Genomic DNA, 55,035 nt, shown 5'->3' on the forward strand with positions numbered 1-55,035 from the left:
TATTTAGTATTCATAGAGCTTAAAACAACTTTATATTACATTCAGTAGAGGAAAATATAGAAATAAAAAAAATAAAATCACTGAGTACTATTTAATTTTTTATTTCAAAATGAATGTTACCCACACTCGTTTAAAAGACACCCCTTTTCCCCAATATTTTAAAAAAGAAAATATACTCAGATTCGTTTTACAAAGAGAATTACTTTAAAAATATCTTGAAATTAAATGTTATTTATAATTTTAATTATTTTTTAATTATATTTCAATGATTATTATATAAATAATAGTTAAAGTATTATTATAATTTGTATTGCTAATAATAAAAAAATTATGAATAATGGAGATGATTAATTTGATAAATTTTATTTATTTATTTATTGTTTTATCGTTTAATATATATATAACCTTAAATGAGTGTCATTTTGAGATGGAGAGAATACTTTAATTGTATTGTACCTCAATTTGTTGTTGAGTAATAATTGCTACATGTCACGATAGCCACACTTCAATGATGCTACATCATTTTATTCATTCTAAAAGGCCGCATTTTGTGTGTTAAAGCAAAGCTGAATTCATGAAACATCAATATTGAATTGTGTAATTCCACTCCTAACCCGCAAATTCAGTCAATGATAGCTGAAAGTGATCAACTCAATATTGCTTTTATTTGGGTATCACACCAATCTCAATCAGAGAAACTTATAAATTTAAAGGACCTTTTAACTTTTTTGTCCTCTCTTTTGGTTTGCTCAAGTGAGAAAAGATGAATAAATTATATTAATAGGTTTGTGAATGTGAAAGTAATGATGAAACCAGTTTCATTTCCCACATATTTTAGTTACGTTTTCAAGGATGTGCATCACATGCGTGTACCACTTAAAGGGCATCACAATACAGAGCAGTACTAACTAGACATCATCCTCTATCCTTTATAACCACCTTTATTGTAATATAAGATAAAAATGTGTTTGATAAAGATGAATGTTTTTATAGATAAAAAAATTATATAATAAATAATATATACACATGAGATATGTTTAAGCACTTAAATAGAAAAGCTCCAATGCTCTAAGTCCATAAAACTTTTCTTTCTAAATATCTTGTTTTTCCTTAAAAAATTTAAATACAATAATTTTAAAATTAGGGAAATGCCCTATTATTTGACTAATTTTACTTCAAAATATCATTCTTTTAATTTTTTGAAAGACTAAGTTTTGTTCTTTTCAACATAAAAATTCTTTTTTATTTTTATATTTATTTTTATTTTTTATATCTTTAATAGGTGTCCTTAACAAATGCTCTAAGTTCAATTCTTAGCAAGACCTTTAAAATTAATAAACATCTATCTAACTTTTTTTTTTATTAGGCACATATTACATCTCTATTATGTGAATTTTCTCTCCATATTTTTAAATTTTTAAAAATAAAAATAAATATAATAATAGATCGTATCACATAAATAGAGATACTATTGATGTAGTGAGAAAAAAAATATATATATAATTTGAGAGGATTTCAAATAGGGATAATATATTCCCATACATCAAGATATATATGTCTATGAAATTCTATGTTATCCTTCCTAAATCACATTCCATCTAATCTCTATATGTTTTGTCATTAAAGTTGCTCTTAGTTATAACTTCTTTAGGCCATTTTTTTCTGTTCAAATGCACGTTTTGCTTATAAATGAATTTAATTTGTTGAGTGATGGGTGGACTTGATGGATTGACATGTTGGATCCATGAAGCATACCCAGCCAGTCTTATTCATTCAAGTGATTAGAAAATAATATGTAGGCGCTGTAAAGTCAAAGGGGAAAACTAATATAATGTGAAGACCATGAAGAGAAAACATATACAATTAATTAAAAAGGAACGGTGTCCTTTCATAAAAAGGGGAGTTAATGGTGTTAAGTAATGCTAGATATTATATTAGTACACACATACAAGTGGAAGTAAAATGCATGATTCATTTTTAAAATAATTTAAAACGAAAGTAAACGATAATGAGGGAGGCACTAATGCTAATGTTTGATTACTGTTCGATGTTCATAATGTATATTAACAAAACATAGATGAATTGTGATTTGGGAAGAATAATGAAATGCATTGTTCATTGGCCGAACTGTAACTGATTTTAGGTTCTTGTACATTCAAAGACCACCTTTAATTTGGTCGTACAATCGATAATTAAAGTTAGAACACAAATTAATTGAAAACTTCATTCACTTATTTATCAGCATCGTATTATATCACTTATGAATATAAAAATCACACAATAAATATGAGACAAATATTTAGTATTTATACATAAAAAATATAAGTCACGTATTAATCACTAATAATTAAAAAAAAATAGAATAAATATTTATAATAAGTTAATATAAAAAAAAAGTTGAACACATATGTAATACATAAAAAAAAAATACGACACACATATTTAACATTAATAAATAAAAAATACGAAACACATATGTTATTTATAGATATTAAAAAATCATAAAAAAATTTTGTTATTGATATATAAAAACAACACAAATTAAATATTTATAATTAATAAATATAAACAATCCAAAATAAATATTTATTATAAAAAACTAATAAAAAAACATATGGAATAAATAGTTTTTTAAAGAAAATTAGTACACTTATAATATACTAACTATAATATTTCACACATCAATAGAAAAAAATTATAAAATTATCTTAATTGATACATAAAAAAATACGAGAGACATCTTTGTCAATGATAAATATAAAATAAAACATGAGATAAATATTTATCACTGTAAAATATAAACATGGTATAAATATTTTTAATTCATAAATATAAAATAACACATGATAATATATTTCATAATAAAACACAAGAGGAATATATATTTTTTTAGGCATAAAAAATACAGTTTCATATTTGTCACTAATAAATAAAAAAAAAAAAACACAAAAAAAAAAAAAATCTGCCAATGATACATGAACTGCACATGACAATTATTTCTTAGTAATAAAAAAAAAAACTTATGACATATATTAATTATCGATAAAATATTAAAAAATATGGACAAATATTTGAAACTGGTAAATATTAAAAAATATGGACAAATATTTGCAACTGGTAAATATTAAAAAATGACACCTAATAAATATTTATTATTGATAAATATAAAATAGTATAAGAAAAATATTTGTCACTACTAAACAAAAGTCAAAATATCTCTCGCGGTTCCTTAACTTAATTTCACATAACAATTCATGCATTTTTTTTTCTTTTCGATTATATTTTTATTTAATATTAATTAATAATTTGATCTTTTATTTTTTAAAATATCAATAATATTATCCTCTTTATTTTTTTACACAAATCCATAAAATTCATCACCATCTTCAAACAAAACTTATAACATTAGTAATCATGTTCAATAAAATCTATATTTTCATAAAATTCATATCTTCAAACAAACTCAAATTTTCATCTCTAACAATAACAACCACATCAAATTCATCAAATAAATAACTTATATTTTAAGATATATGTTAGGGTTTTTATTTGGACAAGAATAGAAAGAAGAATAAAATATTGTCTTGGTGATGTGATGATCAAATTTTAAAGTGTGAGTTCTTTATTTGAAGTTGTTGGAGATGAAAAAATGAGTTTATTTAAAGTTTTGAGTTATGAATTTGATGAATATATAAATTTATTTTAAAATTGATAATGAATTTTTCGGGTTTTATCTAAATATGATGATGAAAATTTTGAGTTTATGTAAAAAAATATAATATTATTGACATTTTAATGAAATCGTTATTTAAATTAAATAAAAGATTAATTCCAAAAGAAAAAAAGATAAAAAATTAATTTGTACCTAAAATCATGTTAAGGGACCACCGCATAAGATATTTTGTCTATACACAAAAATTTGAGATAAATATTTGTTATCGGTAAATATAAAAAAGTTGCGAGACATATATTTGCCACTAAACCTAAAAAAACATGGGATATATATTTGTTATTGATCAACTTTTAAAAAAACTAAGATATACATATTTATCAATGATACATAAAAAAATACATGATAAACATTTATCACGCATAAAAATAACAAAAATATGTAATAGATGACCCATACTTGTTTTTTTTTTTTATATCTCCTAAATCAAACTGAGAATAATTAAAATAAATGTTAAATATCACTCGTGGTCCCTTAACTTAATTTCAGTTAATGATTTAGTCATTTATCTTTTTTTTTTCTTTTCGATTTAGTCATTTATTTTAATTTTAAGTGACAATTTTATCTTTTATGTTATAAAATGTCAACAATGTTATCCTTTTTTTTTTTACAAAAATCTAAAAATTTCATTAAAATTTTCAAACAAAACCCATAAAATTAATTATATTCTTTAATATAATACAAATTTCATCAAATTCGTGTCTCAAATATTCAAATAAACTCATATTTGTCATTCTTTATTTGATGTTGTTAGTGATTAAAATATGAGTTTATTTAAAGATTTAAGTTATGAAATTGCATTATATTGAGGATGATAATTAAATTTATCGGTTTTGTTTGAATTTTTTTATAAATTTTTGCAAAAAATAAGGATAACGTTGTTGACATTTTAAAACATAAAATATCAAATTGTCACTTAAAATTAAAATAAATGACCAAATCAAAAAGAAAAAAAATGATAAAAGAATAAAACGTTGACTGAAAGTAAGTTAAGGGACCATGAGTGATATTTAGTCTAAAATAAATTAATTATAATTTATTATTAAAATCATACACGAGACAAATATTTGTCATTAAAAAATTATATAAAATTAATTTATTTTTAATATTGTCTATTTAAAAATAAGAACAATTATATAGATTAAATATGGATAAACCACCATTTAAAAAAATATAAGATAATCATTTTGGTCTTTAATTCAATAAAAAAATTCAAATTAATACTACTTTAGTCCATAATATTATAATAATCATTAAGTATTTTGACAGTAATATATACTTTTCTATAAATATACCTAATTTAATTCTATCTCAAGAGTTGATATTCAACGGTCCCGATTTGATATGTATGTATATAATTGCATATTTGCATATAATATATAAACTATTAAATTATTTAGCAAAATTGATGGTCAGAACTAATCACCAGATGGAGGTAGATTTCAAACCGTTGTCGAAAGTGATGAAGCACAATGGATAATTATGAGAAAGATTAATTTTTGATGGGTGGTACATTTATAAATAATTTGACGGTCAAGTAAGAAATTTGAGGTGAGACAATAGAAATGGTGTGTACTTTGCTTCTTGAGGAAAGAATTCTATATATACATTAGAGCCATTGTACAGAAGTGACGGAAAAATCTGTTGGGGACGATACCTAAGCGCATATATCTCATGCAATAAGCCAATCAATGATCATATAGTTTGTATTTTTAAAGGGACGTTCCAGGTTGAAGTTAAACCCTCAACATTTATGTCTAGTTTAGTCAATTCAAACATTTGGCCTAATCTAAAACACTAACTACTCACTTGATTAAATATGACTCTTTAATTTTTTTAACAATTACAGTTAAAATAATCCAAAATCATTTTTTTTAAATTTAAAAATTGCATATTTAGACTGTATATGTAACGATCAGATTCTTAAAATATTACATATTTTGAGGTCTTCATTTTTATTTTTGTCAAGAAATAAAGTATTCATTCTATAAGAAAGTTCATAATGAATTAGGAATGCAATTGAAAGCCCACTTATATGGACCTAGAACCGCACTCCACCATTACCCATTTGTATCTGGTTGCCTGAAAAAATGTCCAGAATTTGGAGGGATCTTGTTTTAAAACAATCTGCTTGCAATTTCAAAATATTTTCAGCCCTATAATAGTAGTAATTAATAAGATACATTTTTCTAAGGCGCTTTATTTTATTCCTTTAAACAAGCACCGAGTACATACAAATGCAAGAAAGATGAAAACACTATTATTTGGTTTTAATTATTTTTTTTAAATCATTATACTGTTTCCACAAAATAACAAAAATAGTGATATAGCATCACTCATTCGTGAGTATAAAAAAAACATCAATCAATCTCAATATGAATGTCCATTTAATAATATAACAAAATTAAATGAAAATCAAATTCATATAATTGTCTACATTAATAAATTATTTGAGTTGTTTCCTCCTTCTTCCATTTATTCATTTTCATCACATACACTTATTTTCCTTTCCTCTTAGCTTTTCTCTCCAAACAATTTTTAGGTTCTACTGTCAATATCAACGATAGATCAAATAAGTTTAAAAACATAAACATTGATAAGTGATACATTGCAAATTGGCCTATGTAACTTTGAAAGCATGCTTAACCAATATCTATCCACATCCTCAACAAATTTGAGAAATGTAAGTCTCCCTTGTAAAAAAATATTCATTTACCTAAGACCCTATTCAAATTACAAGCAGCATTAGTTAGTTTTTTTTTACAAAAACACCCCTAGTTAAATGCAGAGTCGACCCAAGGGAGAGGCGTGTAAAGCCCTTGCTTTAGGCCTCGCCAATTTTTTTTTTATAAGATATAAAGGCCCAATAATATATAATAAAAAGTCTTTTAACAGAAACAAGAAATGCCTCAAAAAGTTTTAGTTTTTAAGTTTTGCCAGAATTATTATTTATTTGGATTGATATTTTTTCATAAAATATCATAGTGAAACCTTCGTCTTAGCTTTCGCTGTCAACCGATAAAATCTTATATAAATTAAATAAAACATATTTTTGTTACAAATTATTTAATACATTTTTTAATACAACTAAATTAGCTAACGAAGATAATAGAGATGAGAGAAATAATAATTATAAATTGAGAAATTATGAGACAAAAAGTTAGCACATTGCTTATATTTAAAATATTAGTTATAAATTGAGAAATCATGGAATAAGTAGTGAATATATTGCTAACACGTTATTGGAGTGGTAGTATACACACTATTTTCTTCTTCAACTAAAAGATGAAATTTTGTACATGAGTTGTTGATGTTGCTGAAGAACAGTTGAAATATTTTGTTTTATTTTTTGAAAAATATAGAGAAAATAGATTTGAAAATACTATTAATTCTACTAAAGAAATTTTCTATAGTTATTAAATAAATTATTAATAATTTATTTAATAATTTTTGAAAAGACCCTGTTTAATAGTTTCGCTTTAGGCCTCCTAATGTGTTGTGTCGGCCTTGATTAAATGTAAAGAATTAAAAAACCAACTACTTATCTCTCTTAATAATTGAAGGATAGTTTTAAAAATATAATGTACATTATTAACAAATTAAGGTGAAAAATATTTTTGTTAATTTTTGTGCATTGATCAAATAAGTCTTACGTATAAATACATAAGTAGGAACTGACAATAACAATTCCACAAAATCGACCCATGCATAGCACAAATAAAAGTCATGTAAGTACAACACATTAAATGATATGGATAAAATTATATAAATTCACGATCATCCAACCAATAAAAAATTATAGAGGGGATTTTTTATCATCAATTTAATTGTTTGCTACAAAATACATCGGTTACTATATGTATGTGCCTCACCCAAGCTCTAACCAAAAGCTTCTAATAAATAAGTATCAAAGATTTTTCTAATATATGATTTGTTCATAATTAGTGTATTATAACCTCGACCACAATTTTATATAAATGATATTCAGTCCCATTTGTGCATTTGATAAAGTGTACATCATAATTAAATTTATAATGATATTTACATGATAAATATTTGTCATTCGTCAATTAATTAAAAAATAGATATATTAATTAGTTCAAATATGTATAAATATTTGTTTTTTAACGCGTTTTTTTAATATCATCTAAATAAAAATATAAACAAATTTATACCAGATTGATTATAATTTATTGTACAAACCATAGATGAAATAAACACTTGTTTCCAATGCATAAAATGATAAATTTTATTTATAATTTGAGTGAAGCATACAAAATTTACATTTTACAATCATGGGGGATTTGAATTGTGTAGGTTAAAGTTATATGGTCAAAATCTTTTCACTAAACTAGATAGTTGATTATTTTTTAGTGCATGTGGAGAAAGGCTCAAATATTATAGTCCATGTGTCTCACTTATTAAGTGGAGAGTGGTCTAATTAGGGTTAACAAGAGAGACTATTTTGATGGAAAAGGCAACCACCAAAAGAGAAAATTGAGGAGTAACCCTATTCCCGATTTTGTTAAATCAGTATCAGAAAAACATCGATTGCGCATTCGTTAACCGTTGGATCGAGCTGATTTTTGGACAGTAGGTTTGCAACATTTTCGTTTTCAACGGTCGGATCGGCGAAACGACGTCTGGAGGGGGGAGAAATCATGCTCGCACAACAACAGGTTTTTGGGTATTTTTCTCTTCTTGTTTTTCTTTAGTAGGCTTTAGTGGTTTGTTGTTTTGGCTGGTAGGACAATTGGTGCATCATTTTGAGACTCTCTTGTATCCTTATTTGATTATAGTGAAGCTATTTCTTTGGTCTGGACGACACGTGGTTTTTACCCTTGCATTGAGGAGTTTTCCACGTTAAAATATCGGTGTTCATTATGTCTTTTATTTTGATTAATTTGCTGCCATATATTTATTGTTGCTCCTCACAGGTTCTTGCAAGTTGAGGGAATTTTATATCCGCTGCGTATTATTTGTTATTGTGTTTTTGTGTTTATTCCCCAACAGAGTGGTATCAGAGCCCAATTTGGCTTGATGGGGGAGCAAAAAGGACTTGGATCAAGTGGATCAAGTCTAGTGGTGGACCAAAAAGGACTCGATGATCAAGTGGATCAAGTCTAGTGGTGGACCAAAAAGGACTCGGTGATCAAGTGGATAAAGTCTAGTGGTCAATTGGTCAATAAAAGGACTTGGATCAAGTGGATCAAGTCTAGTGGTGGAACTCATAATTGAGGGGGAGATTGTTGGAATTCAATTATGAGTGGTTAGTCCCGCATTGACCATGAATGAATGCTATATTGGATATATAAGGAGAATGACCCATAAACCTAATGCCTTAAGGTTTTGGGTTGAGATGTGGTGTCTAAGTCTCTTATGAATCCTTGTTTAGCCCATTCCGAATGTCTGGCTCCCCTGGACTATAAGCTAGTAAGAAAGAATCTCTCACACGTTCAATAGGTCAAATTGTTTTAGTTTGAGTGTAAATAGTCTAATTTACCCCTTTATGCACATGATAATAGGCACCGTGATCTTTTACTCCGACCTATTAATTGTTTTTAGCTTTGAGAAGATATGAAAAATCTATGTTTAAGCTACCTCAACCAAGTTTCGTTGAGCATTCCTCAATAAACGACTAGTTGTCTAATGAGCCCATAAATATTACTTTTTTGGTTAACTCTTGCAAACGTTGAATTTTGTACTTATTCCTAACTTAGTTAGTTTACGGGGTTAAATTTCCAATCATATTTTTCGTTTTTGTTGTTCGTATATCTCCACTGTGTTTTCGTTTTTGGTCCATATAATAAATATTAGTCTCTAAATTTTTAGTCTTTTCTCTTTTATTCTTTATTTTTAATAAATGATATTTTTAATTTATAAAATTATAATAGAAATTAAAAATAAATAAATTTTTTAAGAGACTAAACTTAAAATCTCGAAATTTTATAATAATAAAAAATATATTTAAATCAAAATCACTTTATTTTATTATATTATATAACAAAAAAAAATGGGACACTTCTGATTGGGGCTGCGATGCTATTGGGCTGTATGGCCCTGCTTTCGTCGTTGCTGCTAAAATCAAATTACAACAAAAATTGTAACTCTTATATTTACCTTGTACAAATTACCTATGACAGAAGCAGAGGTCATTTCTTTCATATCATCAATTTGATATTGTTTTTTTTTTTTAAATCAAAAAATATTATTTTATTTCATCAACCATACCAATGACTGTCAAAATCAGTTACAAGTAAAAAATATCAGAATTATAATTCATAGGAAGCCGTAATAATATCAGAATCACCATTACTCCTTGCTCCAATCGAATATGCCTATTTACATGTTTGCACATACCATTCAAAATATATGACTCCCTCAAATACTACATCTGATGCTACAACATTACCTCATGACCAAAGAACATAACATTGCTACATTGCTTTGATTTGCAATTTAGTCTCCACCAATATTAAATACCAGTTTTTATGAGGTTGACATAAATATTAAAATAAGTTTGATTGTAAAATAAAGGACTAAAAGTATATAATGAACTTAAAATTAATGAGGATAAATATAAACACAATAATGAAATTAAAAAGTGTCCAAAAGTTAACTTTTTTTTGACTCAATCAAAAGTTAACTTAGTATTGAAATCATGCAGAATATTAAAATTGGCTAAAACTAGCTAATGATAAAGTTCGTTTTCTTAATAAAAAAACTAATGATACCAGTCTTCAATAGAAAAACCTAATGATAAAAGTGTTTCCGTTTTGTATAAAAAAAGCTTGAAAAAAAAACACGGTAATGATAAAAGTCTAGAGCGTGTAGTTATGAAATAATGCAAAGTTTAAAAAATTGACCAAAATAGTAACAATGAAAATGGAGATGCGGGGTATCGATCCCCGTACCTCTCGCATGCTAAGCGAGCGCTCTACCATCTGAGCTACATCCCCACGATGTTATTTTATATTGTGGAAGTTTCATATGATAAAGTGTTTTTTGTTCGGCCAAACAGCGTTTTCTTGGGTAAAGGTCAAGAAGTGAATTGGGTTAGTATGTAAATGTCACAGGGATTTATTGATTTGATCTAATTGCCGGGGTTAAGCATTTTTTGGTTAATATGTATTAATTCGTTTCCTATAATCAAATTCAGACTACATATTTTTATTTATTTATATGTTTAATTCTCTATTTGGTGAATTTAATGACTAAATATTAATGGAAAATTTTCACCAATATCATTATATGAGAGACTAAATATATACATGTAATTATAACAAACAAAAAAAAGATAAAAAGTAAATATATTTAAATTACTCTCTCCTTTTACGCCTAAAATCACCAAAGTCGTTATTCTCAAAATAAAAAATATCCAAATTCCAAAATCAATTTTAAAAATAATTAAACTCATTATCTTTTTTGATAAATATAAGTTTTGTTTAAAAAAATATGGTTAAATATAAATCTCAATTAAATTTTAAAGTTGATATTTTAAGAATGTATGAATTTATAACTAATCATCTCTTTGGCAGTTATCATAGTCTTTAAACATTTTTAAAAATAAGAGAGACGGATGACGAATTTTCATTGGATTGTAGTTCTTCCTTATTTCATAATGCCTTAGATGGAAAAAAAGATGTTATTTATGATGTATACGGTGTTTGAGAGTGGAGACCATAATCTATATATTTAAGGTGATGGCCACTTGAATTCTTAAATAATCCATAATTATTTCATCAGAAATTTATTTTGCCTTTATCTTAACATGCTCGCAATTCTATTAAAACACTTATTAAATATTCCAACACCATACACCCTTAATTAATACTACTAAATGTTTTAATAGGATCTAATATTATTAAATGAGTGAAAATTAATTTAACTTTCGTCGTATATTAGGGTGTATGATGAATAGTGGGGCTGGTGACACGTGTAATCAAAAAGAATTGAGAAGTAGAAGCAAACAAGTAAAGTGGTTAAATTAACAGAAGAAACGACAAATTTAATCGACATTCACAATTTCACATACATACTACTCCCTCCCTCCAGAATATACGAAATATAAATAAAGAAAGAAAAGGGCACCGAAAGGCAATATAGTGGCAATTTGGGTTTGAAACTTGAAAAATTCAACAACATAAGGCATGCACAGTGGAATCCTTTAATTATAGGGTGAGTCAAAAAGTGCAATCATAAGCATCACTACCTTCTTCACGTTCACCACCACAAAACTCTACCACTACTAATATCTACCTATATACCTTTCCTTTTATTTTTATCTTTCACAATGCTTCACCAACATATTCATCACTTTGAGTTTGACATGGAAAACTCCCAACTCTTCCAATTCCTTGCTGCCAACAACCCCTCATTCTTTGACTACTCCCCATCTAACACTACCATGCACCAAAGTTTCTCTACTTCATTAGAAGTTTCTGAAATTACGGATACACCCTCGCAGCAACAAAGAGCTCTGGCTGCTATGAAGAACCATAAGGAAGCTGAGAAGAGAAGGAGGGAGAGAATCAATTCACATCTTGACCATCTTCGCACTCTTCTCCCTTGCAATTCCAAGGTTAATTACCATTTTTTCATTATTTAAAATTATTATCTATATCCGTGTGTAAATGTATGTGGATTTTAAATTTGTTATATTTTGTGTTGGTTGATTCAGACAGACAAGGCTTCTCTACTTGCAAAAGTAGTTCAACGAGTGAAAGAGCTAAAACAACAAACTTCCGAAATCACTAAACTAGAAACCGTTCCATCAGAAACCGACGAGATAACCGTTCTCTCAACCGGCGGCGACTACACCGGCGACACCAGACTCATTTTCAAAGCCTCATTATGCTGCGAGGATCGCTCCGATCTAATACCGGATCTCGTCGATATCCTCAAGTCTCTTCACTTGAAAACTCTAAAAGCTGAAATGGCTACACTTGGTGGAAGAACGCGTAACGTTCTTGTGGTTGCTGCTGATCATAAAGAACATAGCATTGAATCGATTCATTTCCTTCAGAACTCGTTGAGGTCTTTAGTGGATAGATCGACTAGTTGTAATGATAGGTCGAAACGACGTCGTGGGTTGGATCGAAGAATGATGCATTAACAGAGTTGCAGGAGTACTGTCAAATGTGATCATCATCATGACCTCGTTTTCATTCCCTTTTTTCTGTTTTCAGTTTTTTTTTAATAGGTTTTCTTTTGTTTTTTTGTTGCTTTTTGTTTTTAGAGACTTGGAAAAAGTTTATTAATGTCATCTGATTGTTCAAATAATTAAGATTTGTAAACTGTCTCTCTAATATTAATCATAAATGCTCAAAATTAACTTATATTTATATATTTATATCCAATGAATTAAATAAATATTTACATCAAAGTTTTAGGTGAGACCACTCTTCATGTTACAATCTTTTGATATTGTACAGAAAAATTTGGACGACTATTATATATTTAGTCGCATTTGGTTGTCATGTGGAAGTATCAAATTTTTTTATGTTAGAATCACAACTAAGTCTAAAAAAATGTTGGTAGTCACAATCTTAAACACCATTATATAGTTTTTGATATAGATTTTGATGTGTCCTTTGTTATAATTAGCATTGAAACACGACTTTCAACAAGACCATGATTTAAAACGTTGATTGTTGTCTATATTATATTTAGGGTTTTCTTTTAATATCTCAATTTAATTTTTTTTTCTTTTTATTATTAATATTCTCCATTTTGAAAGTTATATATTAAACTATCTTTTTTTTTTTTACTTAATTAGAAGTCGCCATTTGCAATGGCAACTTACTTAAGAAAGTTCCAATGACGATTTTTTTAAGAATTTTTATTTTATTTTTTATTTATATTTTTCTCTATATCGCCTTTTGAAATGACGATTTTCCAAAGATACATAGAAGTCGTCTTTTGAAATGGTGACTTTCCAAAAACAAAATTTTTTAAGCAAGTCTCCATTGCAAATTCGAGTTTTCTTAAGGAAATCTTCTTTACAAATGACGACTGTTAACTAAGTCAATAAAAGAGACAATTTGGTATATAATATTCAAAAGGGAGTATATTGATAATATTTTAAAAAAAGATTAGGTTATTAAAATTAAAACCCTCATATTTACAATTTTGTTATAAATTTCGTCGAGTAAAATTATGGATGCTATGCATTAGATTGATTGATGTAGCAAGATAAATGAACCAATTTTAGAGTGATATGATGTATGTTAGAGATTTACCTTCACCGTGATTTTACCATTTAGACACAGCATGCATTCATGAAAAAAAAATTATTCGTGTAACAAATAATATTGATACTGATAGGAAGTTTACCTACCAAGATTATGAAAATAGAGTTCTAAACTAAGAAAGAGAGAAAACTAACAAACAAATAATAAAAAAAATATTATTTTTCATTCATTGGGTTTAATTTTAAATGTCTCCATGGATAACAATTAGTATTATAGGTGAGTGTTGTGAAGGTGTAGCTAGGGTTTATATGGTGTTTGGAATTTTGAATACGTATTAAAGTTATTGTTATTACATGTATAAGTAGAAAAAAGAAGAAGTTAATAAAGAGATAAAGAATTAACGTGTGTAGTTGTAGTTTAGTTATAATTACGTGGTGTGCAAGTAGTGACACTTATGATAGCAAAGGAAAGGAGTCTGTATATTCTGCAAAAGCAATACTTCTGTGAGTTTCCAAGCTATTATAAATGGCATATTCTTTTCTCTTTCAAATCATAGCCTATCTTTCTCTGGTTCATTTTGGTACTTTCATTTTTCATTTTTTACTGAGTTGTTTTTACACTGATTCTTAAGAGATAATTTGTGTGAGAAAATGATGGAAGTCTTGTTGGGAAGTGAAATTTGGGATTTGGATTACAGCTCAGGTTTGATGCTGTGTAATGCTAAGAATTTAGTTACAGAGTGTTCTTGCTTTTGCAATTCTTTGTTTTGTGTGTGTGTGTGTGTGACAGTGAAATGATAAAATATGAGTTTTAGAAGTGGAAGAAAATGTTTTCTAAATATTGCTTTTGGAGGTTAAAAAGGGAAAAAAAGGTGTAATGTAATGACCAGTGAGAGAAAGAGAGCACATCACAAGAATCTAAATGTTAAAGCTATATCTCTATCTGCATATATAAATGTTAAAGCCTTTTAAATCTGAATCCACAATTTCTCTGCTGAATTATGCAGATGACAAGAAAACAACAAACTTGTTGAAAACAGAAAATCCTTGAGCCCATGTCTCCACGTGTCACCATAGAGATAGTTTTTGAATTAGATTTCTCCAAATTAATAATTGCAAACCTACCAAAACTATATTTATATAGAAAACTAGTATCACACTTATGTATTCGCTATCGTTTATGTCTAATTTCTTAATTCAAGATGCGGATTATGTATAATTGTTTAGATAAACCGTTATTTTACTTTATGAGAATTTAAAACGCTGTTATTTTAGTTTATGATTTAACAAAAAATTTATATTAATAATCAAATTATCAAAAAATATATATAAGATATAATTTTTATCAAAATAGTTCTTAATCATTATAACATCACAAACTAAACTGGCTGATATTTTGATAATTCAAAGATTAATTTGAATTTTTTATTAAGTTAAAGATTAAAATGACAATGTTCTATAATTTCAAGAATTAAAATAGTGGTTTATCTATAATTTTTTTTAATATTAAATGTGTTATAATTGTTCTGATTTTCATTTAGACGATATTAAAAAACCTTAATTTTAAATAATAAATATTTATCTTGTTTATGATTTTAATAATAAATTATAATTAATATACATTAGATAATACAGAGTAATTAAAATATACATTGATTAATAACTAATATATTGGACAAATAAGTATTTCAGATTATAATATCCCTAATTTTAATTAAGCATCAATTAATAAAATAAGAATAATTATATAACATCTAATGTATTTTATTTTTCTATATATATATTAGACTCCTTACAAAGACTTTCTTTTCATAATTTAAATTTTAAAAAATATAATATATATACACTTTTAGATAATGTCAACTCCTAATTTTAGTCAGATTATTTTTTTAACAATTTACCCTTAAAAATTCAAATTTAATCTTAAATGAACCCCAAAATTTTAGAGAACTCCTTAACAACAAAATATTTGAAACTCATTTTTTTAAAATATATGTGGAAATTTTAAAAGATTTTTTTTTTGACAAGTATATTAAAAAGAACATGGATATTAAAATTCAAACAACTTCATTAAATTGTTATTATAGAAGAAATATTTATGCTTGAAAGATTATTGTTCTGGTAAGAATTTATCCTTGTAACTTCAAGGTATCAAAATCATGTTAGTGTCTGTCTTTCGGATAGAATGTCATAAGTTTAGATAAAACAATTAAATTTTAATATTAGATAAATAATGTGTTAAGTATGTTAAAGATTGTTTTATACCCCCAATTTTAATTTTAATGCAAATTTGTTACCCTTTCATTTCATACATTAAATATGACTTTTAAAGTCATGTGTAAGGAATAATATATATTTTAGAAGTACAAATAATTATAAATTATAACATTTAATAAATTTTATATTTAAGTATTACTAGCATGTAAACCGACCTTCTTGTACAGTTGTAGTTTTTTTTTACAGTGTTAATATGTGCTGTGTGCATATATTTTAATAACAATTTATAAATTATTATAAGATTTATGGTATACACAAATATAAATCCATAAAATTAAAATGGTTAAGTAAATATTTAGTCTCAATTTTTCACTTTTATTTTCTATAAAAAAATTTCGCACTTTTTAGTCTTTACTTGTATTATTATTTTCAAACTTAGTCTAATTGAAAACAATTATATATAGACTAAAAGTACAAATTTTTTTATTGAACTAAAAACGATATATAAATTTTTTATAAGAACTAAAAACTTATTTATCTCAAATTAAAATAGTAGACAAATTTATAGTAAATAAAAAATGTTTTTCATATTTATAGTTGTAAATAATAACTATAGAAATTTATAAATGTACGACGAACTCACTCCCAAAATAGAATTTATCAATTTTATTAGTATTATTATTATTGTTATTTTTATCAAAGAAAAAAAAAAACAGAAAGAGATTTGAAATTACTATATTTTAGAGAAGTACAGAGCCGCACGGGAGTAGTAGAAAAAAAAAAGTGACGGTAGGAAATTATCCAAAGAGGAAGAAAATTGATTTATGGTGATAACATGTGTATTAGTTTATAATATTAAAATTCTAATATGTTATTTCTATCAATTTCGGTGTATCAATTTATCATTATTGTGGAAGTTTTATATTGGATTAGGTTATGTGATTTTTATTCTCTTAATTTGAAAGAAGTTTTCTACACTAAAAATAATGTTTGTCTCATATTTAATTTTCTGTCAATTATTTTTATTCTGTAAAATTGTATTTTCTATTTGATCATTTATATATACAAATGAATAAAAAATATTCTGCATTATTGAAATAATTATTTCTTATTGTTTCCCGACAATAAAAGAAATTTCAAATATTACAACGATATTTACTACAACAAAATATTACATTCAGATGCACAAAACAAAATCAAACCAAATTTGAATATGATTTGGATAGAATATACTTGAATGGAGTTACTTATTTTTCACTACGCCAAAAATGACATTTTATAACGCGTCTTAAATACAAGCGCTATTGTATGATATTTTAAAAATAACGGAGGATACAACAGCGCTTTTTTTACAAGCGCTATAAAAAAAACGCTGTAAAAGACTTTGATTTCACATAATTAAAGGACCTATTAGAGCGCTTTTTGGAAAAACGCTGTAAAAAGGTTTTAAAAAAAAAATAAGGTGGTCTTTTACAGCGCTTTTGGACAAGCGCTTTAAAAAGTCTGTAAAAAAGCGCTGTAATAGACTTTCAAAAAATAAAATAAGGAGATCTTTTACAGCGCTCTTTAAAAAAGCGCTGTAATAGACTTTTAAAAGTAAAATAAGGAGGTCTTTTACAACGCTCTTTAAAAAAAGCGTTGTAATAGGCTTTTAAAAAATAAAATAAGAAGGTATTTTACAGCGCTTTTTAAAAAAAGCGTTGTAATAGGCTTTTAAAAAGTAAAATAAGGAGGTCTTTTACAGCGCTCTTTAAAAAAAATACTGTAATAGGCTTTTAAAAAATAAAATAAGAAGGTCTTTTACAGCGCTTTTTAAAAAAAAACGCTGTAATAGGCTTTTAAAAAATAAAATAAGAAGGTATTTTACAGCGCTTTTTAAAAAAAGCGCTGTAATAGGCTTTTAAAAAGTAAAATAAAGAGGTCTTTTACAGCGCTCTTTAAAAAAAGCGCTGTAATAGGCTTTTAAAAAATAAAATAAGAAGGTCGTTTACAGCGCTTTTTAAAAAAAGCGCTGTAATAGGCTTTAAAAAAATAAAATAAGAAGGTCTTTTACAGCGCTTTTTAAAAAAAGCGCTGTAATAGGCTTTTAAAAAATAAAATAAGAAGGTATTTTACAGCGCTTTTTAAAAAAAGCGCTGTAATAGGCTTTTAAAAAATAAAATAAGAAGGTCTTTTACAGCGCTTTTTAAAAAAAGCGCTGTAATAGGCTTTTAAAAAATAAAATATAACAGTAAATCGCTTCAGTTTCCTCTTTATTACATAAACTTCACTACACTTCAGTGTCCTTCTCCTCTTCATTATCCTTCTCATTGCGAACCCTAATGTCCTACGAACCATATTGTTAACCATCTCCATTGCAAATCATCTCCATATTTGTTACTATTCCTACGAACATTATTACATACTCTTCTCAATGAGAACCATACTCTGTCCTACGAACCGTTCGTATTTCTGCGCATTCTCGCTGTTTCTTCTTAAACGAAACTGTAACCTTATGAACTCTACGTATTTCTTCGCACTCTTCAGGTATTGTATTCATTTATTTCTTATATATATATATATATATAATGTGTCTGTTAATGCTAATAATCACATTTATTTGATAGTGTTTTACAAGTTTTCCGAGCTCAAATGGGTGCTACAGTGTCGAAGCAAAAATCAAATAAATCACATGGATTCTAATAAAGGTTTGAAATGTATGGCTTTAAAATTTCATTAACAATCAATCCACAAATATTTATTGACTTATATGTTTTATTTTATAGTGCTCTCGTCAAACTAACAACTTAGACTGCGGATACTGTATATTACGATTTATGAAGGAGATTGTTGTTATAATCCCAAAAAGAGATCTAATTGAAATAAAGGAATGCATATTACAGCGCTTTTTTTAAAAAGCGCCGTAAAACTAATACAACAAGCAACGCGTTTTTAGAAGAGATTTACAACGCTTTTTTATATTTTAAAGAGCGCTGTTGTATCTTTTTACAGCGCTGGATACTACATCGCTTAATGTTTTGAAAAAGCGCTGTAAATGGCCTAAAAAAAGCGCTGTAAAATATCAATTTTCGCGTAGTGTTTCTTATTTATCAATTTTAAAAATAGTATCCATCAACACTTAAAAAAAATATTTTTTATATATTACTACGATTGCAGTTGAAAAAGTATTCTTTTTAAATTTCATATTCAACATATTAATATTGATACATGGTAATGAAATACATTGTGTGAGAGAACCAAACATATACTTGCTAAACTGCTAGGTAAACGATGACATATTGATTTAACTAAGTCGCATAGTTTCTCTATAAATATATTAAATATATAGCTGCAAATTACTTTAAAGGAATTTATTGATCATCTCATGTTTATTGGATTGGTAGAATGCTTCATCTCATTTTTATCTGATTGATGAGATAAATTGAAGCTAAATTCTAATATAACAAATAAATAAGTTTTGTAGTTTGATATTTATCACCAACTTTATTTTTATCTGAGTGATGAGATAAATCGAACCTAAATTCTAATATAACAAATAAATAAGTTTTGTAGTTTTCTATTTATCATCAACTCTATTGTTAAAGCTTTGCAACATTTTTACCAACACATTTGAGTTTTTAAAATAAATAAATTTATGTATCTTATTGTGAAACAAACCAAATTGTGAATAAAATTTTAGAAAGTAATGTATGATAAAAGAGTTATTTTAAGAAAATATAAAACAACATTTAAAAAAAAATAAGAGTTGAGAGATAAAAAAGAAAAAAGTAATTTAGAAACAAAAAATAGCATGTCTCTTCTATATATAGATGTAGATGTATTATATATTTATCTTTTGAATAGCAAAATTATTTTAAACATCCATAAAATTAACTTACATTCACTAGTAAGGAATAGTGATTTAACTTCCTAGTTTAATGTCGGCCACAATAGGAAGCTACTCACACATAGGTATTACATTACGACCTTCTTATCTCTTTACCATCACTCCATTCACAACACATAAAATTATCTCATTAAATTTTCTCCTCTATATCGCAATTTTCACACCTAAAAGAAACTGCCATTTTAAACATGTATCGATGGAAAGACTTGGCCTCTTTTTGGGCACTAAATAAGTAACCCTTGGAAATATACTCTTTCAAAGAGCATCAACATACACATTGATATTATAAGGACAAGTTAGCTAGGAAAATGACTTAAAGATCTTTGACGATCGAGGCAATTGTGGTCGACATTTAGAAACCACCCGCAATATCAATATTCTTTTATTAAATAATTATAATTTTTTATAGTTTATATAATACCATAAGTTGATTGTCTAGAATATAACTTGAGTATTAGCATAATTCGACAAAAGAGATAATTAATACAAATCTTGACACAAAATCATACAAATGTATTAATAAACATATTAATCATTCAAAGAAAAAAAAAAATAAATATGAAGTACATAATACATCCATGGTTCAAAAATAATTCCCTATAAATTTTAAACAAACTATAGTGTAAATTTATATGCTTCATTTCTCCAACTCGTGATCTAAGCATTTTTACTTGTAAAACATTTGAATAACGTTGAATGAGATTATATCTTAGTGGGTCTCAAGGAATGAAAATAAATCAATTAACATTCTAATTCAGAGCTATATTTATTTTATGAGTTTCTCTTCCATGTATAGTTTTGACTATTTCTAAATATTTAAGCCATTAGACGTGAGTAATCTAATGACTTAAACTATATCTAACAAGCATGTCATAAAGACTACATTAGTTTTACTAATGCCCTCTTCTTGTTAGTAACTTTATTTTTGTAAGATTGGACATAATCTTGTTAGTAACTTTATTTTTGTAAGATTGGACATAATTACGTTCGTAAGTGGTGCCCCACTTACCATCGCTTACCCCTTGCTTCCGTCGTATATAGACGGATAATTCATCTAGCTAGAATATCCTATACTTCTCACCTTAATCAAATATATAGTAATTATATATAACAATCCACACACACATATATAACATCATTTATTAAAAAATATATTAAAGACTTCTACACACTAAACCTTTAAAATTATTATGATAACATAAACTATTAAGTCAATTATATCATACTAATCACGTAATGTAAAATAAAGTTCAGGAGAATATATTTAAGATATATTTTTCCCAAAACAGCCCCAAATTTATATTATAACAACTCAAAACTGGGTTTAACTACATAGTCAACTAACAAAAACTTATAAGTATCAGAATTGAGTGAACGAGTACTCTTTGGAAAGATGTCTACTTTATACATGAAATTTTATTTTTATTTGTATTAAGCCCCTAATTCTTGCAGTTTATCAAAATAAAACACAATGACAGAAAATAAATAGAACAGCAACTATGGTATAACTTGTAACCCATTTTTCAGCATCAATACTCAATCAAACATCATGAATTTTGTACTCAATTTGAAGGTAATTGAGTCTAGTTTCCAGAAAACTAAAAATCATTCAAAACTAAGGTCTATAGAAAACGTTATGACCAAATCATCACACATATGTCATGCGAAATTCAAGTTAATAACATTCCTTCAATTACACTAATTTCCTAACAATTCTTTGCAAAATTATGAGTAAATCTGTAATGAACACATCAAAACAGCATCACAATTTTCAATTTACTCAATTTAATTAGTCACAAAGGTGAAACTCGAGATCTTTAATTTCAAACCCATCAAAAGAGCATAATTTCATGTTATCAAGGAAACTCAATACTACAATTATCTACTCTCAATTTTAGTCATAGAAATTCACATGCATAAATAATTTTAACCATCATTTCAAAATCCCTAAATCCAACCAAGAATAATTTTTTTTTGAAAAAATCATTTTCTTCATTTCGAACCCTTAAACCCCAAATCTCTAATCTATGAAACATATTAACTCATACATGCATGAATGAGAAAATAGAAAAAGGAAACCCACCTCTTGACTTCCAAAAGAATGAAGAAGATAATGGTACTCTCAAATCTTGCAAGAATTACACTTTTCCTTTCTCTTTTCTTGTTCCGCCAAAGTTTTTGTTGTTGTTGTTGTTTTTTTTCTTCCTTTCTTCTTCTCTATCTTACCATTTTTTCCTCTCTCTTTTTGTCTTTCTTTTTCTACGTTTCCCTCTTCCTCCTTCTTTCTTTTTTGTTTTTGTTTTATTTTCTTCTTTTTTTCCTATAGTTTATTAATCCTCCCTTTTTCTTTCTTTCTTTCTTTATTATTATTATTATTATTATTATTATTATTATTATTATTATTATTATTATTATTATTATTATTATTATTATTATTATATACTAATAATTAAAACATAAAAGATTACTATCAATTATTTATGCTAAAGAAGAATGTTATATTTTATGTATCTTTAATTAATCTTTGTATTATATACGAAGCAACAATCTTACGTCATCTTTTTAGGTTTTAATTTCGCGCCAATCTTCATGTATAAAATAGTTTCATCTAATATACAAAATAGTTATTTGAAGTACTATTTTGAAATAATAAAAAAAAAAGTAGGGGAAATTGTATTTACCCTCCCGATGTTATCTTAAAAGATACTAACATCCTTTTAATTTTGACAAAATACAATCTTCCTCTATATTCAATAAAAAAAAAATTGATCAAATGTTTTTTTGCAACACTTACATCTATTCATGTTATTACTATATGATTCAATTAATTTTTTTTTTAATTTGTAAAGGTACAATTATACATCTGATATGATTATGTTTTTAATGGTACAACTGGAGCGCGTATTCTAATTTTTTTGATAAATAATAGTTAAATGTGAAAGAGTGACAAAAACAAATATTCAATATATTAGTATCATTTAAAGTGAACTAAAGGGAAATAAATACAATTTATCCGGAAAAAGTAGGAAAATAGAGTCAAGTGGATTTGTATAGAAAATATTTTGCGCTCGTAAATTAAACTCCTTAATTAATCCCGTAAATTTAGTTTTTGGAGTACTTATACTATATTGATTTGTTTCAAATTCTGGGTGGATGTTTTGTACCTTGTTGTATCCACTTAGGAAGAGAAAATTATTTTATTCTGTTACTTTAGTGGATTGTAAAGGATTTGGATTTGGTTGCATGAACAAAGAGAGGGAAGCTCTTGTTGAACTGAGGAATATTAAATGATAATTAATTTAGAATTTTCTCTTGAGAAGGAAAGGAATGTTGCCTATGGAAAGGCATATGGGTCTCAAAATAAAATAGTTAATTCAACGTTGTTAAGTTAGATTCTACTGCCCTCACAAAAATTAAATCAAATAAATAGTTTATGAGTTAAATTATATATTTAAAATAAATCAGTTAATAAAATTTAATTTAAAAATTATTTTAATTATTTAATTTTTTTAATCTTCATTAAGATTTTTTTAAGAAAATAATTTTAAAATTTGTTTTCTTCAAAAAAATATCGAATTTCTTTTTCAAAAAAATCAGAAAAAAATTTAAATCATTTTTTACTTGAAAGATTTTTGAGAAAAAATCAAAAATATTTTTTTGAAAAATAGTTGATCAGAAAAACTTTTACATCTATTTTTATTAAAAGAAAATTGTTAAAATAATTTAGAAAATTGTTTCACGAAAATTTTTCAAGAAAAATAATTGAAACTATTTATTTAGAAAAAAAAAATTTATCAATAAATTTGACATCTATTTTTTCCAGAAAAAATCCAAATTTTTTTGTCAAAATAATTTTAAATTATTTTTTCTTGAAGAACTATTTCGAAATCGATTTTAACTAAAAAAAATTTCAAAATATTAAACAAATTTATATTTATAAATCAATTTCAAACTTGTTCATAATTGATCTGAACTTAATTCGAAATTAATTTTTAAAAATTGAATCAAATCATTAATGTAATTAAATTTAATTCAGTTTTTACACTTTGAATATCTATGAAAAAATATGTGTGCTGTAGTAAGGCCCCATGAGAAACAAAGTCGTGTATTTCTTTCTGATTTTCCATTTCATGTAATCGAAATGAACAAATTGTGATAGGCAACGCTTTTACAAATAGACTAATATGTATCTTGTTGAATTTGTAAATGTTTAAGTACTATACATTTGCCACATGAAGATGGATCAATATCTCTCCTACCAACGACCTCTTGTAATTGATTCATTTTCTCCCAATGGAGATATTAATTGATATTGAAGTGGGATAAATAGATCTAGTCAATCATTTACAAACATCATGGACAACTATATCTCTGCCAATATTTGAATCTTGCTATCGATTGTGAAATAGCCTCAAAGTCAACATAGGAGATTTATCTTGCTCAACAATATCACGTCCATCATATTTGTAAGATCTTTAACCAAAGAAATATAAAATTATTTACAAATGATGATAAAGTTAACTTTGTTCTTAATTATGTTACTTTAAAGAATTCAGAGAAACTTAACTTGGTGCCATAGAAAAAATTTGCAATGGCCACATTGATATTTAAACAGGTTAAAAAAATTTATTTATCTATATACAAAATAAGATTCAAAGTTGCAAACGAAAGACTTCACTAATTAGAATTACGATCCACTAATCTAAGTGTTTATTTATCAAATTTCCTCGTAATCAAACCGTTCAAGTTATCCCCAAAAGAATTATGGTTGAATAATTCTAACATCATCCAATCTTTCAAGATCAAAGTTAAATAGAGTGATATGCATGTCTCTTAAAGAAAGAAATGTAATCTTGTTGAGACTATTACAATAAATATGTAAAATAGTAAAAATATTTTCAAATTGTAAGACTGAAATAGTCCACATTTAATGAATCAATATATTTCTTGTGTAAGAATCTTGTAGCTCAATCTTATTCTTTAAATTCAAGTAACCATATACCTAGGGCAGATACATGTGTTTTATGTTTATTAAGAAAAACTATCAATATTTATATTTAACTTTTTAATAGTATGTCACTTTTTGTTAAGTATATATATGTGCAATCATTTTTGTAGGTCCATCTTTGAATTAAATTGTATTTTTAGTTCTGTATTAGTTCTTCCTACTATGTGACATACATTCAATAATATAAAACCAGCACTATCTGCCTTTTGCTATCATAGTACCTAAAGGAGACGTGCATAAAGAAGGCTGACAAAAGGCAACACAAGTGGTGAGGATTCGAAGTTGGAACACACCAAAATCATGGAAAGGAAGGATAGAAGCTATAATTGGTTCCACTTTTTTAGGAGTACGTTAATTTTGATATGTTCGATTATTACTCTATAATAAAATATAAATAAAAAGATTAATTAAAAAGTTAATATATTTAATTTTAATTTTTAATTAGATATATCAACTTTTCATTTAATTATAATTAATTATATTTCATTTTAGATTGAATATTTTTTAGTAAAATTAATTTTGATTTTAAAATTGGTTTGGATTTAAAATGTATAATTTTTTACTCTAAACATAATTTTTATATTTAATTTTTATATCGTGTTAATAAGTTGATATTGACTTATTCAAATAAACTTTTTATGATACTAGTGTGTTATAAAAATAACTTGCAATAAGCACTTAAACTATTTACTACTCAAGCACACTGTACTACTTATCTAAACTTCTTTTTTAAACTATTTACAACTCCCTTCTTAAAATGACCTTTTATATATTAATGTAAAATTGATTTTACTTCTCCTAATAATAATACACATTGGTTTATAAGTTTAAACCAAAGAGCAGACAAAGTGTAAGTAAAAAGGAAGTGCAGACAAAATGACTTGTGCGTGGGGTGATTTGTCGGAGACGTGCTTAATTTGGACACACTTTATCGATTATCTCTGCCTTTTGAACCGTTTTTGTCTCCATTTTCATTGTTGGCGTGCCTTATTCTTGTTCCTCCACAGCCACAAAATGTACATCTAGTTACTTTTTATTATTATTAAATCTCACAATAATTATTTTATTTGAAAATAAATAATTTATGACGATATCTTTTATTTTAAATTTATTTTTTCAATTATTTAATTAATTTTATTTGTATTATTTTTAATATAATATTTTTATTATATATTTATAATATTAATAAAATATCAATATCTAATAAAAATTATATTTTTTATTTTATTTATATATTTTTTAATACATATAAAATAATCAAATAACTCAATTATTATTAAACAAATAGTATTATAAGAATTTTTTCTTCAAAATAAAATTGAGTTAACAATGAGTGTTATTTAAAAATTATTTCAATTACCTAAATTTCATTTATTAGAAAGAAAAAAACATGAACAAAGACAAACAAAAAAAAGCATGAAAAATTAAAGATTCCATGCTAATTGGGTTAATTGAAAAAAATTAAATTATAAGGAAGAATACCATGATATTAATTTGAACTCTCTCGTATTTGAATTAAATACGGGCATAGTGTTTATATTTTACTATTAAAAATTATTGGTTTTTCCTATTTTTATTTTACTCATAAGGTTTTAGAACTTCAAAAATATATAAGTAATTTTCACTAAATTTTAATTGAGATGATGAATACAACGTTCTCATGTTTGATTCAAATAGACAATATTATTAAATAAATTAAAAATGATAATATTTATTTATATTTTATTTTGAGAAATAACTAGAGTCAACTTTTACTTGTGATTTTTTTTTAAAATATATATATTTATTCTCATCAAAATCGGAAGAAAAAAATAGATATTGCGAATAAATTGACCGTATTAAAGTTAATATCATAAAATAAAATGATAAAATTCTTATAAATATTACAAAATTAAAATATTTAATATTTAAGTATTTTCAGATCTATAATATTAACGCCACTAAAATCATTAAATAAAATTAAAATTAAAATTTTTTCTAAGCAAAATTTGCATTAATATTTTAAATTAATTTGCATTTTATGGTGTTAATATTTTAAATTTTGGCACTTGCATAGAAATCTAAGATTTGGAGTATAAAATTTTCAACTCCCAAAGAAAAAGCTCTAATAATCTAATATTCAGTCAAAAGAGATACGTTAAACTTATAAAACATTATTTCATTTAGAGATTAGACTTAGTACCTTAATCGAGAGTTTGAACTTAATCTAAAATTAGAATTTTATTTCTTATTTAATAATTTAGGTCTTGCAAATTTTAAATAAAGAAAGAATAAAAACGGAATTTAATATATCATGAAGTTTAAATTTAAAAAAACATAAATTTTGAATATTTGATAAATTAATTTGTATTGATTTTATATTACTTTTAGTTCAACTCACTCTAAATGTATATATTAAAGTTTATTTTTTTATGACTATTTTAATTTGATATATATATATATATATATATAATATGAAAATTCATTTTTTATGTATTAATTATGACTATTTGAGTCATATAAAGATGAATATTGCATTCGTTAAAAATACAAAATGATTGTAAATTTTAACATCTATTATATTTATGTATTAAGTATCAGTTATATAATTTAATTTTCTAAATAACCGCTTACAATTTTATAACATTCTATTATTTTTTGATAAATTATAAATTTCATAGGTTACGATTTTAACTTAGAAGAAAAACAACATTGACATTAATTATTTCATTGGCTTATTATTTCTCTTCATCTACAATGTGTGAACACATATACCTTACTGATATTAAAACAAAATTTGTTATCTTCTAAATATTTAAACATACTAATTAAAAAATTAATGCCTAAGGGGCCACCAACGACTCATGATATGAACACTCTTAGCTAGGTTAGTAGTTAACACCTTGAACTTAAAGCAAGTGTTCAAATCTATGACATGAAACTAAAAGAAGATAAAATAAAAGCTTCATGAAAAATTAAGTAAAGACTAGAAAGAAAAAAAATAACTAAAGTTTAGTAACGAAGTTGGTTGAATAAAAAATAATTGACGTATATATCACAAAGGTTAAACTCCCACTGCTTCGTTAGTAAATACTTGTTGTAAGTATATTTGTCAACGATATAAAGACTTTAAAGTTTACCCCTCAAAACTCACTTGACCTAAACTTTTTCCTTAAAAAAAGTTTAATAAAGCAATTGATCTACATTTATTTTTTGTTGAACATATAAATGAACCACTTTTTATTCTTTTCCAAATAAATTTTTATAAACTCAATCAAAAACAACCGAAGAAAAATAGGAAAATAAATTACACCTCAGTGCACTCATAATCAACTTCGAAGATAAACATTATACAAATTCTTCTCAAGAAATTATTAAATTGTTTTAGATAAGTACACTAATTAAATAAAGCAAAAGTTTGTGTTCATAATGTCACAATACTGACAGTTAGACATTTACACAAACAAAAAAGCTTTTCTAAAATGATTTTTTATTTATTCTTAAATTGGACAAATAAGATAAATATTACTTTGCACTTTATAACTAGATATTTGACTTGATAGCTGAGTTACTCTTATGAGCTCATTTACACCTAGAACATGCAAGGATCTTACGGAGGCTAAATTTTCAATGATCATCCTATTCAAGCCAAACATGTAGAAATATTACAACAAATTTAGCAATGAATATTAAAAATATATTCAGTTAGCAAGAACAGTAGTGTCAGCCTCCATTGATTAAAATAACATTACATGTGCTTCAATTTCCAGCGGAGAACAAAAGAAGGGAAAATATAAGAATTTGTTACAGTATAAAATAAGAAAAGAAAAAAATATCACCCTTGTATAAATAATAACACTTATGTTTTAGGCGCTGCAAAGCATTGCCTGTTTCATTTTGATTAGGTGATCGGAGGGTGTTAGTCGATGACAATCATTAGGCAATAGTAACTGACTTAGAATGCCTGAAACTCTCACAGCCTGGGCAATTATGTAAGCTCTCGTGAATGTAGATGTCGCAATCAAGACAGAATTGTTGTTTGCATTTTGGACAAGAGACAGAAAGTTCAGGCTTGTTTCCTGTTTCACAACCAGTAAATAGAGGTATTTTTAGGAAAGAATAGCAAGAACATATTCTATATGCAATACTGTTTGTAATACAATAAAAAATGCAAAGAATTTTATATCATCAACTGTACTGCCATAGATTTTCAGTTGGCTTATATATAAAAAGAAACTAATCACGCATATATATTGTACCCTTAAACAACCTAAAATACTATTATCTTCAAAACCTAAAATACTATTGTACCCTTCACTATCATATACTTACAGAAATATGACCAAATCAACCTAAAATACTATTATCTTCAAAACCTCAATAATCGTCCCTGAGGTGTCAGCTTAGTGGTAACAACTTTATATTGTAACTTCAAGGGATATGATTCAAATCCCGTTTGGGACAATTGTAACACCGTTATTAATAATAATTTCCCCTTCTCCAATTTTTTATTTAAAATGTCAATACCCACATTAACATATTGTTATTAGAATCCACCATTTTCGCATGTTACTTTAAGAAGCCATGAATAAAATCTCTTCCAAATTTGGAGTCTAAGTGCATAACTCTACCGTCAACCGTAGCTTTGAAACCATAGATGCATCATGATGATGATAAGAAAGCTAAGGTTTTATGCCTCACAACATATTCCCTTCAATGCCTTGTAAGATACTAGCATTAATATATTGTATCATGAGCACGTTGCAGGCCAAATAGTTGGATTGCCCTTCAAAAAACTTGAGCCACAACAGCCTGCTTCACAGGTCAGGACTCGTGATAAGCAACAACACACAAGGTGGTTAACAGGGAATAAGAATGTTGATCAAAAGACAATCCATCTCTCAACTGGACCGTTGCTAATCGTTTCTACAAAGGCTAGGCCCTGGTAGCATAGAATCTAATAAATGAAGAAATCTGGATGCACAAAAACACACATGAAACTACTTCCATTAACAATAATATCCCAGGGAATAACTTATGAAATTATAGACATTTTTGTTATCGTTATCTTCTTAACTCTTAAAGCAGTATGATACTAGTCTATATATGACATAGCTTAAAACACAATAAAATTTTATACTATATCGCAAAAAAATTGTAAATATATGAAGAAACTCAACCTCAACCGTTCAGCAAATACTTACCATGACTAAGAAGACTTTCTTGACAACCAAAACAAATATTGGGAAAATTGTGGCTTGGATCATTTTGAGACGATGGAGAGATCTCAACAAACGGCACTATAGGGAAGAGATGATGATACGACCTTGCCAAATGGGGCGAAGAAATAAGGGTCAATCCACAAATGCGGCATTCTGTAGGAAGCTCACAGACACGAACTTTGCATCTTGGACAAGTATATCCCCCTCCGGTCTTTGCCTCCTCATGACATGTACAAATTGCAACAGAACCCTCAGCTGCTCTTTGCGGGAAACCCATCTTAATTAAATTAGCAGTAGCGTACTCTGCTATTGCTGGAGGTGGTGGAGCATGCTCTAGAATTAACTCTTTAAAGTGGGACTGCATGAGATGTATACATGGATAAGAATGGCAAAACATTTTAAAAAATGTCAACACATTGTAAGTCGATCAGCAATATTCTTAATGCTTAGTCGGGAAAGGGATGCTTGATTATAAAAACTCAAATAATTTCTGTAGAGGAGCATTAAATTGTATTTGAAAAGCCGTTACATGGTTCAATCATAATCAACAAACTAACCTCATCTAGTGCAACTGAATACGTTCCTCCAGTTTCTTGGCAAAGATGCTTGCATATAAACATTTCAGCTGCAAGACCAATGACAGAGCATCTTATTTTACTCTTTTTGCATTTCTGGATAGTTTCCATGAGATCACCAGGATCGCATGTACTGAGGGCCGAATATAAAATCAGAACTTCTCGATGACCATATGATGGGATTTGATTTAGATTGTCATGAACAAGATCTAGAGCGTTTTGTAGGGAGGCATCACCTGAGCATTCTAGTTTACCCATCAAAGCTTTGATGTGGGACTCAGGACTGCCACCAAGATCTGTCAAGCTTTGAGCAACCCCATCTTTTGTAGTGACCAAACCAACATGACTTAGTGGATTCTGATCAAAGAACTCCCTGATAAATGCCTCAACCTGCTTCGCGATCACAGCCATCCTACTTGGCCGAAAGTCCCTCTCTGAAGCTGCCTTTAGGTGATGTAAGAAACAGAGTTACATTACAAGTCAAGAGATTGGAAGGACATATATGTGAAAAGACTAATATTTAATAAGATACTTGTAATTGTAGAACCATAAGCAATTTTGTATTATTATTTCAGGTATAAGAACTGCTCCACATGAAACAATGTGACTATGATGTGCCTGTGCATTATCTAGTTGCAAGTTAATCTTTGAAATTTTGCTGATAATTGCTAACTTAATGAACAAGTATAGAGTACTTATAAAGGGAAAAAGAAAATCTTTCAAAAAGTAACAGTATCTCATGCCTATGCAAAAGGATTCGTGGAGATTGGAAGAAATGCCATCAAATAAAACTAAGTAAATTTAACTGTCATTTATACATGAAATGTTCTAACATACTCATTCTCCAATTATATCAAATCAATGCTCAACACCAGATAAATCAGAACTCAGAACTGAGAAGCAAACACAGAAACTGTAAAGTAATAAAACCGATACCTTGGACAGGTCTACAACAATGTACATGTATCGTATCAAACCCTTCTGAATTCGTGCAGTAGCTGCTGTTGCAGCAAGAGCACGAAGGCGCCTGCGATACTGGGCATGGTGAATGGCAGTAGTATCTATGGGGCGAAGAAGTCCAGATTCATCCTCCTGCAAAGACTCCCAAGATCTATCTTCTGTATAAGCTCTCTCCCAGGCTTCAAGGCCATCACCATTAGCCTCATCTTCATCATCATCTTCTACTACGACTCCATTAAGTGGTCTCCCAGCAATGTTATTCATGATTTCTAGCCCAAAAGATGCAACAGTTAATTAACCGAGGGAAGAAGTTGCAGCAGTAAATTAATTATTTCATCATATTTCATTCAATAGATAATTTTTTAAACACTAAATGAAACATCAGCACTTAAAAAAGAATCATTATGTTACCATTCACTGTGAACATTCAGCACCTCAAAAGATAGCAACGAACAATTCACACACAGAAAGGGATATAAAAGAAACAATATATCTCTATCACTGAAATAAAGTAGAAATTTTAAGAGCTAACATGATAGAATTAAAATAAAGGTAAAACAAACTACATTGATTTTATCATGGTGGAATCAGGAAAATTGAAATACTTAGACATTCATAGATATATTTGGCAACCATAATTCGAGAAAAATTGAAATCTATAAATTCTAACAGCTTAAAATCGAGATACTCACAAAAGAAAGATACGGATTGAAAGTGGAAGGCATGAAATGATGAAGAGATATACCAGCGGTTTGGATGCAGCGGCAGGGACGTGTAGGATTCCACGCGGCGGAGCAATTGTCGACTGAAACAGTGGGCTATGGGGTTAAAAAGGCAGTCGCGTAGCTTATCGTCGGTGCTTTGTCTTGTTGTTACAAGAACGACGCAGTGGGACAGGGAACAACACAGCACGGCGAGAGAGCTTGAGAGACGACGGCGATGTGACAGTGACGGCGGTTGAGTTACGAGAGAGAGCAGGGTTTTCTTTTTGCGTTTTGTTTTATTATTATTATTATTATTTAGAAAAAGGAGGATCTACATTGAAATCCTATAAAATTTATGTAATAGTATTTGATTAGTCACACTGCTTCACTTCATTTTTACGTTAAAACATGATTAATACATCATAAAATAGATAAATCCGGTTGAATGACAATGTACTATTTTTATATCTACACATTCGCTAATTTTTTATATGTAACGTGAGTATCAAGCTGGTGTATTCAATATATGGCTTTTCTTATTACATATTCTACTCAAATATGTAGTGTTATTTTTCTTCACTCTAGATTACTCATTCTAAATTTTTCTCGGTTTTAGTTTAGATATTTTTAAAATTTAAAAAGAAAATAATTTTGGGACATTAATCCTTCGAATCTAGGAAGAATGGCCCTTTAGTAATTTAAAATTTAATGTTAAAAGATAAGTAAAATCTAATTAATAATTATTTTAATTAAAATTCAACTTCAAATTATTTTTAGTGATTTGTTCTTAACCAAAATTCTTGAATTTTGTTACTTATAATTGAATCTTTAAAATATATGTTTAATTAATATATTACTCTTTTATTTATTTATTTACACTATATTTTTTTTAAAATAGACCTTTTTACAAATTCCCCAAAACTTGTGTATAAAAGGACTAATTTGTTTACAATTTTATATTGATGAGAGGTCAATATAGGACCTATATAAATTCTAAACAATTATTTTGATATTCAATCATTCAGATATTATTTTTAGAGATATTTAGGAAAAATAAAGTTATTTTATATTTGTTTATTTTGATAAAAATTATATTTTTATTAAAATAAGTCAATTTTAATTTTTTAATTTTAAAAATCTATTAAGAACAAATTTTCATTTGAAGTAGTTTTTAAAATATTTTTTCAGAATTTTCATTGTTTAAAAAAATTATAATTAACAGATGAAAATAACATTTACATAATGGAAAATAATGAAGGTCAAAATGATATAGATGATTATAAAACTTTTGAAAAAAAATGGAATTATAAAAAAAAAATATTAGACTAAAAATGAAATTATAAAATTTAGTAGCAAATATTTGTACTATTTTTATCTTTTTTCAATCAATTAATTATAAATTTGATTTGTGTAATGTTTGAGTGTATTAATTGTCTTTATGATGCATTGGGTTCAAGTAAATTGTTTATTAATATTGTTACGTGTTAATAATTTTTGCATTGTCACAAGAAGATAAATAATTATATATAATTGCAAAAAAAAAAGTGTAGGTCAATAGTTATTTTTTAAAAAATAAATATATAATATGTAGATAAAAATATCCTTTTAACTAAAATCCACACAAATATAAATAAGCCGCGAATTCAGTTTTTATGCAACTTAATAGAGAAAGATTGCTATTATCTATGTTGTGAATATCCATTGTCATCCTTCTTACACAGACATGCATGTAGAACACAACACTGAGCCTGCGTTGCTGTCTTATAAAAATCTGGGCTATTGAGTAATGGGCTCTGATTCCATCTATGAAACTAGATCAAAGGGAATTGCTTTTAACACTCCAAATTCTACTCATACACCATTCAGTTTCAGCTTCATTGTGTTCCCACGTAACCCATTCCCTTAGTCATTACAGAAAGAAAGGAAAGGCCAAATAAAAAGACAATATGGATATTGAAGTTAGAACTAAAAAAATATAGCACTGCATAGTAACTACTCAAAGACGTATGAGCTTATTGTACATTTGTATGGCATAAAAACTTCGAACGGTGTTTAGATGAACTCAAAAAGTTGGCTATAAGCATGTCTATAATGAAGTTGACTAATTGAACAGCTACCAAATATGAAACGACCACCAAATATAAAATGATTATTGAATATGGAATGACTACCGAGTAATTGTCTAATTGATAAAATTTAAAATAGAAAATAATATTATTAATATAATAATAAAAATAACATTAATAAATAATAAAATAAAACCTAATCTATTTAAATAAATATGCTTTAAAAATAGTTTGAGTCTAACTTTTTTATTAAATATTAAATAGATCAGACTATAAGTAGACCATAGGCTCCTGAAGAACGGCCTAACCTATTCACATTCTCATCCCTAGTCATACATACAAAAAATCACACCATTTAACTTTTTCAATACTACTACTACTACTAATAATAATAATAAAATTTATTTTTTATCTCAACATTTTTTCATTTGTGTATCAAAATCATTTAGATTTGTTGTGGTAACCACATACATAGGCATTGCTCCCAAACTCATATCGGTTCTTTGGTCACTTGACTCATTTTTGGCATTGAATTTTGAGGTAGGAGATGCATGAATTTGATGGTTGCTCATGGGCTGTAAAAAAAACACCTGGTCTACTTTTGTAATTTTTTAATGTGAAAAGTAATATGCTGCTCAACCTTAAGTTTTCAATAACATTCTTTACGTTGCCACTTGCCAGGATTGAGCATTTAATGTATTTGTCTCCTTGATATATGATGACAAACCTTTTACCTTGAGATTTTATGCCTTGAAGTTGATAATAGTTACTTAACTGGACGAACAAAGGAATAAAATTTAACATCCAAATCAAATTTAAGAGAAAAAAGTGACGGATGCAGTTCACAAACACAATAGCCATTGGCCATACAATTCTGCTATTAAAAGAAACAAAATTTAAATAAATGTCGACTTTAAAGACAATGTGAAGGGCATTTGACTCCAGCCTTGCATTAATTTCCCCAACAATATGAGCTCAGGTGCCTGAGTGATAAAAAGCTTGATAGCATATGCACTGAAGCATGTCCATACACATCGACTCATACTTGATTCCGTCATCACTAGTTGATAAGAAATGTTCATCGGTAAACATGGGGATCATAATTAACATGGTCATCATAATTAAATTACAACAACCCATTCTACAGAAAATTTTCAACCAAAATGCACCTAAGCAACTGCTAATACTTTGTTAAAAAAAAGTCGAAAAAGGCAAAAAATTAAATGTGGTTTCGATCATGTAGACATATGTTGAGATCATAGGTATAGGAAGGAAATCGATTTGTTTGCATCATAAAACTGCATTTATATTCCTAAATGCAGTCATTCAAATTGAACAGTTGTTGGATGGTCAATGTATAAAATGTAACTATTACATATTAGATTTTCGTTTCATTTTTATTCCTTTCACCAACTTAATTCTCAAATGAGAAAAGCACTGGAACATATACTGTAGTTCATATTAATTTAATTGTAATTATGGCTATTCAAACTAAAGCAAAAATAACAAAGTACCATATATATGAAAGAACCTCAACCGAAAAATGGCTTGGTCGAAGTTGGAGGAAGCATGATACTATATGAATCCAAAAGCTACTAATGCGAACTTATCATGAAGCATCAAAAAGGTTATGCTTATGTTTTAGAGTTTAATCATAGATTTAAGCTGTTGTTCAACAACAATGACTAACCTTTTAATGCTACCGCATTAGATGAAAAGCAAAATAATTCAATTATGAATACCACAGATGATGGAAATTCCCAGACCTGCAGGAAAGATACTTTAGACATTAAAGAGATATTGTTTGTTTAACAACACATCATAGACATGCACAGGAAGTAGTCAACAATGAAACTGAAAGAACCAGCTTTTTTTAAACAAACAATAAATGTAAGTGTTGAACCAACTCAGATTTCTGCTTTGCAGACATTACCATCATTGCAATAAGAAAAATCTTGAAGTAACATGAAATCAGGAGACCAAGCAAAATGTCATTGCACCTGCATAGATGAAAATATTTAAGCTGAAGTGATCTTGATGGTCTACAAACACCAAATTGATATGGGTAGAAATATAACAAAGAAAAACAGCCTATTAATGCTTCCACAAAGTTAAAAATTAAAATTTGTACCTTATCTATTTATATCAATTTAATTACAAGGTTTAGAGGCTGAAACTAGAGAGCATCGGTGAATCTGTTGGTGTAAATTACTACACCAACTTTTCCCATATTCTCACTTGAGCATCTGAACTAGATCATTTCATCAGAGATTGAAACTCTTATCTCAGCCATAACTACAGACCAGTTTATTCATATGATAAATCATCACTTTCCCCATTTATTTGGGGAGAATTGGTTGCATTCATTTGTGATATTATTATTTCATTGAGTATAAACTAACCAAAATTCAAAATCTTCTCCAAAGTTGATGGATTCAGATCCTTTGTAGGTGAACCACTGCTAAAAAGGACCTACTTTGAAGATAAATACATGTCTTCAGCATAAATATTAAAGGAGGATTGAAGTCACAGAAACTCAAAACTGAATATTTTCAAGGTTTTTAACCCTGGCATACAAGTGTGTTAGAAACATATCTTAAGCTAGGCTCACCCAAATTAGATGCTCTTGGTCTTGTTGGAAAGCTAGAGGAAAGACCTACTACTTATATGCAGAACCGAGACTTGAATCAATCTCTGTAGGAGTGAAATTTCTACTGCAAGTTGGAAACATAATGCTGTTCCGACAGCACGACTTTTGCTTAGTATTTTGGGAATATCTAGAGTTGTAGGATTCCAAAATGGAAGACATCAAATACAAATTATGGCAAAAAGAGGGCAAAAAATGGCAACAATACGAGCCGAACACGTCCTAAGAAGCTTGCTGTGCTGAAACAGGTAAAATAGGCTGAACCAGAATATGCCATGTGCATGGCCGTGCCACAGTCTGGAGCTTGTGCGGCCCAATTTTGTTTTATATTTTCGTCTGACTTGGACCCCTTTTGAAAACCAACTATATAAGGATATTGGGGGGTCTTTTAAGGGGGATCCGAGCTATATGGATGACACTTTTGAGAGCTTTGGTACAACCTTATACCTTGGATTTTCATACTCTTATCACGAGAGAAGATCACACCAGAATGAGCACCACTCACATCCTCAAACATTGCCGGACCAATCTCATGGGTGATGGGACATTCTTTCAACTAGGGAGCCTTTAGGATTAGAGTTTATTTTTGTTCTTCATTGTTTTATGCTCTATATGGAACTTGGTATGAATTTTTATTTTTATTGAATATGTGTGTGTGACTCTAAGTCCATGTCTAAGGATGCGGTGAATCTTATTCTTGAACCTTTTACTGCTCCTATTTTTAAATTACTTATCGATTCAGTTCATAGTGAGCAAAGCATTGATGGTTTCCATAACTCATGTATTTGTAATACACAAGACTTGAGAGTTAAGAATTAATTCTCCACATTGTATCATGTTCTGTATTTCGATAAAATTAAAACAAAAAATAAAGTTCTTCATCAATTCAATTTTGATAGATTCATGAGTTTCCTAATGGATAATTTTGTTACTCATTCTTTTTTCAAAATGCTAAAATAACAAACATATGATTCTTTTTCCTGCAAAATTAAATGTGAAGGTGCTAACTAATTGTTCCTTTCTTTATTACAGGTATGATGTGAAAATACAACAGCAGTAAATACCTGGAGACACCGATTGATATATGGAGAAATATCTTGACCATAAAGAAGAAAGTTAAAAGAAACATAAAGTTCCCAAGGAAGACATCCATCAACATCTGCCAATGAAAACCATAAAAAACTAATCAAAGTTAGCATAAAATTTTGAACTAAGTAATGTCTGGAAAAAGGTTATTTTAATATTCAGTTATCTGAACCTTGCAACACAATGACACTAGTGAGGAGTAGCTCATTGATGAACCCAATTTACCCTTGCTGTATTCCAAGATCAAACACTTGTCTTCAACAAACTGTAAGGCCCTCATATATAGTTTTGAAAAACAAAAGCTAGAATTTATGCTCTTGAGGCATTAAAAAGAATAAAATACCATAAGTTGATAAGAATGGATACAAGCATCAAAAAGAAGAAAAATGGAAGCCAATTTCCAGAGTAGTCCCTGCAAAATTATCAAAATGTATGAGCCACTTGTTAGTATTGGAAAAGGTGAATCATAAGACCACTATAAAACGATAAATAGATATATTGGATCTAATTATTCTAAACACTATGCATGCATTATGTTAAAAATAGTTTTAGCAAATAATGTGCTATTAAAATCATTTTCTGTGAATAATTGTTTAGAAAACGGATTCTCTCACAAAGTTAAATGCATATTATTCAAAAGTTCTACTTGACTGTAAGGCAAAACAAGTGCCTTGTGCATTTGGATAGGGCTAAAGTGCAAGTTATACATTGAGAAAATATTGATGAAATATTTTCATATAACATTTAGAACCCTAAATTGTTTAGAATTCCTTAAAAGTAACTATTTAATTTATTGGATGTTCTAATTATCTAGTTCTCGTACCATATCAAATACAGATATGACCTAGGTAGTAATTATAGGACTTGGGCAGTTCTCGTCTTACAAACTGATTTTGTGGAGTTCAGTCAAGGCCAAAAACTGAATTCTAACTGTTTTTTTTTTTTTTATAAACTCTAACTGTTGTTATTATCAGACAACATATAACAACAATAATGCCTTATACACTAGTCAGCAATGATGCTGAATGAAATTTATGAGATTGCCATTTTATTCAAAAACAAAACAAACAAGGGGATGGTTGCAACATTCAACGCTGTAAAAAACAATTTGTCAATCACTAAGGAGCCGTTTACTTTGAGAAATATTTTTTGTTTTCATTTACAAAAATGTATGTTCATTTTACATTGATGAGAGTTTCTTGAAGCAAACCATTGTAATGGAGATAAGATAAAATGCTAGTTGATGAAGATGCATTTATGAAAACAATTTTTTGACACTTTTATTGTTTCTACAAATGTAGATAATTGTTCACTTAAAAAATCTTTAACTTTCTTATTAACGAGTAAAATTAACACAAATTTAGGAAATCAAAATAGGAAATGTTTTCTCAAAGTAAATGACCCCTAAATATACATCAGAACAACAAAGCTCAGACAATAAAGTAATTATACAGAACGACGGCGCAAGACAAGTCATGGAGAATCTCATATACCTGAAACTTCAAAGTTTCTTGATTGATGACATTGTAAAGTAGATGTCTATAGGCCTTGGGCTTGTGAAGTATTAAATCTATTACAATAATCTGCAAAAGGGAAGAAAAGAAAATGAGAATTTAAAAAAAAACAAAGATTTCAACTTTTAAACCAGTGACATGAAGAGGATCTAAGCACCATGAATTCACATTCTATGTATTCATCTGCCACAGCCTTGCAATTATCCTATCATTACAAAAGAGTCAAAAAATCAATTCACTATTTAGACATTCAAAGCAAAATGAAAAGAACAATCATGTATTAAATATTATTTTATAAAAAAAGACTTACACATTTCATCAAGCGAATGTTACCCGGTGAATACTGAAGATAAAGTGTTTTGATGGTAAAACCACACTGAATACATTTGTAACCCATTGGTTCTGAAATTTCAATCCACAAACCAAACTTCAATCAAAATTTCAGTTTCATAATTGTCACCATTTTATGAATCTGGAACACTCTTAGCTACTACAAACAAAAAATAAAAATACCTCAACTTTTGATTCTGAATAAGAAAAATCCCAACAAGAAAATTGATATGCATAGCAATCTAAGCTATTAGATTATACAATTAAATTTTAAACACAGAACTAACATATAATATTTAATTAAATAAATAAATAAATAACTGAACAAATGAAAAAGAGTAAGGATTACCTTGCAAATTATATTTGAAGAGTGAACTTTACAACTCAATGTGTGATTGAAAATATTTACCGCTGTTTCTTCAGTGGATGCTACAAGACACGCTGGTCGTGGAACGGAACCAACTAACACGTGCAAGTCGCTGAAATGTGGGATTTGGAAAACTGGGCCATTGCTTAATGGGCTCTCAATGGTATATGCGTAGTTGGTTTGTTTTTTACACTTTAATTTTTTATTATACGCCCCCCTTCACCAAAAACTAATAAAGTTATTTTCATCTCAAAATATTCTCTTTAAATAATGATTCACTTCAAGAATATTTCTTAAAAATAAAATACATACATTTTAAGAAATAAAAAGTTCAAAATATTTTCACAAATTAAATTGTATCAAAATGTAATATACACAAATTTTAATATTCTAAATATCTTGTTTTTTAATTTGTGTTTTAAATGACAAAACTCACCTACAGGTTGTAGGTGCTATTTACAACTATAAGAATCAATATATTTGAAAACACAAATTTTATGTTGTTTTAGTGGATAACAACGAATTTGGATTCTCCAACATTACTGATTTTGCACAATTATGTATTTGGGATATTACTTACTGTTTAAACAATTGGATAGTCTAAAAAAATACATGTTTTAATTTTGGGTTAAATAAAAATTCTTTATTTTTATAAAATTTTAATGTTGTGTTTTTAGTTCCTGAAAATGTTCTTATCTTTAATCCTTGAAAAAAATTAAGTTTTATTTTTTATTTTTGTTTTTAAGTAAATTCGTGTTTTTTATTCAAATTTTTGAATAATTTTTTTCATAAATATCTAAAATATTATAAGAATATCTTTTATAAAAATTGAGAATTTTTTAATAAAATAATCAATTAAATAGAATTTTTGAAGTGTTTGATACTTAAAAACTCATTTAAAAATTAAATAAAATAATTTTACTTTCCATAAATTGTTATTATGGACTGCATATATGTTTAACCTCTCCGATCGCCAAATCTAGCGATATGTGAGATATAGTAGCAACTAGCAAGTTGTATCATGCATATCATATAGTATTACTTAAAGATTAAGCAAACAAATATTTTCACCCTCAAAAGGACGACCAACTCTCACTTCCATACAATTTACTTGTGCCAACTAGTTGTCACACATTTGTAATATGTTTAGAACTTTATATTTTATTTTCCCACAAAAAATTGTACCGTAGAGATTTTATTGTCAGAAATAGCGAAGTTTTAACCATCACTTTGTCTTGTATTGATTGATTGATCTATTATATTTTTCGAAAGTCAAACGACTCCTTTTCTATAGACACAAACGAATAACTAAACTTAAGAAAGCAAGTTAAGCTAAGTATCGTATATGGGAACAATTGCTGGTACTGGGTTGGGTCATCCTATTGGGTACCTGGGTCCACATTGGAGAAATTTACGCGGAACACAACTAAAAAATAAGAAAATTTTCCTTTATATCCTCACATTTTACTTTACTCTTACTCCTATAAATATAAAGAAATGAAATTTTTATTCTCGTATAAAATTTAAAATTTACTAGTACATAATATATATTACGAAAAACTTTTTTTTAAGTTTGCTGGTAAAAAGGTTATTTTATAGAAAAAAAAATTTAAGTTTTTCTGTAAAGTAATTACACTCAAAATTTTTTTTTTAAGTTTTTTGGAAAAGAAATTATTTTTAAAAAAATTTGATGTGTATCAAAAATTTTTTTCACAAGTTTTCCAATAAACTCTTCCATAAAGTTTTCCGGTACAGGAGGGATTTACCGAAAAACTTGTGAAGAAGTATTATAGTACACACTAAATTTTTATTTTAAAAAATATATATATATTTTAAATAATACTGAAAAACTTTAAAAGAAATTCCAATTGAAACCTTCGCTATCCTTAATTTGAGTTGATAAAATAGTAAAAAAAATCAAAGATGTATTTAACATTTTTAAAAATTTATGAAGTATAAGTACAAATATGGGATACAAGACAGTTTTTTCAAAAAATAATTAATTTATATACATTTTTCATGTAAAAATGTTTAAACATTTAGTCAATCATGTTCGTTAAATCATTAAAAATATTTAATTTTTATTCAAATTACATTTAAAATGTATTTGGACAGAGTAATTGGAAATTATAAGAAAATTAAAATTTTAAATAATTCAAATATATCAATTAAATTTCTTTCATTTCTAAGTTTTTTTTCTTTGCATAAAATAATTGTTCTTTTAAAATTAAATTATTTTTCTATAAATTTCAAAAAATTTGAGGAAAAATAAAAATTATATGTAGGCCAAAACTGAAATTTTGTAGAAGTTGAAGGACTATTTTTCATTTTTAAGTGTCAAATTGCGAATTTTGAAAAAATTTAGGGGATAATTTGCTAAAAAATAAATAAATATAGGGATTAATATGCTTGTAAGCTTACAAAAATTATAAAGATTATTTTATGATTTATATATTATAAATTATAGAGAATATTATGATATTTGAGATTCTATAAATTTAACTTCTATAAAAATTATCCAAATAAAATAATTTATTTGAAGAATTTGAATTTCTCTATTATATTCCTTTAAAAAAATCTCTTATTCAAACACATTAAAATAGTCCCATAAAAAATTGTGAGGTGTTGACATGTGGGCATAGGAATTAAAGTAAAAAAAAAAAAAATCACAACAAAATAATATAAATCATATATAAGAGAGAACATCAAAGTTACACTTTGGGGAGGGAATAATGGCAGAGATTCTCTAATCCCTAACAAAGTTCTGCAAAGCACAATCTTTTGCACAAGGAATTGTCAGAGATTCCACCCACTGATTTTTACACGTACTACTATTTACCGATTATTAGCCTCTCTTAAATTAAAACCTAATCTAATTAATACAGTATTTTTCTATCTTTAGTTTTTATTATTAATTTTTTGTCTTTAGGATACATATTAAAGTTTAATCCATATATACAAACTAAACAATTTTTGTTTCTATCATTCAATCATATTTGACTAAGCAAAATTTATTTGTTTAAATATTTTAAAACATATATGGTATAATAAGGTGACATAATAATAATAATAATAATTATTATTATTATTATAATAAAATGTGACTGAATGATAGTATAAATTACTTTTATATTGATAGTAAATAATTTATTTTCTTTAATTTTTCCTACTTATAAAAGAAAGAAAATAAATATTGGTATATAAAATTGACTTAGTTGTTAGAGTGAAAGAATTAAAAATTAAAGTAAAGAGAGTGTCAAATGTTTGATATCTATCTTCATCATAATACTAATTTTTTTTTAAGAAAACAATACTAGTATTGTTGACTTGTTGTTCCAAAAACAATTATGTAATTTTTGGTGAATTGTTAAAAAAAAATAAAACTAATTTTGTCAAAAAATATTGATAAGCTGAATTAATCAATTATTTACACACCATAGCCACATATATATTTTAGTGGGATGTGAAAAAAGAAATTAATTATATAATAAACTGATTTAACCAAATATTTGCCCTTAATTAAGCATATAAGTATAACATTAACATGAACACTAATATATGTGTTGGGAATATAGTGTCACTGAAATGCAGTGCTTTGGTCTTCCTCAATGATAAAAATAAATTTTTTTTTTTAAAAAAAAAAGAAAAAACTCCCAAATGGATGTCACTTTCTTCTTTCTCCCTCCATTCTCCCTAAGGTCATGATCACTGGTCAGAGCAATTCCAATCTCTATTTTTCTTGGTACACAACATATGAAGAACTCTTTTATGGTGGGCCACCTACTACTCATATCATGATGAAGATAAAGTGGGCCAAGCCTACCAAAACTCATTTGCCATTGAAAAACACTACTGTGTGGTATTTTAGTACCCAAAAAAAGTTAATAATCAAAGTAAATATGAAGCTTCAAGTTTCAACATCAAAATCAATAATATGTACAATGATGGTACACTCCTTAAAGTAGATTGTCCAATTACCATTATAATATACTCCACTTAAATGACACTCCAAGACATTGCATACCCCAAACAAACCCACGGCTATAAGAAAACAACCCAATTTTTTTATCTTGAAAATGGTATGAAAGTTTTGCTAGCCAGCTAGTTTAGGATAGGACAAAATTTATGTATTAATTAATTTATTATTAGGTAATAATTAAACATGATATGCACCCTAATTAATAACATCCCCCGAGGCATTTTCAGTTCCCACCACTACCATTTTGTCCTCCTCTCAACAACTTCAAATGGAAAAGTTTGACATTCCCACTTTTGGACACTTATTTGCTTGCCAACTTATAAAGATATAGAGAGAGAGAGAGACCATCATATCACAAGCAACTAAACATATGTCGTGATTGGCGCGAAACGCCATTGGATTCTTAATTTTGTTTTGGTTTTTTTACAATATTTGACCAAATTTATTAACAATATCTTCATCTATAAATTAATTATTGATATTATTCCTTTTACTCTATATAATTTAATTAATTATTTTCATATCGTCTTTGAAAAGTATTGTTGTGGTAAAAAAAATGCTACGACAAATGTAATTTTATTTTACTAATACATGGACCCCGATGGTAGGAGCGATGAAAATTGAAATGTAGATTGTATTATTGTATAGGTGGGAAGGGCGACATTTATTATTTGAAGGTAGAGTGGGTCTTATTAATTTGCTTTTGTTTTATTTCACGTTCTATAAAGCTCAGGAGAAGAAGAAAATCGTAAAGGAACTTTTTATGGAGTGGACGTTTGGAGGAAAGAAACATCAGTTGGGATAGAGTTTGCTTGCCAAAGAAATAAAAAGTTGGGATACAAATTTGGAATTGTTGAAATTGGCTTTACGAGAAATATGAAAATGGAGGTGTAACAATGACAAGATGACCGTTTGGTATGTGACTATAAATTTTAGTATAAGCGATGCTATAAGGTCTGTTTTGTAATAGCCAATTATAAGCTTATAATATTTTTTCATAAATAAATTTAAGTGGTTTATTGCTTATTATTTTTATTTCCAATTTTACTGTTATTATTGTAATTAAAATCCTTTCTTATCTTTTATAATTTATTTATAAATGATTTAAAGTAAATAATATAAAAAATCTATTTATTATAATGTAAAATAAATAAATTAGCTAAATATATATATATATATGTATGATTAATAAATACATAAATAAAAAAATATACATATCAGATTGATAAATTTTAAATTAATAAAAAAAATTAAATTAGTATTTTTAAAATATTTGTAAGGATTAATGAATAAATTTAATTTTTAATTGAAAATATTATTTTATTTTATATTTTTTAAACTAATTAAACTGCTAATTTTACTAAACACTTAATTAATTTAACAACTATAACCTATTATTAATTTTAACAAACTGAATCTTAGTGGAAAACATGGGAGGGTGGGTGGAAAAAACTATTTCTACCGCTTCGAATTTTTTTCGTTATTTATACTTTTTATCATACATCATTTTTTTAGATATAGTCCTTTAAAAGATAAAATACTAAGGAGGATTTTAATTGTGTGACTAGTGACCTCGCTAAATTTTTATTTTTAATAAACTTTTACTTTTAACTTTAAAAGTATAAGACTTTGTCATTTTGGTCTATTCAATAAAACATAAAACTTAATTGTCAAACCATCAAAATGTTAGTCACTTAAATATTTGACGTTACAATAATCATTAATTATTTTAACAGTAAATTATATAATTCAAGAACTTTCATGATACTAAATTACAATTTTGATAATTTAAAAATTAATTTAAATTTTTTACTTAATTAAAAACAAAAATGACAATATTAGAGACTAAAATGATGGTTTAAAAAAAATGTGGGAGCAGTGACTCTTTGTGATGGTGCGATATTATACACACGAGGCAGAGTAGACGTCAATAGCTAGACTTTGATTTCTTGTTATCTTAGTATCTATCGAAAAAAAGTAACTCCAATATTTTCTGTTTGGAACATTTGAGAGACGAAAAATGGTATCTTATTTATAGATGAAGTTATCGGGTTTTTTTTCTGTTTTAAATAAAAAGTTTATCAATATAATTCGATTAAAAAATATATATTAAATTATTTTTAAATTTTTAGTTTAGTTTATAAATATCAATATTGTTAAATTTAATATCTTGTATTGGATTCAAACTCATATATTTATTATGTGAATTAATTATAATAAAATTTATCATTTCAAATAATATATATATATATATATATATATATATATATATATCAAACTACCTTATTTTAGAAAAAAGAGAAAGCAACATTTTGAAATCGAGATTTCCTAAATGACATCTCGTTTTCAATGATAATTTAATACTATTTTAATATTTATTTTTAAAATTATAGAAATCGTCTCTTTCAAAAGAGACTTCATACTAATCTGATTCTTTTGTTGTTGTTTTTTTATGAACCATTAAAAGAAATAATAATAATATAATTTATTAAAATTCATAAAAAACAACAACAACAAAAGTTGCAATAAAATTAATATCAAAAGTGATCTCTAGTATACATTAGCAAGATTTTTTTCTCACATGTATTAGATTTTGACGACGTCTTGCTACATCACAAATTTGTTCTTCTTCATCTTCATCTTTTTGTTCTTGAAGATGTCGAGGAGAAAATGTTGCAGAAGAATTACTTTCACTTTAAGTACAACTGGATATTTAATTCAATAAAATATATGTATTCCTAAAGCTTGAAATCTGGACATGTTATTAAGTAACTGGGTAATTGACTCAGATGTATTATAATGAGTATTGAATATGTTATATAATAATTCATCTTCGTTTGATGCGAATGATAGTTGTTGGTTGTCTTCTTGTTGTTGTTATTTGTCAAAATTAAATTGTTCTCCCAATGTGAACTCGTAGTGGGATTGATGTGACGTGTGAAAATAAGTATGAAAAGACGATTGAGTGTCAGACAATGTAAGTATATGATATATATTTTATTGTGTTGTGTTGGACATTGATTTTTGGAAAAAATATTGGATGAATTGTGGTGGAAGTTGGGATGGATTGACACGAAGATCAATCAATTAATTTTTTACAAAAACAAATCCTTTGGAATTTTTGCAAAACCAAACCATATACTAATAGTTTGATTTAAATTCAACATTTAGAAGTTGAACATGAAGAATATATTTCCCTCATTTATTCCACTCTTTGTAATACTTGACAATTTTCTACTTATCACTTTATAATACTTGACAATTACCATTTTAGTATATTTTCCACTTATCTATTTATAATACTTGATAAATGTTACCTCATTCATAACATGATATGCGTTAAGTGAACCATAATTCAAATATCACCGCAATGAAATTAGGATAACACATCAAGAGGCTTTAAGATGAGTCGATATGTTATATTCTCAAGGTCGACAATGGAGACACATGACAACTAACATTGTTGAGTCAATGCAGTGCTCATGATACACATAATATCTCAATCATTATTTTGGTTTAATCAACTTAATATATATTGAGGATTTTATATACAGATAGGGGACAACAACATCATACATTATTAGCTTTTTGTCAAGTATACGCATACAATTGCATAAAAGAAGATTAAATATGAAGTTGGTAAGTCTAACACTCACTAAGTCATGTAATTCAACCAAAATTGTTATTCTTTCATGGTGCATAAAACAGTAAACCAAAGAGAGGTACGACCAATTGGTCATTTTAAAATCAACCTTCAAAGAAAATGGTGGGGATGTGGAAAATTTCATGTTATACACATACCTTGTTCACATGTCATAACTGCATATTTTTACACTCATTAAAATTATTTAGTGTATTTGTTTGAAGTGTACAAGGTTATTAATGTATTCAAAATCTAAAAACAAAAAAAATAGTTTTCACCTATATCTAGAGAATGATATTGTCCCTTTGAAACAGTGTATCACAATACTGAAATGCGAATAATTAAAACAAGTCGTCCAAATTGTATTCGTATTAGAACTGAAATGGACGTTAGAGAAAAAATGTCAAAAAAATGCGGACTATGTCGGTTAAATAGTCATACTAAAAAATATTGTCCAAATGTTACAGACAATTCTAGTCAATCTATGTAGTTTTTGTTGTTTTTTATATGAATTTTAATGAATTATATTATTATTATTATTATTATTATTATTATTTTGGTTTAATGTTTCATAAAAAAAAAAGAAAAAAAATTGGATAGTATGAGTCTTTTTTTTTATTAAAAAAAAAAGCAATTTCTATAATTAAAAAATTAATAAAAAAACTAAAATAGCATGAAGTCAACATTGAAAAATATATACTTCAAGAAATCTCTATTTCAAATAATGATTTTCTCTTTTCTCCAAAAATAAGATAATTTAATATATATTTTTTTAAAGAAAATATATTGATAATTTGTTTTTTGAAAAAAGAGTTATTTAAAAAAAATACCGAAGTTACAAACTACCAATAGGATGGTGTATCAAATTAAAAAGACTTGGTTGGTTTGGTTTGTAGGTCGAGAAGGGGGTAAACTAAGGATTTATTTTTCTGATCGGTGGCATAGTCCAATTTCATGTTTAAAAGGTATATATGACTTTTGATGAATTTGGTTAGAGTACTCTTTACACTCCTATTAATATGTTTTTCTTTAGAAAAAAAATGTGCGACTCACTTTAAGATGGTGCACCAAAAAATCATTAAAGTTCTTAAAATTAATGTGACCCTAGAGTGCCAATAAAAGTATAATTTGATTAGTGATTAAAGATGTTATCATAGTAATTTAAGACAACTCTGAACGTTTATACTATTATGTATTCGTGATATGAATGTGAATTTTTTTTTAGATGAATGAATGTGATTAATTAGTGAGTGTGAGACACTAACTTTTATTTTTCTGTTCCCCCAACTCTACAAATCAACTTTATTCTATTACCATGAAGGAAAAGAAGGGGGAAAAATAGGTGGATGTAGAGCAAAGTTGAAGGGCATCAAGAATACGAATTTCTTTTATTAGTCTTGATAAAAAAAATCCACTAACATAAAGGGTCCTTATTGGAGTACTATTTCACTTTTCCTAATGTTTTGAGCATATATATCTCTATAATGGCTGGAAAAGAGTTTGTTAAAGTTAGTATATATTCTCATACGTGGTTCACAGAATATGTTGCTTTTAAATTAAGGTAAAGGCCTCAACACACAAATAATTAAATGTTAGAATTGATGAAGGCCACAAATTTATGTTCTGGATTAATTAGGCTTCATTTTTGTGTAATGATATATAGAAGAGATTTTCTATATTGTATATGATGTGGATAATGTGTCTTTTACCACTTGCGCTTGTCCACAAAAAAAAGTTAGTCAAACTTAAATTAATTTAGAAATAGAAAGAGAAAAACAACAAAAAGTATTTTTTGTTCATCCTTCTTTTTTTCAGAAAGAACCAAGCATTATTTGGTGGAGCAATGACGACTCTCTCAATCGGTCAATCATACAATACTAGAAGATTATGGTGTAGATTTTTATTTTTATTTTTATTTTTTATCGCCATATATAATTAAAAAGTAGGTACAACAATTATTTTTACTATTAAATTTAAACTTAATGATTTTACATATATTTTTATTTTATGGATGTATTCTCCATTTTGACAAAAGAACGTGGTCAAAGTTTGGAATTGAATCATCCTAAATTACAGTTTTAAATTTGGGTTATATATTCTGTCGGGTTTTGAAGGTTTACTTCATCGAAAACATCTATACTTTATGCATCGAATAAAATTTAATAATAATATACCTGACAATGGTATATATGGCATTCTTTTTCGCTTTATTTTATACAGCACTATCAACAAAATACAACATTTGTTCCAAAATTAAATTAAAACATTTATTCCAAAATATTTCAAATTTTTTTAACACATTTCAATTTATTTATTTTTTTACAGAGAACATAATATATAAAAAAAATTATCAACACCTTCAAATTTTTGTAACAAAGTATTTTTTTTATGAACGTAACCAAAGTGCATAACTTTTTTTACTAAGTGTATATTGTATAACTTATACTAGCATTGAGTAAAAAATAAATAAAAAACTTATACTAGCATGTATTTAGGAAAATGCAGTGATTATGCGCACAATTTTTCCTTTTGTTTTTGGAAAAAAGAATTTTGATTTCATCCTATAAAATTTCATTCATATAAAATCTTCATGAGACAAACGTGTTTAATTTGTGTGTGTTATTCTTTGTAGATTTAGACAAATTGTGAGATAGATTTATGTGACATATTTGGGCCTATAAAGGAGTTAAGAGATGTTCCAAGCATATGTTTTAGAGACTGAATTTTCCACATGTACTGAGCCTCTTATAAAATTTGAAATGGAGTTTGCCTTTATATAAAAATGATTGAAAGATTTGTTCTGTTAAAATGGACAAAAAAAAAAAAAAAGATGAGTAAAAGCATTGTGCTCGTGGAATATATACTATTCCCTTCAACTTTAAGAAGACATTGGATCATTTTGTGTTTGCTGCAGCAAGAAATGGCGAACACGGAATTTAAATGTTATCTAAGCTTTGGGCCATTCACATAAATCGTTACTAGTACCACACAAAAAAAGTGCTTTTGATGCTTGATATATTCGTGTTTATATGTCTTTGATCCGTTTTTAATTGATGGACACTTTTTAGAAAAGAGTATAATATTATTGTTTTGTATGTGTACTTATCTAAGATGGACCAAGAAAATGGTTGGAGCTGGTGAAAACGAGTCAAATGAAGGTGGCGTTACTCTTCGTGAGGGTTGTATTTGGAGGAAAGGTGTACATTTCTTAGTTCAAAGCTCCTTTAGTAGCAAGGATTTAAGCATAACTCAATTTAAAAAATCAATTAATAGATTTGAAAGTAGCCACCACTAATAAATACATTGACAAATCTTAAATACTTCGAACATTATCAAGTGGCTAAATAATAAATAATTTAATAGATATTTGATATATTATGATAATATTTAGAATTTTTAGATTGAGCCTAATTCAACCTTACAAAATTGAATTATAGTAAGAGATTATCCATCATTTATAAACACATTATCTGACATTATTTCATTTAGTGGGGTATATAACACCTAACAATAAATTTTATTCTGATTAGGCTTGGCCAATTAAGAATATGTGGCTTAATATTTTTATTTCTTAAAGTTTGATCTAAAAATACCACTAAATCGATTTGAATAGTGAAAAGTACAATTTTTTATAAACTTTTTAAACTTAATATATTTCCATTGAGTTTAGTGCATATATAATTTGGAGAGTGGATTAGATGATAGATTTTGATATCATTTTAATATAGTCATTGATCATGGAAATCAAATACACAAGATAAATAAATAAATAATTATTAATATTAATTAAGATAATTTCTACTGTATTATGAAGAAGAAAAAAAGAGTATATCAATATTATTGAAATTTTAATTAATAAGTAAGTTATTACTAACTCATCCATGTTGATATTATATTAAATATTAACTAAATAAATAGTATTGATTAATAAAATTATATCATTTAATTATTGGTCAATCAATACAAGTTTATTTATATATGTATCTCCTAATTAATTAATAACATAGTACAATTAAGTACGTTAAGGGGTAAACAACCAACTACTATGTTTTTGACGGGAACCAACTAGTGTATTATTATTATATAGTAATAATAGGAAATAAATGTTCATCAAAGGAAAAAACGTGGGAAAGAAATAAAACATCCAAGGATAGTGATGCTCAAAGACAATGCTTGTTCAAAGACTGTGTGAATCTTAAAAGTTTCTACATTGCAATGTACTTCTTCTTTCTCTAGCTTGTTGTCAAGTGACCTTTCTATATAGTCTTTACTTAGGTAGTTGAACCATCTTAGGAGTAACATCTATTTCAAATCAAACGCAGCTACAATACACGTGGCATTAAATTTGAGATCATGAGTTCTGTTTTAGTTGAATCCTTTTTTTTTTTGGCCATGCATGATGCAGAGTCCGTTAAATTTAAATTTTCTGGTACTAGTAAAATTTAAATTTAATTTTTTTTTTAGTTGATGAGTAAAATTTAAGATGAAGAAATGATATCTTAATTCAAGATAAAGATGTACCAATAAAATATAACTACTAATCTCAACTAAAAAAATATATTACTAGGAAAGTTAACTGTTTTATAAGTAAATATTAATTAAGATATTGATGATATTAGTTTTCATAGTTTGAACTATGAATCTCCATCTTAAAATTCTTTTAGTTCTCTAATTACTTTTGTGGGACTTGGAAAATTAAATGGTAATTAATTAAAGATAAATGGAAAGGTTTTACCACCGAGATCATGCAATAGTGATAAAATGACTAGTGGCGAAGTTATAATTAATTTTATGAGGAGTTTAAATAGATATAAAATATATATTTTTAAAATTAATGTATGAAACTTAAATATTAAACAAAAAAATTCACAATAATGTTTTATATTAGATGTAAATTAAAGCAACATAAAAATAAATAAAAAACTTAGAATAACTGTTTGAAAATGTTGAGTTAGAAGATACTTCAAAATATCAAATTCATCCATAAATGATGTTGTACTAAATAGACTAATAATATTTTTTTTAAATATATACAATATTATGTTATTTACAAGAATTACACGCTGTCTATTTTATTTTTGAGTGTTGTTTTCATAATTTTTATTTTTATTGTTGATAAAATATTCTTTATAGTTGCAAATGAAATTAAAAGTGTCAAAACATAATAGATAAATTTAGGGCATAATTGCTTATGACGTCCTTTAACTTAATTTTATATAATACTTCAATTTTTTTTTTCTTCCCGATTTGGTCATTTATTTAATTTTATTATAAAAATTCAAAAATATAAAGAATAAAAATATGAGTTTATTTGAAGATTTGAGTTATAGATTTAATGAAATTTGTATTATTTTGAAGATGGTAATTAATTTTATGAGTTTTGTTTGAAAATTTTGATTAATTTTTGTAAAAAAAAAATAACATTTTAACATTTCAAAAGATAAAAGATCAAATTGTTTACTTATAATTAAATAAATGACCAAATTGAGAAAAATAAAATAAAGGACTGAAGTGTTATTTGAAATTAAGTGAAGGAATCGCATGAACAATTGTCTAAATTTAACAATCATCATGAAGTGACAATTTTTTTATTGTTTTGTTTCTACTATTTTTTTTACAATTAGGTTTTGTTTAAAGTAACTAGATATATATTATAAAAGTAACTAAGTATAACAATATTTCAACATATTAAAAAAAGAAGGTAAAATATTATAAACAGTGTTTTTTATCTTTAAAGTAATGGAACATTTTGGTTACTCGCAAAAAACATGTAGAATAAATTAGTCTATAACAAAAAAAAAAGAGTTTTTCAAGTAATTGACAAAAATAAATCAACACAATTTAGTTTATAAACCACAATTTATAATTGATTTATATGGAAACCGATGACATACACATTTAAGTTGTTAACGTTGTATGTGAACTTCCTACGTGCATTTTAATAAAAACATTTGAGAATAGTTTCTTGCAATTTTTGACTACGACAAGAAATGATTGATATTCTACGCAAAGACAATTTCCAATTGAGATATTTCTACTGTCATTTTTTTTTTTCTTTGTCCTGTTTTCATTTCCAAATTGCAATTTTTTTTTTCTTTTCTCAATAATTTTTTTTTTCTGTTCATAGACCATTATAAGACATGTGTATTATTACCTAATACAATCAAAGTTAAAAAATGAATAAAAAAATTGACAAAAGGACTAAAGTGATCTAGTTTATTTTTGTTAGGAATTAAAAATAATTTTTATTTTGTTAGGAACTAATTTGTCCCACATGTTTTTTTTTTTTGCAAATGACTAAAATGTTCTTTCACTTTATTTTTCTATAGTATTCTACTTTAATGCGATAATTTTTATATTGTATCATGTAATGTTCTGGTTACTAAACCCTATTTTCCTAGTCATTTTTTAATTATTTAATTGAGCCATATTTAATTTTCTTGCGGTAAAAAATATCAATGATATTATGCACAGTAACACCATAGAATTTGGTGGAGACTCATGGCAAGTAAAAGAAAATGAGTCAGGTAACTCAATTAGTTACTCTACCATTTTATTATCTTCACGATAAATATGTAGGTTAAATCTATCTAATCAATGGAGGGCACCCTTTTTTAAGAAGAAAACAACGATTGAAGAATTACTTTCCAACTTGCAAAACTTTTAAGATGTCCATAACTGTCATAAAAAATAGGACATGATCTCAAACACATGAAAACAAATCTCATATTCAGCCAGAAATTTGATTGCAATAAGTTATCAATTTATTTTCCCAACAAAAAGCTACCAATTTACTATCTATATATATTCTTCACCAATAATCATGTTATTGCTAATAGTAAGTAGTGTTACGGATAAATTAAAAAAGGTTTTAGGTTAATAATACTTGTTGTATTATTAATCTTTTTTTTTTTTTTTTTTTTTTAATTA

The 55,035-nt window shown here is 26.7% G+C and overlaps 3 protein-coding genes and 1 non-coding gene across 10 annotated transcripts; 1 reads left to right on the plus strand and 3 right to left on the minus strand.

The window, feature by feature from the left end:
• Nucleotides 1-10,616: 10,616 nt before the first annotated feature.
• Nucleotides 10,617-10,689, minus strand: TRNAA-AGC (transfer RNA alanine (anticodon AGC)). The gene has a single exon. It is a non-coding gene; the product is annotated as a tRNA-Ala (tRNA).
• Nucleotides 10,690-11,866: 1,177 nt separating this feature from the next.
• On the plus strand, nt 11,867-13,082 carry LOC101499659 (transcription factor bHLH106). Its single transcript, XM_004493327.4, has 2 exons — nt 11,867-12,311; nt 12,411-13,082. Exons 1-2 carry the CDS (start codon nt 12,024-12,026, stop codon nt 12,843-12,845), a joined length of 723 nt encoding a protein of 240 aa, XP_004493384.1. The 5' UTR covers nt 11,867-12,023; the 3' UTR covers nt 12,846-13,082.
• Nucleotides 13,083-28,717: 15,635 nt separating this feature from the next.
• On the minus strand, nt 28,718-32,865 carry LOC101499964 (general transcription factor IIH subunit 2). 2 transcript variants are annotated; one of them, XM_012713799.3, is made up of 5 exons: nt 32,515-32,859; nt 31,746-32,038; nt 30,792-31,253; nt 30,217-30,592; nt 28,718-29,091 (listed from the first exon to the last, which is right to left on the minus strand). In XM_012713799.3, exons 2-5 carry the CDS (start codon nt 32,031-32,033, stop codon nt 28,949-28,951), a joined length of 1,269 nt encoding a protein of 422 aa, XP_012569253.1. In that variant the 5' UTR covers nt 32,034-32,038; nt 32,515-32,859; the 3' UTR covers nt 28,718-28,948. The 2 variants fall into 2 exon arrangements, with proteins under 2 accessions (XP_012569253.1, XP_073222801.1); XM_073366700.1 differs by having other exon boundaries at nt 28,952-29,091; nt 30,193-30,592; nt 32,515-32,865.
• Nucleotides 32,866-35,330: 2,465 nt separating this feature from the next.
• On the minus strand, nt 35,331-40,622 carry LOC101500311 (protein ARV 2-like). Of its 6 annotated transcripts, none has more exons than XM_027332394.2 (10): nt 40,466-40,622; nt 40,097-40,276; nt 39,944-39,991; nt 39,766-39,855; nt 38,616-38,684; nt 38,445-38,537; nt 38,251-38,345; nt 36,473-36,539; nt 36,230-36,305; nt 35,331-35,599 (listed from the first exon to the last, which is right to left on the minus strand). In XM_027332394.2, exons 2-10 carry the CDS (start codon nt 40,181-40,183, stop codon nt 35,436-35,438), a joined length of 789 nt encoding a protein of 262 aa, XP_027188195.1. In that variant the 5' UTR covers nt 40,184-40,276; nt 40,466-40,622; the 3' UTR covers nt 35,331-35,435. The 6 variants fall into 6 exon arrangements, with proteins under 6 accessions (XP_027188195.1, XP_027188194.1, XP_073221765.1 ...); XM_027332393.2 differs by having other exon boundaries at nt 40,097-40,188; nt 40,466-40,621; XM_073365664.1 differs by having other exon boundaries at nt 38,445-38,527; nt 38,639-38,684; nt 40,466-40,621.
• Nucleotides 40,623-55,035: the final 14,413 nt, after the last annotated feature.

Source organism: Cicer arietinum, chromosome 3 (genome assembly GCF_000331145.2).
Source record: "Cicer arietinum cultivar CDC Frontier isolate Library 1 chromosome 3, Cicar.CDCFrontier_v2.0, whole genome shotgun sequence".
Taxonomy (NCBI): domain Eukaryota; kingdom Viridiplantae; phylum Streptophyta; class Magnoliopsida; order Fabales; family Fabaceae; genus Cicer; species Cicer arietinum.

What these genes read in the sequence shown, in the direction of transcription:
- LOC101499659 (XM_004493327.4), top strand. Translation starts at nt 12,024, where the DNA reads ATGCTTCACCAACATATTCATCACTTTGAGTTTGACATGGAAAACTCC. An exon ending in TTCTCCCTTGCAATTCCAAG is followed by an intron (nt 12,312 to 12,410) that starts GTTAATTACCAT and finishes TGGTTGATTCAG; the next exon opens with ACAGACAAGGCTTCTCTACT.
- LOC101499964 (XM_012713799.3), bottom strand. Translation starts at nt 32,033, where the DNA reads ATGAATAACATTGCTGGGAGACCACTTAATGGAGTCGTAGTAGAAGAT. An exon ending in TTGTTGTAGACCTGTCCAAG is followed by an intron (nt 31,254 to 31,745) that starts GTATCGGTTTTA and finishes CATCACCTAAAG; the next exon opens with GCAGCTTCAGAGAGGGACTT. An exon ending in ATTCAGTTGCACTAGATGAG is followed by an intron (nt 30,593 to 30,791) that starts GTTAGTTTGTTG and finishes CATCTCATGCAG; the next exon opens with TCCCACTTTAAAGAGTTAAT.
- LOC101500311 (XM_027332394.2), bottom strand. Translation starts at nt 40,183, where the DNA reads ATGGGTTACAAATGTATTCAGTGTGGTTTTACCATCAAAACACTTTAT. An exon ending in ACATAGAATGTGAATTCATG is followed by an intron (nt 39,856 to 39,943) that starts GTGCTTAGATCC and finishes TCCCTTTTGCAG; the next exon opens with ATTATTGTAATAGATTTAAT. An exon ending in TAGTGTCATTGTGTTGCAAG is followed by an intron (nt 38,346 to 38,444) that starts GTTCAGATAACT and finishes TTTCATTGGCAG; the next exon opens with ATGTTGATGGATGTCTTCCT.